This window comes from Podarcis vaucheri (assembly GCF_965113315.1).
Source record: "Podarcis vaucheri genome assembly, chromosome: 15".
NCBI lineage: Eukaryota > Metazoa > Chordata > Lepidosauria > Squamata > Lacertidae > Podarcis > Podarcis vaucheri.
The window spans coordinates 21,798,988-21,869,019 of record NC_138753.1 but is presented as its reverse complement, the minus strand read 5'-3'; the positions used below and the strand labels follow the sequence as shown (position 1 = coordinate 21,869,019).

The 70,032-nt window shown below is 45.2% G+C and overlaps 1 protein-coding gene across 7 annotated transcripts; it reads left to right on the top strand.

Moving 5' to 3' along the window:
* The first annotated feature begins 11,307 nt into the window (after positions 1-11,307).
* On the top strand, positions 11,308-36,742 carry LOC309519854 (uncharacterized protein). 7 transcript variants are annotated; one of them, XR_014214026.1, is made up of 7 exons: positions 11,308-15,321; positions 15,801-15,838; positions 15,987-16,103; positions 16,311-16,390; positions 16,545-16,622; positions 18,031-18,185; positions 21,937-22,554. XR_014214026.1 is itself a non-coding variant. In XM_082201101.1 (7 exons), the coding sequence occupies exons 2-7, from the start codon at positions 15,147-15,149 to the stop codon at positions 35,966-35,968; spliced, it is 564 nt and encodes a 187-aa protein (XP_082057227.1). In that variant the 5' UTR covers positions 11,308-11,464; positions 14,099-15,146; the 3' UTR covers positions 35,969-36,742. The 7 variants fall into 7 exon arrangements, 5 of the variants coding, with proteins under 5 accessions (XP_082057227.1, XP_082057225.1, XP_082057226.1 ...); XR_014214027.1 differs by lacking the exon at positions 21,937-22,554 and adding an exon at positions 21,094-21,132; XM_082201101.1 differs by lacking the exons at positions 18,031-18,185; positions 21,937-22,554 and adding an exon at positions 35,893-36,742 and having other exon boundaries at positions 11,308-11,464; positions 14,099-15,321.
* The last annotated feature ends 33,290 nt before the right edge of the window (positions 36,743-70,032 follow it).

Here is a 70,032-nt window from a genome sequence, read left to right as displayed (position 1 = left end):
CATGACTATTAGGTCCAGTCGTGGCCGACTCTGGGGTTGTGGCGCTCATTTTGCTTTATTGGCCGAGGGAGCTGGTGTACAGCTTCTGGGTCATGTGGCCAGCATGACTAAGCCGCTTCTGGCAAACCAGAGCAGCACACGGAAACACCGCTGGAGTGGTACCTATTTATCTACTTGCACTTTGACGTGCTTTTGAACTGCTAGGTTGGCAGGAGCAGGGACCGAGCAACAGGAGCTCACCCCGTCACAGGAATTCAAACCGCCGACCTTCTGATTGGCAAGTCCTAGGCTCTGTGGTTTAACCCACAGCGCCACCTGCATCCCTTTCAAAGGGTTAGTCTTGACTAATTTTAAGTGGATTGGAACCCAAAAGTTTTATATGGGTTTCCCCTGTCATCATCATTTAAAAAAAAAAAAAAAAAATCCTGAAGACTTCCGGAGGCGGCGCGAAACGAGTAATGGCGGTCCTCTTTGCGCAGCAAAGAGGGGCTCCGCAGGAAAGGGTTGTTCGCTACGGCGAAGCGACGACCCATTAAGTTAAACCACGAGCAGAGTGAGCTCGTGGCCGTGGGATCCGGCGGGCACCGAGAGCGACCCCCAAAACGAAGAAGGGACCCCGTAAGGGGCTCCGGAAGCGCGGAGGGGAAGCGGTGCTGTGGATTCATCGCTCTTTCTGCGGGAGTGAAGCCGCGCGGCTGTTACCGATGAGCGCCGACCTTTCTTCCTTCACATTGGATTACAAATCAACTACTCGTGAGTAGGATTTATTTGAGATTGGATTACAAATTGTGAATTCGGCTGAAAGCGGGAGACGAGAAAAAGGAAGTCCGTCTCCCGGAGGTGCTTAATGATCAAAGGCAAAGGAACTGACAAGCTGGAAGCAGTACAAAAGGGTTTTTAAATGAGAGACAGCATACGCCTGGAGAAGTTTGGAAATTGAAGGGAAAGGCAAGTTATCTTTATTTTTCTGTGATCGTGTCTATTCTGCTTGGGGTTTCTTCTCCGCTAAAACTTTTAAAAACTTTAAAGACTTGAAAATCCCTAGTCCCGGACTTGCAGCGGGCAAAAAGTTGTGTTGCGGATACACTTACAAAGCTGAAACAGATACTTAGAGGCATTACCGGTGGATACAATTAAGTAACTGTATTTTGCACCTTTTAAGAAACTATTGTGGCAAAATTGAGAGGGCTCTGCCAGAGGGAAAAGATCTTCTCTAAGGACACTGATTAATTTAACTAACTGTAGGAACTTTAATGGCGACTGAAACTTTGTTTCTTCTTTCATGAACTGAACAACACTCCCCCTAGTGGAGTTTGGGATTTACAATTTCCTGAGAACTGACTTTGTTTTGTCTCTCTGTGGTCTGGTTACTCACTCTGAGGCCTGTCTTTCCCATGGAACTTTTGACGGCTTGACCTTGAATCCAAAGACAGGTGTGGAATGAGTGTGGAATGAGTGGTAAACCAAAAACAAGAGCTGCGTCGAAAGCAGGGAAAGGCAAATTGGTACAAACAACTTTGGTTTCCCAGGCCCGCAGATCTTCAGTCCCTGCGGTACTACAGGCTGTACCATTACCAACAACCCCAGCTGAAGAATCAGAACAATCAACAAGTGAAGATATGGCAGCTGGGGGATCCAACATTCTCCTAGAGGAAATGCTACAACAATTTGCAATTTTGAACAAAAAAGTGGATGACCAAACTGCAAAAATTGACTTAGCCACATCCTCAATTACCAAACTTTCTGAACAGGTGGCTAAGCATTCACAAGACATTGGAAACCTAAAGGACGTGGTATCCGAAAATCGAAAATTGGCCGAGGCTGCGAATGAAAAAGTAGAAGCAGTAACTAAAGAAGTGGAGGAATTGAAAGGAGAGGTAAGGCCGCTCCATAAACATATTACTGACCAGCAGGCCTATCTGTCTTTGGTGGAACTGCGAAACAGGGAAAATAATTTGAGATTACGCTCTATCCCAGAGATTGAGAAAGAGGACTTGATTGGCTTTTTAACAGCAGAATTTTCTAAATTCTGGGGTATAAACGAAGATACAGACTTCAAAATAACAACTGCATTCAGATTGGGAAGGGTTGCCGGGAAGGACAGACCTAGAGACTGTTTGATTATTTTAAGGACTAAGCAGGAGAGAGACAAGATACTTGACCTACATTTTAATAAAGCACTTGTGATCCAGGACAGAAGAGCACAAATCTACAAGGATATTCCTAAACAATTACTGGATCTAAGATCTAACTACACTGACCTAGCTGGACTTTTGAGAGGTAACGGAATACCTTACAGGTGGGAGTTCCCACAAGGCCTCTCATTCAAATATAAAGGAAAGAAGATAAAAATCAAAACGAAAGAGGATAGCCAGAAGTTCCTACACGACCACGGAGAAGACTTGCAGAAAGGAGCGGCAGCTATTTGGCCACCACCAGAGTCAGGAAAAGAGTTACCACCCTCGGATTTGGACAAAAAAGAAGACACCCAACAAGAGTAACAACAGATTGACACAGGATGTCTCTGCAGCTGTATAGTTGGAACATTAACGGCGCGAATTCCCCAGAAAAACGCAAAAGGATCTTCCATATTCTAAAGAAAGAGAATTTGGATATAATTTGCTTGCAAGAAACCCATGTGACCAGGTCACACAGGAAGGTGTTAACAAATAAAAGATTAGGCCAAGAATTTATTTCATCAGATAGAGTCAAGAAGAGAGGCGTGGTGATTTACGTCAAAGAGAATTTATCACCAAAATTTTTGTTTAAAGATGAACAAGGAAGAATCCTGGCTATTGAAATTTCGACCCAAGGAGAAAAAGTTTTGATATTAGGAATCTATGCACCAAATGAGGGGAAATCAGAATTTTATAAGAAGCTGCATGAGACACTACTGGACTATCTGGACTATTCCAACATCATTATGATGGGAGATATGAATGGGGTCGTCTCTACTTTGATAGATAAGTCACAGAATCAGAATCTGACTAAAGATGGAAGACTACCAAAAACTTTCTTTGAACTAACTGACAATATGGACCTAATTGATTTATGGAGGACGAGAAACCCCCTAGGTAAAGAAGGAACTTTCTTTTCTGAGGCCCACCTGTCATGGACAAGAATCGACCAAATCTGGGCAACTAGAGGGCTGGCACCTAAGACTACAAAAATAGAAATCTGCCCAAAGACTTGCTCCGACCATAACGCTTTGAAAATGGAAATGAGATTTACTACTGCCGACTCCTTCAGATGGAAAATGAATGACAACCTGTTAAGAGATCAAGAGATCGTAAAGAAGGCCCAAAAAACTTTAAAGGATTACTTTGAAATTAACTTGAATACCTCGGTGGAAAAAAGAATTATCTGGGACGCAAGCAAAGCTGTTATGAGAGGGTTTCTGATACAACAGAATACAATCAAGAAAAAACTTTGGAATAGTAAAAAAGACAAGATATTGGAGAAGATAAGTGATGGAGAGAAAAAATTAAGAGTGAATCCAAAATCAAAAGAGACTTTAAGAGAAATCAAATTTCACCAGTCACAATATGCGAAATTGATTAACCAAGAAGTGGAATGGAAAATCAAACAAATGAAACAAAGATCTTTTGAATCTGCGAACAAATGTGGGAAACTGCTCGCTTGGCAGTTGAAAAAGAGACAAAAATTAAATTATGTCACCAACTTAGAAGTTGAAGGGAAAAACATTCAGAAACCGGGAGAAATTAGAAGGTGTTTCCAGAAATACTTTAAAAAACTGTACACACAAGAATCCGAGGAAGCAACTGAGATAGAACAATTCTTGAAAGATAACGGCCTACCAAAATTATCTCAAGAGAAGAGATCAATCTTGAATTGTAAAATAACACAACAGGAAATCGAGGATGCCATTCAGAATATGCAACTAGGCAAATCTCCGGGCCCTGATGGACTCACCTCCAAGTATTACAGGATTTTAAAAGACTATTTGATACAACCATTAATGGAAGTTTGCAACCAGATTATGGGGGGAGGGAGGGCACCAGATACGTGGAAAGAAGCATTCATCACACTGATACCTAAAGTGGAAACTGAAAAGACTCAACTCAAGAACTACCGCCCCATCTCACTCCTAAACGTGGATTACAAAATATTTGCGGATGTTTTGGCTAACAGATTTAAAAAAGTACTAAATGAAGTAATCCATAAGGACCAAGCAGGCTTTCTCCCAGGTAGACATTTGTATGATAATACCAGGAACATTATCGATATTCTGGAACTTTTACAAACAAATATTAACACCAAAGCAGTGTTAATTTTTATTGATGCGGAGAAGGCCTTTGACAACATTTCTTGGAAATTTATGAAGAAAAACTTGGAAGGGATGGGAGTGGGAAGGGGGTTTGAGAATGGAATAGAGGCAATCTATTCAGAACAAAAAGCTAAGTTGATAGTGAACAATGTGGTGACAGAAGAACTTCATATTGAAAAAGGAACACGCCAGGGGTGCCCCCTATCCCCTCTGTTGTTTATTTCAGTCCTGGAGGTTTTGCTGAATATGATAAGGGAGGATCGGCAGGTACAAGGAATACGGGTCGGAGCGAAACAATATAAACTGAAAGCATTTGCAGATGACTTGGTTTTAACATTACAGGAGCCAGAACCTAGTACAAAAAGAGTTTTGGAATTGATTCAGAAATTTGGTCGGGTGGCGGGTTTTAAGCTGAACAAACAAAAAACTAAGGTGTTAGGGAAAAACTTGACGGTTACTGAAACAGAGGGGTTTCAGAAGGAAACAGAACTAAACATTGTTAAAAAAGTGAAATACCTGGGGGTCAATCTGTCTTCTAAGAATTTGAATCTATTTAAAGATAACTATGAAAAATGTTGGTCAGAAGTCAAAAAAGATTTAGAAATTTGGTCAAGATTGAAACTATCCTTGTTAGGCCGAATTGCAGCTATAAAAATGAACGTTTTGCCAAAAATGTTGTTTTTGTTCCAGGCCTTGCAGATTGTGGACAGAGTGGATTGTTTCGGAAAGTGGCAGAAGGACATTTCTAAATTTGTCTGGCAGGGCAAAAAGCCCCGAATAAAGTTTAAAATACTAACTGATGCAAAGGAGAGAGGGGGGTTTGCCCTGCCGGACTTAAGGTTATACTATGAAGCTGCGGCCTTCTGCTGGATGAAAGATTGGATTTTATTGGAAAATACTGATGTCCTAGATCTGGAAGGCTTTAATAATTCGTTAGGTTGGCATGCGTATTTGTGGTATGACAAGGGGAAAACACATGGAATGTTTAAAAACCATATTGTCAGAAAAGCAATATTTATGGTCTGGAAAAAATACAAAGACTTATTGGAAAGTAAAACCCCGAGGTGGATTTCACCAATAGAGGCCAAAGCTCGGAAAACATCCAATATGGAGGCATATTGGCCGAAATATTGGGAAATAATAGAAAACATTGGAGGTAATTGGAGGTTGCAGAGCTTTGAAAAATTAAAGGATAAGGTGCAAAATTGGCTACATTATGCCCAAATTAATGAGGTTTTTAAGCTAGATAAAAAAATAGGATTCCAGGTGGAAAAATCGAAACTTGAGACAGAGTTGTTAGAACCAAAGACCAAGGTAATATCGAGAATGTACAACTTGCTGCTTAAATGGAACACTCAGGATGAGACAGTTAAATCAGCCATGATAAAATGGGCTCAAGACATTGGTTACAATATTATGTCTGAGGACTGGGAAAGGTTATGGACCACCGGTATGAAGTTTACGGCATGTAATGCCTTGAAAGAAAACATTATGAAAATGGTATACAGGTGGTACATGACCCCAGTCAAGCTTGCTAAGATATACCATTTGTCTGATAATAAATGTTGGAAATGCAAGGAGGCTGAAGGGACATTCTTTCACCTCTGGTGGACTTGTCCAAGATTGAAGGCCTTTTGGGAAATGATCTATAACGAGTTAAAAAAGGTGTTTAAGTACACCTTTCCCAAGAAACCAGAGGCCTTCCTTCTGGGCATTGTCGGCCAGAAGGTGTTAAAAAAGGATAGAACTTTTTTCATGTATGCTACAACTGCAGCAAGAATTCTTATCGCCAAGCATTGGAAGACCCAAGATTTGCCCACACTGGAGGAGTGGCAGACGCAATTGATGAACTACATGGAACTGGCCGAGATGACTGCAAGAATCCGAGACCTGGGAGAAGAGGCAATGGAGGAGGACTGGAAAAAATTTAAAGACTATTTGCAAAAGTATTATAAGCTGTATGAAACATAAGACGTCGTATGATTTGGAACGTTAGCCCCAGCAATGAAATTTAATTATCTATGAAATTGCTAACATTTGTGAAAGAATCAAAGTTTAAATGGGTAAAAATGATATTTTTAGAGTAAATGGAGAATAAGAGATCTAAACTTAAATTGCAACTGAAAATATAAAGAAACACACGAAATAAGGGTATAATTTGCTGATGACTTTATTATCAAGAATGCATTATGCGGGAGATGTGGGGAAGTCCAATGGAAATTTGAAATAAGCTGTTGAAATGGATGTGATTTTCTGTTCTTTTTCCTTTTTTTCTTCTATTCTGCTTTTTCTTTCTGTTCTTTTTGTAATTTGGAAAAATGTAATAAAAATTATTATAAAAAAAAAAATAAAAAAATAAAAAAAATCCTAACTTTTGCAGCAGGACGAAATGAAAGGATCCTCATATAGCACTTTTCTCAGCAAAGCAGAGAATGAAAATATATAGAAAGGTGAAAACAACAAATTACTAGAAGCTTCCTGGGAATAGATTCCAGCGAATGGGAAATGGGATTTTTATAATCTCTAAGCAATTTGTTATTTTGACCTTTGCATATTTTTTTGCAAAGCTAAGGTTGGGTGCACACTTTGAATAAAGTGCACTGAGAGTGAGTGATAACAGATTACGCAGCAGCAGAGAGCCTCTTGCATACTAACAGCCCATTTCTGGGTATATCTAATGTGTGTGTCTGTGTGTGTGTGCATTTGTTTTGCATAGGGCACAATTTTTTTTTGGTAAAGGAAGTGTTATGCATGCCCTTGGATAAAAAAGCTCTTCAAATCCAGCAACATTTACAAAGTTTTCTGCTCGGAACTCAAATTCAGGCTTTTGAGTCAGAAGGTGGGGTTTGGCTAATCTCATGCAATATGCAAAACTAGTAACTTTCGCCCATTTCAAAAAAGGATGCACAAGCACCCCTTTGCTTGAAATGGATCGAGTGTTTGCCAGAAATCGGCCTAAGCGCTAGCAAAAGCCCAAAACTTGGGTTGAGTGCTTGAGACTTGAGACCTTGCAAGAGGCCCAATTGATTTTTCCACTTCCTCCACTACAAGGGCCCATAATGCTTCCTTTTTTGGGGGGGGGGAGGAGCCTTGAAGCTACTCATATGTGATGCATGGGCAGTAACAGGTGGAGCATCCTTTCTTGCTGGAATGGGACCCAGACGACAGCTCCCAGCACTCCCATGTGGTTCTATAAGCACTAATTTCCATCAGGGAGAAGACCATATAGATGCCAAAGGGCTTTCTCCCTGATAGAAATGGAACAGCATCATTTTCCTTCTAGGGATGCTGCGCTTTCCCAGTTACATCCTCAGTGAGAAAGAATGCTCTGCCAGGGCTATGAGACACCTGCTACTTTCTTTTAAGCAAGAAACCACTACCTGCCTCCATTTTTTACCCCCAATATCCCAAGATAGTTTGGCTCTTGGGGTTAGTGGTAATGGAGGATGTGGAAGCAGATACTTGATGACCCTTGCTGGCTTGAATGTACTCATGAGGAACTGAACAGGGGCGTCCACTTTTGTTGACATCATTTCTCATGACACCTCCAGTTTCAATTTTTTTTACAGACTGGCAGCAAGGTGTGCCAGCAGATTGAAAGTTACATGCCTCTGAGCGTTCATCCACACTTCCACTTGTTCTGCCACTTTCCCACTTTTTACTGTTGAATTGGAGTAAAGGTCAATCAGGCTTTCTGCTGGTTGACAATTCAATGGTAAAGAGTGTGTTTTTCCGGGGAGAGTGGCAGCACAAATGGAAAACCACTTGGACCTGTTCCTAGAAAGCATGGGACAAGGGAAACATCTCTGCCCCATGTTTTCTAGATGCAGAACAAGTGAAGTGTGAATGAACCTGAGTCACCTGCTATGGGATGTGAATCCAGAGGCTCAGAACTACATGTGGAGATGTATATGGATAGAGTCTGCCCTCTTCAGCATGGAAGCCAACAAAGTGAATAGGTATACAATTTAGAAAGTTGTTGGTTCACAACTCACCGTAATTAACATCTCGCTAGGCTGCCTTAGGCAAGACACCGTTATCCCAGCTTCAGCCCTCCTCCCTCACAATAAGTATACTGGCCTTACAGGATTGTTGTGAGAACTACTGCATATCTAGCAGGCCCTGCCTGCTGCTGGAGAGGAAGCAACATGTGTCTCCCTCCTAAGCCGAGGTACATAATTAGACCAATTGGTTTGGTCTGTGAGGCAGGAAAGCCCACGTCTCCTCTGCTGCCTGATGCATCTGCCTCACTCTGTTTAATGATAGAGCTGGGCCCAAAGTCTTGATTGATTGGTTGAAATGCTCTCTACATGGGTCTCCCATATGGGGATCAAACCTGCAACCTTGGCATTATGTTGTTTGGCTATAGCTCCCACCAGCTCTGGTTAGCACAGCCAATAGTCAAGGAAGATGGAAGTTGCAACCCAGCAATAACTGGAGGTCCCCCACCCCTGCTTGTACCCACACAAGGCTGCTTGACCATTAAGATGAGCATGGCCCCAGCTCCTGAAAAGAGCAGGGTGACAATGAAGAACAGGGTCTTTTTTATTATGGCACCTTGTATAGAGAATGCCTCCTGTCCCTTCATCCAGATCCTCCTTTGCTCACCTTTAGAAAGAATATAAACATACCATTTCCCCCCTGCTGCTTTTAACATGATTTGATGCTGCTGTTTATTTGATTTCTGTTACTGATTGCTTTCCTTATTATTTGTTTTCTCTCTCGCTTCCAAATGCTTTATAGTGATTTGTTTTTATATGCTGTGAGCTGCCTCATTAACCTTTTTGGTTAAGAGGTGGGGTATGAATACAACAAACAAATACAACACAAGCTGCTCTGCAAATGGAAAGCCCTCTATAAATGTGCATCGAGGAACATGACTGATGAGCAGCGTACAATTAGTGCTTTGTCACAAAGTCTGCTAATGGGAAGGGGAAGTTCATATGTAGGGCAGGGAAGGGCAATGATCACAACACAGTAGGGAGCGGTGAAGGCAAAATGTCGGCCTGGATAGCTCCTTTGGTTAGAGTGTGGTGCTGATAACACTAAGGTTGCAGGTTTGATCCCCCTATGGGACAGCTGCATATTCCTGCACTGCAAGGGGTGGGACTAGATGAACCTTGGGGTCCCTTCCAACTCTATCATTCTATTATCTATGAAAATGTGGCTGAGATCAGCATTGCCTCTATGTCAGTTCCTGCCTGGTGCATTGCCTATGCCATTCCATTAAGAACGAAGGATCATGAGATCCTTTGAGTGAAGGGATTTCCTTCCTTGAGAGAGACCAGTGAAGGGTCATTCATACCTGGGGGCCCCTGTAATTCTCACAAGAGGAAGAGAGAGCCTTTTAAAATAAGTCAGCCACTGGCTCTGTTATTCTGATCTCCACCAGCAAAGTATTGTTAACACACTGGAGATATCCAGCTTAATATTCAGGCCTTAGTCATCAACTTCCCCTTTAGCTTTGTCTGGATTCCCTCATTGACTGACTTTCCCCAACTGTTTCTCCTAAATGGCAGTTAACTCCCAACTGTCATTCCCAACCAGCCAGAACCTCTGGCCCCTCGGACTTTGTTGTTTCTCTGCCTATTGAAATGAATTTACCAGAAGCAAGTCCCATTAATAAATATAAAAAAGTTTCTCTCTCTCCTTTCAGAACCTGCCACCAAGCAGCTACTGCTAAGTAGGCCTGCAACACAGTAACAGCACAAGGCCTCCAATCCCATTCCTAGAAAGACTCTGACTGTGGCTGATGACCTTGACAGACTCTGTTAAGTGTCACTACCTAATCTTATTCCTCCAAATTGGTGTGAAGCCAGAACTCAACACCGCATTGAGCTGCTGACAAAAGCAATGAATTTTTTGCCTTGATTTTTCGCTACAAAGCTCGTGTTCTCCATAGAGCCACTGCTAGCACAATACATAGCAGAAGTGATTTAGTCAATCAATTTACACAACCTTACTTGATTGGAAAGGCAAGCATGATTATTTGGGAATAGGGGTCAATTATTTTTTTTAAAAAAAGGATTTTCTTTTTAATTTATATTCTTACTTATGTATTTAGCCTGCCTTTCTTCTATCATGGAACCCAAGGTTGTATACATGTGGCTCTGACACAATCTCTCATCTGGGTATTGGCTAGGTTTGGCCATGCTTAGCTCTATGTTCCTTCAGACCATACTCTGGGGATGGAGATTGGTTGCATCTTAAAATGCATTCCCCTTTTGCTTCCATACACAGGAGAAGATGCCTCTTCTGTTACAATGCAAGAAAGGTGCTTGGAGGTATTCAGCTGGCTGTCTACCTGACTCCAGCCCTTCTTTACAATGCCATCTAGCCATAACAAGTTGACTGGGTGGACCTTGGAGATTATTAATGCTGCAGCCACCTAGAGGGATACAGTTGTGTGGCTACATTTTAAGAAATCTTCTCAGAACCTTGAAGGTCATCAACTCTTGCCTAGTTGCTAATATTCACATTCGGGGCTAGATGCTCAATTTGGGTGGTGGCAGTACGACTCCAGGATCTCTTGGATGATTCAGTTCAGCCTTCTCCAAACTGGTGCTCTTCCAGGTGTTTTGGACTTCAACTCCCATCAACCCCAGCCAGTCTTTTAATAAGACACTGATAAGTGAGGGCTAACACATGCTCTCATGTCTGATTTCCCTTCCCTGTTTCGGCAACGGGAATAAAAGGGGAAAACTTGGGTTGAAACTTGGATGCTAACTAATTGTTAGCATTGTCCCATTAAGGGGTAGATTTGAACCAGGACTGCCAGTTGCTAATGATAACGCTTAGTCTGTTGGAAGTGCAACACCAGAGATCATTCAGTCTTTAACATAAGGGGTTAATTTAGTTCTCAATGCTACTCAACTATCCAAGGGCTGTGTGTGGAGGTGTTGCTTAGCAACCAGTCACAGTGGCATGATCCTCACTGATTGGCTGTGTAGGTCTGAGAGAGTTTTCTTCTATATAGTTAGTTGTTTGTTTCCATGCTATGTGCAAGACCAGAAGTAAGACAAAATTTCTCTGTTCCTTTCTCCTCAAATTATACACTGCATTCAGTTTCCCCACTAAAGAATTATCAGAATTTCTTTTCTCACTGGACTGCATCAACATTATTTTAAGTGACTTGACTAACCTAACCTTGCTGAGAAATTCTACCAGGACCTCTAGGTACAAGGCTCTGAGTAAAATATTTACAACAGCTGAAATACATCTGCATTGATGTATTTCATCCCCTTCCAAATTATAAGGCATATCCGTATCTCCAGATAAAAGGAAGCAATTTCTTCAAAGAGGCTGCATCTCATCCTTCCATGATCTCAGCTTCACCTCCTGCAATCAGAGTGCCATGGGTTCAAGAGGGTGCTAAACCCACCCTTATGCAGGCTTTCCTTTGGCGTCATGACAGCCTCTTCCTATTGTTTGACTTGAGAGGAGAACCTTGCTAATTGGCAGTGTAGCACTGTGCACGGAGGAGAAGAAGAGCAGCTGTGTGTGCCTCTCAGCTTCCTGGAGAGGTTGCAATGGCAAGGCACTTCCAGCTCCTCCAGCGTTTCCCCAGCCAAACAAACAAAAAAGAACCCAGCCAAACAAACATGCAGATGTATATTCATGTGCAGCGTCAAGAGATCTGCTCCTGCCTGCCCAAGGAGAATTGGGATTTGATTTGCATCTTCGGGAACAGAAACTCTTTGTCTCTGAGAAGGGTCTCCAAGCAATTAGCAGATGGAGCAATGGGGCAGATGAATGGGAGTTGGAGGAAGAGGAAGCAGAGAAAGGGACTTCAGCCTCTTGTGAAAATTAGTCCCTAGGTGTGGGTGGGGAGGCTTTTTGAAAACTTCATCTATGTGCTGCCTTTCCAAAGTGGATTTTATCCCAAAGCAAAGCATTTGCACTGCTGTCTCAAACCATGAAAACAATAAGATGATTCCTTGTAATGAATTTTTGAGAGTTTATTTTGAGAATCCTATATACTTCAGAGTTTGTGAATGCGTAGGTGAACCTTGGTGGCAGGAGATGTAGTACGTTTTGGATTTTGATGATGATGGTGATTTTAACAAAAAATGCATACTAGTATTCTTGTTGCTGGCAATTCTAAGAAAGTCATTCATGCTGGCCAAACCAGAGAGAGACAGACAGAGAGAGAGCTAAACCAGATCTTACACAGAAGACATTTTTTAAAATGAAAAATAGATGGGGGTGGGGAGAGATTCCTGGCAATTGGACTGAAAGAGAGGCAGAGAGGAGGAAGGGATGTTTTACCCTTCAGGGATGACCCCCAGGATAGGCCACACACCCCGCACCCCCCTTCCTACACCCCTGGGGGCAGCAAGAGCTGGGATTAAGACTAGCATGGCTCATTTTGTGGGATGCCACGAAACATGGAGTTTTGACCACCAAACATTACAGGGGCCCTTATCCCTGTGTTTGGTGCCACTTTGGAGTGAATTCGATGATGTCGGGCTTTTGGCAAAATCTTGACCCTCACGGGTTAGGGCGCTGAGGGCTCGTTTTGTGGGATGCTGTCAAATGTGGGGTTTTGACTGCCAAACATTGCAGGGGGTCTAGTCCCAGTGTTAGGCACTGCTTTGGAGTGAATTGGACGATGTTGGGCTTTTAGCAAAATCTTGGCCCTGAGGGTTAGGGCCTCCCTGCAGGGTAGGCTCACCCCTGCATTACAGGCTTAGGAGTCTGAGAGAGAGTTGAGATGTTTGCACACATGGTGTAATTTCCCTTAAGCAGTTTAAACATTTGTACAAGCTCTTGAGGCTTGTGTTTCTTAGGTCCTTAGTTGTAGTTACCGTATTGGCCTGAATATAAGCCTCACTTTTCCCCCAAATTCTGACTGTGAAAAGTTAAAGTGCAGCTTATATTTGCGACCTTACGGTATGCAGCCAGGAGCGCAGGGCAAAGAGCATCAGGAGTGCGGCAAAGTGGTGCCTGCCCCATGTGTAGTCCCCCGTCCTCTCCCCCAAGAGTGAGGAAGGGGGAAAAGCTGCCAGCAACGCAGTGTGCCCCCCACTCCATATGCAGCCAGGAGCAGCAAGGAAGGGCGTGCCTTATATTCAGGTATTTCTTCTTTTTTTCTCCCCCCCCCCAATTTTAAAGGTGCAGCTTATATTCAGGTGCTGCTTATATTCGAGCAAATACGGTAATAGAGGGGCCTTGGTTTACCCCCAAATCTGTGTCTTTCCTCCATTTCCAGTCTCCTAACACAATGCCAGTTTCTCTTCTTTTCTTCAGTCTTGAGCTCAGTTCACCACATTCCCACATCAGTTTGCCTTAAAAAAAAGTCTTCATGAAAATTCACCAGCATTTTAATATATATAATATAAATATAAATAAATAAAATAAAATTCAATATACGTTGCTCTTAATATGCACATTTTTTTGTATGCAGTTTCCCCTAATGTCCACATTTTTGTATGCAGTTTCCCCTAATGTCCACATTCTTGCATACAATTTCCCCTAACACATTTTTGGGTTCGAGAACTGCATCACAAAATTTGGAGAAGAGTGAATTTCCAAGGATATCTATATTTTGGTGCCTGCATAGCTATGGATAGCAGAGAAGCCTGCTTCTTTATGTAACCTACTTAGGTTTCTACCAGCCTCTCCTTTGTCCTTCAAATACAGGAGAGGATAAACAGAAGTGCCCAGGTCTGACCTTTTCTTACTCACTGCCATCTTCAATGCTCTCATCTCCGCTCCAGACTAAATTGTCCTAATCTTTTTTAAATCTGTCCTGTTATGGAAATCCCTCCATCCAGGAGACCTCTAATTGCTTTCATTGCCCTCATGCAGGTTACTCCCCTCCTTTCTTTTTATGGGGAAGGTGGTGATCAAAAGGTGTTTGAGACCTGAATGGGAACTCTGTTACAGATTGTTGAGAGACCAGACAACTCAAGGTTACAGGGGACAAGCAGGACACAGATACAAGTCCATTTCATATCAATCAGGAGGATAGACATTTGAATGCTGATGCTAAAAGTGCTGTCTCTATAAAACTCAGAAATTCAGTTCTACATTAGATGCACCATTGGGCTATGTATAAGTTGCTTTTGGAGATGGCCATAGAGATAGCAGTCTTCGGGCTGTAACAGCTGGGAAGGGTCATTCCAAAGAGAATAGGCCCCACCTGCAGATGTTGTCCAGGATTATCTATGAGGATGAAGATGGTGTTGCATGTAAAGCAGATTGTCTAATCCTGTACTATGGACACCTCTAGACTTGGGAGTCTTCTACTGCATTTAAAGGGACATTGGGATTGTCTCCCTTTGGAAAAGTGGCTGAAAGAAGAATGATCTGATATAAAAGCATGAACTCCAAAAGAGAAGATTCAGCAAAGCTGCAGACAGAACAGCAGGTGCTTCAAAGTTCTGAAGAAACATCAGGAGGGACAAGATTGGCCCAGGGTCAAGGTGGGTGGGTTGCCATGGTAACAATGACTTGCCCTCCTTTGTGACATCTCTTGCTTCTCCCTTAAAAGCCACCAGCTATAGGTGTTCACCGTGGGTTAGTGAGGAGAGATAAGGAGAGATAGAGGTGTGGGTGCGGATGGCGGAAGGAGATTTTGTAGAGGCTTTGGATTTGGATTTTCTTATTTTGATTTTCTCATTCTGACTTTTATTTGATTTATTTGATCTCAATTGTTTACATTTAATTTTACTTGCTTTAATTTTTAATACAGTGCATGGCAGTAATCCAGTCTTGAAGCAACCAGGGCATGAACTATGGTAGCCAGGCTCTCTTGGTCCTGGAATGGCAGGAGTTAGTACCTCCTTTCTCTGCAAGCCCTGAATGCTCTTGGCTGCCTCTTTGCAGCTGTTAGGAAGTCCTACAGTTCAGTTCAATGGCAGAAAGATGGAAGCAATTGGTAGGGATGTGCCGGCAGGTCTCTATCAGGCTAAGCGTATTTCTGTTCTGCATCATGTCTTCTACTCTCAGGCGACTGAGAAATTTTCTGACACTAAAAAGGAGCAACAAAGTGGCCCCGCTCCAGCGCCAGGAACAGCCTGTGGCACCAGGTGAGCAAGTGCCCCCCAGCGCCATTTTTGGAAGGGAAGGAATAGGCTAGGGTGACAGCTCAGGGTATAGGATTTGTGGGGGAGGGGAAGCTAGCAAAAAAATATATATCAAAAGAGCCAGACTGCTGGATCTGACCCAAGGCTCATCTGGTCTAGCATCTGGAAACCCACCCCAGTGGCCAGCCAGTTTTGTGGGGTCTGCTGAAGACGCTATTGACTGAGAGAGGAGAGGAAGAATTTCTAGTGGAAGCAAAAGGCAGAGGCAGCTGATAGGACAGGGCTGGGGGACAGTTGTCAACTAGAGGGCCACATTCTCTTGTGAGCCACATTCTGGCCAAGATTGGGCCCCAAGGCCTGGGGTTTTCCACCCCTGTCATAAGAGTGTAGAAGCAGGGAAATCAAGGAGAAGATTCTTGAAATAATCTTGGAAGCTGCTAAGGGATGAACTAATCTGTCCCCATGTCCTTCTCTTGTTGCAGTTGTGCCACAGTTCTTCAAGGCTTTTCCAGAGCCTGAGGTTAGTACTGGGGGAAACAAAAGAGTAGGGACTGGATCCCTCAGGCCCTCTGCCCACTGACTGTGGTCTTTGCCCCCAATTCTGCAGTCTCTGAAGTGGAGAAGTCCTCACCTCACTATGAACTTTTGCCTGACTTTTGCCATTTCAGCCATTGGACCTTGAAAAGCTCTTCTTGGTCCAGATTATAGGGACTTGTATCGAGGCAGCACAGAAGGGCTTCAAAACCATTGAGCTGCCCAAACATCTGGCTGCTGAAGGAATTTTGGTGAGTGCAAAGTTGTGTAAGTTACCCTTACAGTGGGAGAACCAGGGATGGGATTTGGGGAACATGTTGTGGGACTGCCTGAGAGAACCGTGTAGGCATAGGGCATGGAGTTTTCCATTCCTGCAGAAAGCAAAGCCTGGAGTTTGGGGTTGAAGCTGTCCTGATGCCCGCAGAGCAATCTGACTTTTCTCCTCTGCTCTCTTTCAGGATATCCTGGGGCACCTGGACCAGTTTGAGGACCGCCCTGGGATCCTTGCCTTGGCCCTTGAAGCCTTCTTCCAGTTGAGGTGAATTGTGTTTCTTTTAACGGGTGGAGGTTGAGGTGGTAAGGCAGGGCTCTGGGATAAGCTCAGTGTGTGGAATAGTGGTGGGAGGAGGGAGAATGGGACAAGGGACACTTGGAGGAGGCAGAGTCTAACACTCTCCCCTCCACCCCTCCAGCTTCATGAAGCTCACAGGACCATCCTGCATTCTGCCTTTCAGGCAGTTGCAGATGAAGACAATGAAGAGGACCAGGGGGTAAGTTGTTAGTCTTGAGTTCCCTTTATGTGGCTTTTCCTTTCTCCTTCACATATTAAAATGGTAAAGGTAAAGGACCCCTGACAGTTAAGTCCAGTCACAGACGACTCTGGGGTTGCGGCGCTTATCTCGCTTTACAGGCTGAGGAAGCTGGCGTTTGTCCACAGACAGTTTTTCCGGGTCATGTGGCCAGCATGACTAAGCTGCTTCTGGCACAACGGAACACCGAAACCAGAGCAAAGCACGGAAACGCTGTTTACCTTCCCGCCAGAGTGGTACCTATTTATCTACTTGCATTTTTTGGTGTGTTTTCGAACTGCTAGGTTGGCAGGAGCTGGGACCGAACAATGGGAGCTCACCCCATCGTAGGGATTCAAACTGCCAACCTTCTGACTGGCAAGCCCAAGAGGCTCAGTGGTCCAGACCACAGGGCCACCCACGTCCCACACATTACAAGCTCTCAAAATCTCTTCTTTTTCCCCTCCTCCCACTCCGAGGACCCGCTGGGATGAAAATGGGCATCACCCACAGGAGCTCGAGGGGCATCTCCAGCACTTGCTGTGGGGCCTTCTTAGTGAGGCCCCGCATGATGGCAATCTGGTCCTGCTGCTGTTTTTTGCAGATCGGATGCAAAAAGAACACCAACAATTACATTCAAGTTTAAATGTATGCAAAATATGCACCATAACTATTCATGGCAGTGAAGTCACAGTTCATACCTACTGCTAGGAATGGACCCTTTGTTTCTTTTGTAAACATTGAAGCCTTTTCCATCTAACCTGTTTACATTCTTTTTTCTGCACTAGGCATGGGGAACATGTAGCAATCCAGATGTTGTGGGACTCCAACTCTCATCAGCCCCAGCCAGCATGTCCAATGATCAGGGATGATGGGAATTTGAGTCCAAAAGCATCTGGAGGTCCATATGTTCTTCACCCTTGCTCTAGCTCCATATTTACATAGTGACAATGTTTTATGAATCTTATATAGTGGGCTTCAGTCTGTGAAACCTTATGCTTTGCTTTTCCTCTTAGTCTTTAGTTAGGAGCATAGGCAGCAGCTCTTCAGGATTTCAGATGAGGAAAATTCCCAGCCCTACCTGGAGATGCTGGGGATTGAACCTGGGACCTTCTGAATGCAAAACAGATGTTTTCACGCGGAGTTTCAGTCCTTATTATAGAAGGCAGTTCATTATGCTTAGGTTAACTCTATTCCTTTCCAATACAAACTTGTTTTTGTCTGCATTAAGTGTGGCAATGATAGTATGTCAAATCTGGCATCGGAGGGTGGGGAGAGGTGCCTGCATTTTCTGGGTCACTTCCTGCTTTTCCAGTTGTGCGTTGCAACACTGAGTGGCAGCTTCCTTTCCAAACTTCCACTTATGTTGTTTATCTGCTTCTCCTTGGAGAAATTGTATTTCAGGCTGAAATTGGTCATGCTTGGATTCAACCAGAACTGATGTTCCATCTTTGAGAGAATCAAAAAGAAGAAGAGGAAATCCTCTGAGTTATATATTAGTTTGAAGACAAACTGTAAACTCAATGGAGATAGGAGAGCATGCAGGTGACTTCTGCAGCTGTATCATCCTGGGGGGAAAACTTAGCAAGTCAATGTCAGCAGGGTGACCCAACAAACATGGTAGAAGGGACAAGGAACAAACCAGGGCTTCCTGGGCTGCAGCTCAGAAATGCACAATTACTTAGGACTCATCCACACATCTCCTTGAACGGTGTCTAGAAAGCACAAGTCCAAGCAATTGCCCCACCACTTTCATCCAGAAAACCCACTCTTTAGAACAAAATTGAAACAAACAGCAGTCCATGGAAGATCCAATTGCCATTTGTTCTGATTCAGCTCTAAAACATGGGTTTCCCTAGGGGAAAATGGGGCAAACAGATGTGTGGTTGAGCCCTTAGTCTAGTAGCTGCTGTGGGTTCTCCCACTACGCGTTACAAGTTTGCTCAAGGTGGAGTTGTTTCTGTACCATGGCTATACTTGCCATAGCAAGGGGGAGTTGCAACAAAATGTTGCAGCATACCCTTCTTCTTAGGAAGTGTATTTCTTATAGGAAGCAGAAGAAGGTGCCTTCTATTGAATCCATAGGTACCGGGTCCTGCTCCACTTTGTGGGTGCCTGGTGAAAGCCTGTGACATCACACAGGTGGTGCAAGTGTGATGTCACATGGCAGGAGGAGGCCCGTTATGGCAGGAAGGCACAAAAAGGCCTATTGCGGCTGCAGGAAGGCCCGATGGGCCCCATTGGTCCTTCCCGTGGTTGCAGCAGACCTCGTTAGGCCTTCCCACAGCCTTGTTGGGCCTTCCCGCAGCTGTGATGGGCTTCGTTGGGCCTCCAGAAGATAAGGAGGCATGTGGTGGCAGAGGCGGAGCTAGGTGCTCTGGCACCCAGAGTGGTGTGCACCCGGGGGCGGTGCGAGCTTCCTGGGGGGTGCCGCACGTGGTGAGCGGCGGCCCAGGGGGGCAGCACAGCAATGTCAACCCCCTCAGGGAGGGCACCTGGGTCGGACCGCACCCACTGCACCCACCTACCTCCGTCAGTGATTGGTGGTAGTGCACGGAGCCACTCCAGGACCTCCTGGAGTTGGCTGCACCTCTCCTCAACTGGGCAGTGCGGCCGGCTGGGCTGGGAGCAGCGGGCTCCCTTGGGGGTGTGCTCGGCAGGAGCACATGCTCCCCTGCTGGGCCTGCTGACGTTGGGCACACACCCCCTGCAGCATGCATGGCACCGCCACAAAAAATTGTGGGTGCCCTGTCCCTTCATGGGGAATGTGTTGTGGGGGTTGAAGCACCTGAAAGCCCCACACACTCAGCACCTATGACTGAATCAGACCACTGGTCCATCTAGATCCATACTGTTTACATAGAGATGCAGCGGCTTGCCATGTTCCCAAGCAGTATTCCCTTCCAGCCCTACCTGGCGATGCCAGGAAGTGAACCTGGAACCTTCTGCATTCAAGACAGATGCTCTAGCACTGAGCTACAGCCCTTTCCCAGGGTATTAGTGTGTCAATTTCTCCAAGCAGGGCATTCAATTCCCCCTCTGCTTGGTTTTCATATTCCCCCCCACCCCCCACGATGCTATTGGATGATGGGTCAATGGTCAGGCAGTGTGGTGAGCTAGACAGAGTGCTAAATTTGCAGCAGCTAGGAACTGATACTTAAATCCATTGATGGGGCCTTCCAATGAGACTGCATGTTGGAAGACTAGTTGCTAGGAATCACAAATGGGGTAAGTGGTCCTGTGCCTTGCAGGCTTCCCATGGGTATCTGGTTGGCCACTGTGAGAACAGTATGCTGGATGGAATGGCAGTATTAGCCTGATCCATCAGGGCTCTTATTATATTCTTATTTGAACTGAGGAGACTCAAATTCCTGGCTGGATACAAAGCTCACAAAGTCACCATATCTCAACCTTAGTCCACCTCACAAGATGCAAGGGGAAAACCCATGTTTGCTGTACTGAGGTTGCCTGCAAATTTCTGAGCCTTTTTTTAAAAGGTCTGGATCACATTGGCCCTACCTGTGTGTTACCAGTTCATACCTTACATTTACCTATGTGCAGAGAGGATGCTTAAAAGAGAGTATTTGACAGAACCAATTGAATCAGTGGAATGAATGGAGGGGAGGGGGCTGGTTTGCAGACGGCTCATAAAATACAAACACAAACAACCCCCCAATGCCTCTCAATTCTCAAATCCCAAAAGGTCTAATTAGCAGAGTCTGGAAGGAAGCAGGCTGCCTCACAAATGAGTTGACTGGATGCTACCGTTAACACCTTCCTTCCAAGAGCCAATAATAACCCAGTGACTCATCGAGCATATTGCCATTCCCCAGACTCCAAAAGATGTTGCTTGTCCCAAAAAGCTGTCATTCACCCCAATCTCCCCACTGCCCCTTTGGAAGCAGCTGCATATCTCCAGACCCATCTTGAGAAAGGCATCCCCTTCAGCCACCCAGGAGTCAGACTTGCAACTATTAACTTCCTCTGTATGCACATCTGGCTAATGGGCTACCATTTGTCATTATTATTATTGTTATTATTGCTAGCTCTATCATTACCTCTAAATCTAGGTCCCATCCAACTCTACAGTTCTATGAAAACATGTCCTGAAATGATGCACAAACCAAAATGCGGCCATCCTTTGAAATTTGCATATATCGAAATTTTGAGAGGAAGCTCTGCAGCCAAAAAAATGTAGAAAAATACATATATTGGTGAAAAGGACATACAAAAAAAAATACAAAAATGCAATTAATGAGGGAATGTTGCTTTGCAAAAGTGCATATATAAATATGTAGATGCACTCAAATGCTGGTGAATTTTCATGAAGACCTTGTTTTTTAATTGCAAACTGATGCAGAAATGAACTTAAGACTGGAAAAGGGGGAAATGGATAAAAACCAAAACTGAAATTTGTCCATTCCTAGACTCTGTCTTCCTTATTTTTCTACAGTTGCTGATCCATTTACTGCCCCTACCTATGAGCAGTGGCGTAGCGTGGGTTCTCAGCACCCGGGGCAAGGCAAGTAATTTGCGCCCCCTAACCCGTGGATTTTAGCACTCGAGTCTCTTCCGCGCCCCCCCAGATGTTGCGCCAGGTGCGGCAGGCCCCCCCTGCACCCCCCACGCTACGCCACTGCTCCCACCACAAGTCTTCAGGACAGCCATCCGAAGGCTGGCGCGGGGAGAAGGTCTCTCCGCCCCACCGCCAGGCTTCGGAGCATCCTTCCGAAGCCTGGCGGTGGGAGGAGGTCTCTCTGCCCCACCGCCAGGCTTCGGAGGAGGTCCAAGGACAGTGGGGAAGACGCGCTGCGCTTCCCCGCTGTCCCGGAGATTTCCCTATGGACTTTTGTCTTGCGAAGGGCTGGCCAAACGCCCCCCCAATGTTGCGCCCGGTGCGGCCGGCACCCCTGGCACCCCCCACGCTACACCGCTGCGCTGCCTATGAGGAAGGGCCTTAGATTGGTGACAGGGTCTACCTTGCATGCAGAAGGTCCCAGGTTCAATCCCCAATGTCTCCAGGTAAGGATGGGAAAAGACTCCTGCCCATCTGCAGATTTGTGTCTTGATTCTGGAGTATGCGTGTAAATCATAAATGAATTGTGGGATGGGCAGCAGTCGCTTAATTCTGCAGGTTATTGAACAACAAAGCTGGAACTGCAAGGAGGATCCAGATCCAAATTAATTTATCCCGCTGTCTGTGCTTTTGTGTAATAGGAAAAAGGTATCAGCTGTCAATAATAGTACCCCCATGATAATTATTTGTATCCACTTTGTCCCAAACATGTATTGCCAGTATGTGCAAGAAGAAAGAATTGTCAGCAATCAGTATTTATAAAATTGAAGAAGCGGTTTTTGTACTTCCCTAGCCAGGATGCGGGTCAATCCCTTAATCCCTTCAGTGTAAGAATACGTTCAGTTATATTCCTCTTTACTTTCTTTAGATTTATTCATAATGATTCATTTACATTTACTAGTAATGGAGTTACACAGAATGAACACAGTGGAAGCCAGAAAAATCTACATTAAACTAGTTTCCCCCCCCACACATCCTTGGAGTATATAAACAGCACCAGCCTAGCTCCCCTTAGACCTTATTATAAAATAAACAGAACTATATCCAACCTACAACATGCTTCTCTACATTTGCCTCCTGCACCACTTTGTCATTTCCTCCAAACCAAATAATCAGCGGATTCTGCAATTTATCCCAGATAATGCACTTTCAGCTTGCGAAATCAAGGCAACCAATGAAGATCTCAGATATGGATGCACCATAATTTTAATGACGATAACCCCAGGGTGCTGTGAATCCACCAGTGACCTTTGGGTGGTGTTCATGTTGCTTCTCTTTTGGCAAATGTGCTGCCCGACTCTGCCCAAAGTTAAATAAATCCCCACCTTTGCTTCAAAATCATTTATCGCATGTGTTTGTCCCAACTGCTTCCCCTGGCAGAATACTCTACAATCCAATGACGTCTGGAAGGACAAGCATATCCTATTATCTAGTCAAAGCCTCCTGGCACTTCAACAGAAAGGTATATCAACTCACAGCATATTTCCTGCAGCACAGACAAATGAATTCCTCCAAAGGAGCTTCAAATCAATTTGGGTACCAAAGGGACTCTGTGTCAACCATCTTTTTCATATGTGTCTCGCAGCCATCGGAGATGGCACGTGCCCAGAAGCCGGCTATTGTTTGCACATGCAGGTGTATTCATGCTGCCTATTTATTTATTTCAAAGCATGTCTAAACTGCTTCATATTTAAAACCTCTAAGAAGCATGCAAAAATACAGCATAAAAGCAACAATATAATAGCACAAAAACAGAAAAACCACTTTGAGATTTTTTTTGTTTTTTGTTTAGAAACACATACTTCTTAGAGATTTATTTACTGACTGTGTGTGGTACTGTATATCAGTCTTTGTAAATCTGCTCCTGCCAACCTAGCAGTTCGAAAGCACATCAAGTGCAAGTAGATAAATAGGTACCACTCCGGTGGGAAGGTAAACAGTGTTTCCGTGCGCTGCTCTGGTTTCGCCAGAAGTGGCTTAGTCATGCTGGCCACATGACCCGGAAAAACTGTGTGTGGACAAAACGCCGGCTCCCTCGGCCAGTAAAGTGAGATGAGCACCACAACCCCAGAGTCATTTGCGACTGAACTTCATTGTCAGGGGTCCTTTACCTTTAGGCTCTCAACACAGAATACAATTAACAAAGTACAATTATAGCGGGCGGGTTTTCTGGGCCCTACCATCTAACATGTTCCAGGTTCCAGGCTCTTCACTCCAAAGACAGGGGGATGACGGACCCAAAAGATGCCTGGCATATGTTGGCATCTGTCTGTCTTGAGAGGCAAGGGGGTGAACCTCTGGGAGTGAAGTCAAACTGTTGCATTAGCAGCAACAGCATGACCTCCTCAGGGTGCAAGCCTGGGCAGTGTGTTTGTAGGTCCTCAGCTGCCCATACAATAAAAGCTCTGCTCTCAGCCTCGCTAAAGTGGTCCAAGGGAAAACAGAGCAATACAATTGGCACCAGCCTGGCTGCAGGAGTTGCTGGAAGGAGGCTGTTACTGCCTCCTGTCAGAGTGAGTTCTGTAGCTTAACTCTGCATTGTGTGAAGACACGCTTTATTTTGTCTGGCCTGAATCTTTCAACATTCAGCTTCAGTTCTAGACTTATGAGAGATGCAGAAAAACATTTCTCTATCTATTTATCTTAACCCACCTTTTGGACATGATCCTATCCCTTTTCTACTGGGGCAAAATCAACCCAGCCAGATGGGTGGGGTATAAATAACAAAAATCAATAATACGTTTATGAAAGACTGCAAGGATTAAGAGCTCCTTGTAGATGCAAATGCTCCAATTGCCTCGTTCCTTGTTCACAGGGGAGTGTATCTGCAGCCCCATAATGCCTAATAGATGAATAGAATAGATGTTCCAGGTCCTCTCGGTTGATTTTTATTGAGCTGATGTGTATGAAATTACCTAGTCATGGGGAAAAGAGATTGCTCTTCCCCACCCTCTCCCCTGGGGCCCTTCTGAGATGTAATACCACACTCCATATATTGAAAAACCATTGTAATTTGATCAAAACTGTCGTCTCCATCCCATAATTTTCTCCCACCTAAACTAACCACGGTGGAACAACAACAACAAAATCTCAGCCTCTTAAATTTGATCTGCATGGATGTGTTGGAATTGAATGTTGAAATATAAAAGGAGGAGAAAGTGTGCTCACTGACAGCTTAGAGGGAGCCCGCATTTTTTGGTTTCTGTGACAGGGCCAGGACCATTTATTAAGCACTAGTTGGCCGAACTGTCCTGGGGAACTGTCCATGTACATTTTGCAAAGCTGGACAAGCTTTCGTAGGATCTGTCCACATATTCAATAATAACAGTTGTGGAGAAGCTTGAACAGATTATATTTATTGATAAACTTAGGACCAGAATACTGAGACCTGAGGGCATTCACACAAGAGATGGGAAAATGTCCCTTGGAGGCTTTTTCAAAATAAACAAATAAATAAATAAACAAATAAATAAACAAATTGCAAGCTGATGTGGAAATCTGAATTTGATATTGGGGGAAAAACTGAGAAACCCCTAAATGGACCCTTTTACCTACCCCATAGTGGCTTTCAAAAGAGCACATTTGTTTTGAAATCCTGGAGAGGGCTCAGGCACACACACACACACAGAGAGAGAGAGAGTGGCGCTATGGGTTAAACCACAGAGCCTAGGGCTTGCTGATCAGAAGGTCAGCGGTTTGAATCCCCATGATGGGGTGAGCTCCTGTTGCTTGGTCCCTGCTCCTGCCAACCTAGCATGTCGAAAGCATGTCAAAGTGTAAGTAGATAAATAGGTACCACTCCGGTGGGAAGATAAACAGTGCTCCTTACGCTGCTCTGGTTCGCCAGAAGTGGCTTAGTCATGCTGGCCACATGACCCGGAAGCTGTACGCCGGCTCTCTCGGCCAATAAAGCGAGATGAGCATCACAACCCCAGAGTCGGCCACGACTGGATCTAATGGTCAGGGGTCCCTTTACCTTTACCTTACTGATCTTGCGGCCTGAGGCAAGTGGCTCAGCTTGGCTCATGACAGAGCTGGCCCTGACATTCTGTCACAATACTCTTCATGGAAAACAATCCCAGAAACTCAAGGGGGGGAAACCAAAAGTGTCTTGCAGCCAGTCAGAGATGCGAGAACAGTTCCCTCACCTAAAACAAAGAAATTTGATGTAAACAGAATAAATAAATAAACAAATGATGCATTTGTTTACAGTCCCATTAATTGACAGAACAGCTGCCGTCCTGTGCAGGGCAGTCTTATTAAAGTCAGCAGACATAAGATCAATGTTTTTCTTTCCTTTTCCTGAGGAAGATTCTGATGACTATTAATGGGAGGAGGGCTTATTTTGCAAGCTCATCTGCTTCCCTTTTCTCCTTGCCTCTTAACATGCAACCAAAGGAACATAAAGGGACGTTCACCAAATTCCCAGGGGACTTAAGATCAAATGGGCCAGGCGAATGGAAATCTTGACAAATACTTTTAAAGACGGCAGCTTCCTGTTTTCTTCCAATCACCTTCTAAACAAGCTGATATTGAAAGAGCCAGCTAAAATGAGAAGAGGCCTTTGGTAATAAACATAGTTCAAGTGGTTGGCTCCTGTGGGAAAATCAGAAAGAGGGGCTGGAAACCCTCTTCCTTGTCGAAATGGTATAGATTGCAAAGATCTATCCTTTTACTGCTGAAAAAAATGCTCGCCTCCAATTTCCTTCTGCAAAATGTGATGTCAAATACTTTCCAGATATTCTAGGGGTATTTGCCTGATATTGTTTACAAATAGACTATCTGCCTAAGAATATAAGAACAGCCCTCTGAATCAGGTCAATGAGACAAAGGCCATGGCAAGAGATAGTATTTCCAGCCTTTTCCAATTGCTGGAAACTGCTTGTTGTCCTGCTTATGAATTTCTCATAGGCTGGATCCAGTTGGCCACTGTGAGAACAGGATGCTGGACTAGATGAGCCTTTCTCATGATATAGCATGTTGTTGTTGTTTAGTCGTTTAGTCGTGTCCGACTCTTTGTGACCCCATGGACCAGAGCACACCAGGCACTCCTGTCTTCCACTGCCTCCCACAATTTGGTCAAACTCATGCTGGTAGCTTCGAGAACACTATCCAACCATCTCGTCCTCTGTCATCCCCTTCTCCTTGTGCCCTCCATCTTTCCCGACATCAGGGCTTTTCCAGGGAGTCTTCTCTTCTCATGAGGTGGCCAAAGTATTGGAGCCTCAGCTTCAGGATCTGTCCTTCCAGTGAGCACTCAGGGTTGATTTCCTTAAGAATGGATAGGTTTGATCTTCTTGCAGTCTATGGGACTCTCAAGAGTCTCCTCCAGCACCATAATTCAAAAACGATATAGCACAGCTACCCTTATTCTGCACAAATTTGACTAATCTCCCTTGAAAGCCATTCGAGTTGGTGGCCATTACTGTAGTTTGTGGCAACAAATGCCATAGTTTAACCACGTGCTACTATGTGAATTCTTTTCTCCATCCTAAATTTTTTATCGTTCAGTTTCACTGGAAGACTCCAAGTTCTAATATTAAGAAAGAGGGAGGAAAACCTCTGTCTATTCTCTTTCTTCACACCATGCATAATTTAATGTACTTCTATCATGTTTTCCACCTTACACAAGTTTTTTCTTACTATCCTAGAAAGGCTCAAATGTTGCAACAAATCCTGTAAAGCTTTAAAAGACAATTAGACAGATTCAGGAAAGTTTAGGATAAGTACAATAGCCAGTGCTTTAAAAAAAAATGTTTAGGTGTATCCTCTTTTTCCTACTTGTATTGAAATACTGCCCCTCAATGAGGCCAAACTTAGATTCACAAAATGTTTAGGGGTATGCGTCCCCCCAGAAAAAAACAATTGACAGTAACAATCTTTCACCTTTCTTCTTTTTTACACAATTGTATAACAATTGGGGTTTTTTCCATGTCTTATTTTACCTTGTGGATTTATTTTATATTGTGTACAAATATATTCTTTATTTTTCAATAAAGAATGTGTGTGTGTTCTATCTATCTATCTATCTATCTATCTATCTATCTATCTATCCAGTGCTTTTTTCGGGGGGGATGCAGGTGTACGCATACCCCTAAGCATTTTGTGAATCTTTGTACTTTTGTCCATTTACTATATTTATTTCCCCCCGATTTGAACTATAAAATGGTGATTTTCTTGAGTCAAGATGAGAATACCCCTAAACATTTTTTAGAAAAAGCACACTATCTATCTACCTGTATCTAGTGTGTGTGTGTGTGTGTTCATGAAATAGCAAGCTAGGCACAGTATAGTACCTGAGTGTTCATATATATACATTTACCTAAATGTACACCAGAGAAGGATGCACACACACACACACACACACACACACACAGGCCCAACCGGCACTATACATTTAAGGCATTATAATACCACTTTAAACAGCCATAAGCTCTCCCACGTAATCCTGGGAACTGTATGTACTTTGTTAAGGGGGCTGAGAGGTGTTAGGAGACACACACCCCATTCCAGTCACCTATAAATACCAGTGCTTTAATGGTCAATCCCTCTTCCCAGCACCCTTAACAAACTAAATTTCACAGGATTCTTTGGTTGAATCCATTACTGTTTAAAGTGCTGTTTTAATATATAGCACAGATGTGGCCTGATATTCTTAAGATAAGCCTTTGGGAGGAACAGGTGCAACTTGAGTTTAAAGTGATTTATCCAGAATCAAAAAGTCTCCAGTTTTCTCCTGCTGAAACATTCTTCACTTTCCCAATCACAGACACAACAAAGCTTAAGTTCTGTGTGCATGCACAACCACACCACAGCCTTCTGCTACTACAATCAGAACATATTGTGAAAATTAAGCAAATATGCCTGTGTACATGAGATTGAGAGTGGCTGGGAGCTGCCATGAGCTCACCTCAGCTGTTCAGGGGGTTGTGGACGGAGCCTCTGTTGTTAAAATGGCTAATTATGCATTAAGAATTGCAAAATAATTCTCAAGACATGTTCATCTGCATGATAATTAAATTGTCCAGATTCATTTCAATGTTGTTTTTGGACTGCCTTTATTTTTTACTAGATAGAGAGACAGGGGAAAGGATAGAGGGATGTACAGAGTGGGGTTATTTTGGAGTGTTTTTTTAAACCAAGGTATAGAGTACAGTGGCACCTCGGGTTAAGAACTTAATTCGTTCTGGAGGTCCATTCTTAACCTGAAACTGTTCTTAACCTGAAACACCACTTTAGCTAATGGGGCCTCCCGCTGCTGCCGCGCTGCCAGAGCACGATTTCTGTTCTCATCCTGAAGCAAAGTTATTAACTTGAGGTACTATTTCTGGGTTAGCGGAGTCAGTAACCTGAAGCGTATGTAACCTCAAGTGTATGTAACCCAAGGTACCACTGTACTTGATTTCACCATATTTACTCCCATTACAGAAATCTGACATTTTGACCCAGGGATTTTTTTGTGTGTGTGTGTGTGGAAGGGAAGAGAGGATGGAGGAAAAAAGTTGGAGTTGACTTGTGAAAGAGGACAGTGTCCCAACTGCCATTAAGAAAGGAGGGCCTAATAGCTAGGGGCGGAGGAAGGGGGGTGCTGCGGGGGTGGGTCGCCCCAGGTGTCACCACTGAGGGGGGTGACAAAATGCTGGGCGGCACTCACAGCGGGGCCTGCAGTGCACCGAGCCACGCGTCTCTCCTGGGAGTGACGTGGTGGCTTAGGTGCCCGCAGGCTCCGCTCTGCCCCAGATGGTCCACCCACCGCCTCCCCCTCAGCTGTAGGGCAGCTGAGTGGGAGGAGGCTGGCAGACTCCTTGGAGGCCCCATGGAGTGTCCTGCTCTGGCTCACCCCGCCCTGCAGTTGGCTGGCCCTGCCCCTGGGCGCAGGGCACACACGCCGCCCCAGGCGCCCGATTGGCTTGCTCCGCCATTGCTAATAGCCATGCTGTCTCCCCCCTTTGAGTGTTTGCTTAATCGGTGATGATGGAAGTTGGAGCCCAACAACACCTGTAGGGCACCACCTTATCTGCCCCTGATGTAGAATCATTACCAGGACACTGTGCAGGGGGGAAAATTGTGTCTTCCATGGGCTACCCATAGTGCTTCAGTAATGAGATCACATAGTGATGCTCTCAAGAGTTTTAGTGGCTCTGTTTCTCAAGTACCTCAGAAGTTGTGCTGCTGAGCACCCTGTGTCTGAGTCTTACTTTCATTATAAAAGCTCTAGCAGACAGTAGTCAGTGCTGCTTGGGGATGCTAAGAAACCAAAACATATTGAGATTTATAAATGAAAAAAACTCCCAGGTTTTTTATTTCTTAATTTCCCTTCTAATGCTATTAAGGAAAGTGCAATGCACAATCCTGCCAGTGCAGTTTGGAAAGGTTCAGCCTGCCATCTTAATTCAACATGGAATCCAACGGTATACAAACATAGACCAAAACTTGCCTGATTTTGGGAATTGCCATGCTAAATCTGGTGATGATCCTTAAGACGTGTTTGAATGCATATGGAGCAGGCAGACATCTTTCCAAAATTTATAGAAGAGAGAGAAGGGGGGGAACAGTCCCTCAAACCAGTTCACACAAGGGTCAGTAACTGAGGTGGGCATCCTCATCCAATCTTACATAATTTTCCTGTCCCTCCTATTCACCCAAATGCCCTAGAATTCCCGCCCCTTCCATTCTGTACAAAGCTCTGACACAATACAAGTGGGCAGGGAAGGTTCTTACAGAGTCGAGATAACAATGGGTTTGCCCTCTGAACCTCATGGCACTGTATTTAATCCATATTGGAATAGCTCTCCACAAAGTACTGGGTCCCTGTTCAGCTGAGGCAGAGCAAGGATAATGAATCTGGACAATTTAATTTGTATGCAGATGAAGGTGTCATGAGGGTTACTTCTGTAGTGCTTAATGAGTAATTAGCAGATTGAATGGGAAAGACACACCTCTGTAACCTTCTGTGTGACTCAGGCAAGGATTCAGCACATACCAGTCATTCCCAATTCCAAACAACCTGCCCATTGCTGCCACTGGCCCTCCACTAAGAGACAATTTGTATTCGTCACTTGCTTTGGCTTCGATGTCTTATCGGTCGTAATCTCCTCTTCACTCCATCTTGCTCTGAGCAGCATTTCATTAGCCTGTTGTCATGCAGGGTGTAGACAGGGGCAGGCCTGTCCCATTTTAGTGCCTGAGGCAAGCCAGGAAGTTGCCGCTCCCCTCACAGAAGCCTCACTTATTGAGGTTGTGTGGCAGCGGCTTCCAGTAAGTTCTCACTGGAGGGCATCTCCATGCAACCCCAGCGGAAGTGGCAGTGTCATTGGGGGCCCATGGAGGTGCCACCCCATGGGATTCCAGCATCCAAGGTGGCTGCTTCAGTCTATCTAATGGGCTGACTGGCCCTGGGTGGGGAGATACCCTGAGTCAAAGCCTTTCTCTTATTGTCACAGCTAAAAGCAGGTAAAAAATTGAAAGCATCAGCATTGGGGCATGTCCCAGTCACTTGGGCATTTTCATTTTTTAAAAAGTTTCACTAATTATATACAAAGTTGCCATAAAACACTCAGAAAGATTCAGAGTTATGGAAGAAAGCTTCTATTTATGAAAATATAACAACAGCGAGGAACTGCAAAATAAGTAATGCAAATTAATAAAATCAAAACTGGGCTGGGAAGGTACTTGATACAGAAGGCATTCTGTATTAGGGCATGTTTATAGGTATTGCCAAAGCAGAGACATCGCCTTGCAGACAAAGGTCCATATAGTTAAAGCTATGGTTTTCCCGGTAGTGATGTATGGAAGTGAGATCTGGACCATAAAGAAGGCTGATTGCTGAAGAATTGATGTTTTTGAATTATGGTGCTGGAGGAGACTCTTGAGAGTCCCATGGACTGCAAGAAGATCAAACCTATCCATTCTGAAGGAAATCAGCCCTGAGTGCTCACTGGAAGGACAGATCCTGAAGCTGAGGCTCCAATACTTTGGCCACCTCATGAGAAGAGAAGGCTCCCTGGAAAAGACCCTGATGTTGGGAAAGATTGAGGGCACAAGGAGAAGGGAACGACAAAGGACGAGATGGCTGGATACTGTTCTCGAAGCTACCAGCACGAGTTTGACCAAACTGTGGGAGGCAGTGGAAGGCAGAAGTGCCTGGCGTGCTCTGGTCCATGGGGTCACGAAGTGTCAGACACGATTAAATGACTAAACAACAAAATGGCCCCGAAGACAAGGATCAAGCTGAAAACTTCATTGCAAAATTTGGAGAAGTGCAAACTCCAAAGAACTGAACTTTGATCTGCACATCAAGAGGCATGGAATGGTTCAGTCTGGGGCAGGCCATGTTGAAATTTAAAATGAATGAATTCAGGGGTGTTGGGTTGCTCAAAGCACTCTTTCTCCATACAGCTTGGAGCAGTTTTCCTCTAATCCTCCAATGCTGTGGTTTTGTTTGTATTGATTTATGGCATTTTACTGTATTCTGCTTTAGCATGTGGTTCACCATCTGGGGGGCCTCCGGGCTGAAAAGTGGTATATAAATCATCCTCATCTTCCCTACTTATACCATATAGAGATACTCCCTGCTACGCAGCATGGATGTATTGGAATTGTCTGGAATGAGGAACTGAGGTTGACTTGAAGAGGGTTTTTTTTTCTTCTTCACTCTCCCAACACATCAAATGAGCTAGAGGTATGAGGGTATTTCCTTTCCCCTCCAGCATGTGGCTGCATGCATTGCACATTTAGATATTTTGACTGAGCACTCAAAAATTGCATGAAAGACAAAATTTGCATGAAAGACAAAGGGCTCATCGGATACAGTTTGTGTCACTTCAAGCCAACTGTGGCTGTGCCAGCCAGGCTGATATAAAGGTAAGGAGATTCTGTATGGGGGGAAATGTAAATTGTGTCTGTTATTATTATTACTATCTCTCTTGTGAGTTTTATTTATTTGCTTTCCCTTGATTTATGGACCACACAAATCTGCTCATACTCCAGACTCAGGGAATTGGCCAATTATTTAACATGACAAACTAAATATGGTTTAATCAGCTCCCTGCATCTATCACACAGATGCTCATAACTATTCATACACCTCATTCATCACTGGATCTCGTAGCCAAGCTACGCAATCTGCAGGCTTCTGTGATGCATCTGTTGCTGGACTATCACCTGAGATGGCAAGTGTGGGTATCAATGTTTTGAATGATCTTCCTTAAAGAAAGCTACTGCACATGGCTAGGCTAAATCTTGTCACCCTGACAGGGCAATTCTGTTACTATTTTTAAAAAAATTATGGGAAAGAAGTCAAACATTTTATTTCCCCCTCCTTGGATGAAATGCCATATTCCAGGAATGGCTACAGCACACTGATCTTCTGCTTCCTCATTTCAGGTCTGCCTTCTTCCATATATCTTGTTGTTGTTGTTCCATCTTTTCTGCTACAAAGACATCCTAAAATTTTTAAAGAACCAATACAATTAAATGGCAAAACAACATTTAATATCATGAAATAGCAGCAATAAGATGACAAAGTTAACATCAGAGCAAACTTTAAAAGCAGCAGGTCACTAGTCATTAAAAGTGCACATTGAAGAATGAACAGAGAAGAAGCCTGGTAGATCTTTATAGAGAAAGCATTTGAGAGTTTTGGTGTCACCAGTGAAAAGGCCAAATTTCTGCTACTTGTCTTTCTAACCTCACAAGATAATGGGACAGAGCAAGGCCTCTGAAACCAGTATTACAATATGAACAGTCACGTGGGAGAATGCAGTTCTTGAAGTACTTTGATCCTAGACCATTATGAGCTTTCAAGGTTAATGCTAGCACTTTCTGAAATGAGCTGAGAAAGAGATAACTTGTGTAGCTAGGAAAGATTAGAGTGATATCTTCCAATTGTTGGACCTAGGACAACAATCTGATGGCAGCATTTATATCTAAACCCGTCAAAATCCTCTTCAAACACAGAACAGAAGGGTGTCTGCATTGGCCTCTGTGATGGCGTAGACTGTAGCCTGTACTGTGTGAGGGAAGGAAACCAGCAAACCAACAAAACCACTCCTCTATCCCACACTAACTCTTCAAGTTTCTGACTTCACAAGCTGCTGCTGTGTTTAATTCTGCAGCTAACTACCCTATTTTCCAACTCAGCTTATATACAGTATTTTTACTCCCCTTCTCAGACAGAAATAAAATAGATTGCTATTTCCCCTAGCTGAACTATTGACCCTCCTGTACAGACCTTCCTGTGCAAAATGTCCCCTTAACACTTTTGACCTTCCTTTTGACCTTCCCGTGCAAGACAGCCATTAAACAAAAAAACCAGCAATTTTACAATCCAACTTTTACAGCCCCAAACTAAACACAAATTGGTGGAGAGTCTTATTCTTTCCCTGACCATATGATTGGTGGGCATGTGGTGCTTCTGGACTGGCTAGGTCAATCCTAGGATCCTCTCCTGGTCATAAACAGAACAGGAGCTCCTGCTTGAATTCTAGGCTCAAACTCCAAGTTCATATGCCTGAAATTTACTGCAGGGACCTGGAGCCAAAAATACATGTTCCCATAATATTCTGTGGCTATAATTACATTTGCATTTTTCTCCCATATAATGAGAAAAAAATGGGCATGCACACATATTTTTAAGAAAAGAGAGTGAAAGCCATCTTAATAACTGGATCTAAATCTGTCCAGATCACGCAAAAGGGAAATGAAGGATCTATAAAAGAGCTTTTGTTCTAATATTATCTGGTAAACTGATAGCAAGATGATAGTCTTGCTACAAACAACAATTTAGATTTGAAGGTGGTATATACCTGAAAGCTCTGAGCTGCGAGGTCTGCAGAGTGCTGCTCAGCCATTTTCTGCCTTTGATCAAAATCCCTTTCATCTGAAGGTCTCTGAGCCCTTTAGTTAAGCATCACAGCTCTTCCTCTTAGTGAGAGGCAGAAGAAAACACTCACCCTGTTTCATTGATGGGCAAACTGGTAGGTGGATGCAGATGGTGATTTGCCAAATAGCAATTTATTATGTGGTTCATTAGGGCAAATGGGGAACTGGCCCAACAACCTAAGACTGCCTTCAGCCAGCTCCCACCTGCCTTCTTCTGTACAACTCGATTAGGGGTTGGCCCTGGCTGTCAGCTTCTTCCTCCTTAATCTTACTGAAATCAGCAGAGAGAAGGATGGGGACAAAACCAGGGTTTGTTGGCTCCACTCAACATTGCCCTTTCTCCAACCTGTCATGGACTCTGGTGCTACCTGCTGTTGGCCTCCTTGCCTTCTGCCTTTCCAGTCCCGGTGTGGCCTAGCCACCACTGGTTGTACATGTAACGGCGTAGAAAGTGGGTTGTCGGAGCTCACAGAAATACTATGAGCTCAGACAATCTTGGGCTCTGCAGGTGAGCTCAGTTGCCTGTATCACACTGCCAAGTGGCTTTTATTTTTTGCTTTTTATTTTTTTAAAAAAAACACATGGCAGGTGCAGCTGCATGGCAAACTATGTGTCAAAACAGTAATCTGTGCAGGCTCCATGTACTGTTCTGCCAAGTGTTGATTTTTTAAAATAAGACATCTGCCTAAAGAGTTTTACCATACACCCAGGGCAAATGTGTGCAAAAATGATTACCTGTATGGGTTCTCTATCACCCTTCCAAGCAAGAAGGGACATTTTCCCACACTTTGGGGGCAGTAAATGTGTAGTGAAATAGTCATCAGCATCCACCAGAGTGGCCTAGCAATTGCAGTTGTGACTAGGGATGCAAGAGAATTCTGATGGAAACAATGTTTGTTTATTCATCCCATGACAAGAACAGAAATCAATCCAGTAAATATGATTAGTATTTGCTGTTGCTGTTGCTTTCGGTCCACAAACAACACATAATAATTATGTTTTTCTCCATTTGCATTGCATTTCCTTTGCATTGAAATTAATGCGGTGGAATAATGTGATGGCAATGTGATATACGTAATTAATTACATAATTAATTTATGTAATTCATTGCATAAATTGTGCAAGTTATGTGATTTCACAGGGGACAGTGAGATGAATGGCAGAGGTTTTTTGGCAGAAGATGAACTGCAGTGGAGCAGAAACAGTGCTGCATGTGATGAATACAGGGCAGAGAATAAAACGACTTTCCTTGTTCTGACCCCTATTCTTTCTTTTCAATAGACCTAACGGGGTCACAGTTTATATTAGGGCATGGAAACCTGATGTCCTCCAGACTTTGTTGGACTCCCTATTTCATCAGCCCCAGCCAGCATGGCCAATAGTCAGGGCTTGTGAGATTTGTAGTCCAGCAGTAAAGTAAAGTAAAGTAAATCTGGAGGACCAAGGTTTCCCCAGTCCTGGTGTATGTTCTGTGAAACCTTGAACCTCAGCTGCTTCTAGGTCTAAGCTAGCCTTGTTCCTGTCCTCCAGATGTTGATGAACTCCAATGTCCGTCAACCCCAGCCAGCATGGTCAATGTTCAGGGATTATGGGAGTTGTAGTTCAACATCTGGAGGGTCACAGATTCCCCATCCCTGGCCTAGCTATCAAAAGGCACAAAATGGATTGTGGAGAAACATCTCTCTCTGTGTGTCTCTCTGTTTCTTTTGTTCCTTCATGCCATCATTTTGCTCTGCTGACTCAAATCAAGGCTGCCAACTTCCCATGCCACCCCTTCACCTTATATCCCAACAGGACAAATGACTTGTTTGATCTGAACAGCAACCAGCTTTGTAAGGGAGAGGGAGAGCGCCGTTGTCAAGAGTGCTAGTGATGTCATGGGTTTCTAAGCAACAGCCATTTAGCTCTGCATAACATTCTGGGTGAGAAGGCAGATTAAAGTTTGTGGCTAGACATCCATTTTGCCAAGCAAGAAAGAAGAAGTTTGGCTGTTGTTGCTCTGCTGAGTCAGGAACATACTCTCTTTCCTCCGCTACCCTGCCTCATTCCTCTTCACAGCTCATGAAGCAGTTGCTGTAGAAATTCTACCATAGTCTTTGTATTTGGAATCTGTTTGGATCTCACTGGAATGCTAGAAAATAAAAAAAAATGTGGAGCCAAAAAACCCTGCACTGAATACAATCTGCTGTGAATGTGGCCTGTTTGGGCAATGTGACAGGTCTTGTGCAACTAGTTCCTTGTGATGCTTTAATTTTATCCTGGTCTCAGCACAGACCTTTCATGAGTGCAATTGTTGTGAGTGCAGTTCCTGCATGACTTTGAAAAAGTGATAACTGTGATACTGCACTCACATGTAATGCTAAGGTTCAGTGGGAATGCTCTAAAGTGTAGCATCCCAGAGAGAAGATCGCTAGCTTGTTCTTGGCTATAGTTTGTGCTTAAGGAGAAGAGGGTTTACCTGTGAGTCCAGGTTCAGATAGCATGCTAAGCCAGCCTTTGCCATACTGGTATGCTTCAGATGTCAACTGATAGGAGTTGGAGCCCAAAACTTTTGGAGAACACCAGATCTGTGAGGGCTGCACTAAGACAACCCTTGGTTTAGCTGTTGTCCCACACAGAAATAAAAGGATTGAGGTGGGTCAAAGCAGATGTGAGCTCTTCTCCATGAGCCAGCGCATTCATGTGATCCTGGTAAACCATAGTTTGACTCAGCATAGTCTAACAATCACATATAAATGCAGCCAGTGTGTCTATGTTCCGAGTGAGGTAGGTGGGTGAGAAAACAAGTATCCCAAGAGCAGTAGATGGATGTGTATATTTGTTAAATCCACAAAATGTGCTATGGCCTGACATTTCTAGAGATAGATTTTCTCTGGGCATCATTCCTGAAAAATATGATAATATAAACCAGTGTTTCCCAAGCGGTGTTCCGCGGCACACTAGTGTGCCGCGAGACGTTGCCTGGTGTGCCGTGGGAGGGAGGCGTGCGAGTCGGGCGGCGAGAGGCGGGGCGGCGGCGGTGAGGAGAGGCCGCCCAGCGCGGGGCTCTCGCCGTCTGCCTGCCTGGCTGCGTGCGTGGCGCTGACGTCACGGGGCTGTAACGTGCCCCACATAGGCACACGCGGGGGGGGGCGAGCTCCCTCCCTCCCACATCCCATCACCGCTCGCTTCGGCCGGCCTACTGGGCTGTCGCAGGTGGAAGGCCTGCGCATGCGCGAGGTTTTCGTGCCTTCGGGATTCCCTTCACGCCTTCCTCCTCCCGGGTCCTTGAGAGCGCGGGAAGCGGCAGCGCGAGACCGGCGTTGAGCCTGGTAGGTATTGCGCTTGCCAAGGCAGTCATTTGGGAAATGAAAACTTGCAAAGCAAGCAACCAGTTCAATCTGAAGTACGTGTATGCTTAATATCCTGTATCTGAAACCTGTTCTGCCCCCTCCCCCACACTTGATGCCATTTTCATCTACACATGCAGCAGAGTAAGTTGACCCAGAATAGTACCAATTCAGATGGCAGATGGGAGAATGACAGTGCTGAATGCTTTCCCATGTAGAACAGTCCCTGCAAATAAAAACCTAGCATATTTGGAAGAGGGATGCTAGCCTAACCATTACCTTCTATGCTGTTACTATTTTTTTATTTTTTTTTTACATAAGTAAAAAGTGACCTTTCCCCATCTGGCATGGTGGTGTGCCTCAAGATTTTTTTCATGAAACAAGTGTGCCTTTGCCCAAAAAAGGTTGGGAAACACTGATATAAACTAATGGAAGGAAGGCACATATCATCACATATACTGAAACAGATCATTGGTCCGTTCAGCTCGGTATTGTCTCTACGTTGACTACAAGTAGCTCTCTGGGGTTTGGAGTCGGGACACTGTCAGCAGAATCAGAATGGGCTGGGGATTGAACATGGGACAACTCTGAGCTACAGGCTTGATGAAGGGAGTTGAAAAGATACTGGAGGCCCTGTTTCTGGTGACCATCAACTTGATCATTTCTAATAGCAGGTCAGAAAGTGAAGCCTTGTAGGCAGATCTTAAGGCAGCGGCTGGTTCATAAGGCCATAAGAGCTTTAGTTGGGAGGTAGAGAATGATGAAAGTGAGAACCAGTTATCTACTGTGACAATAAGTCACCCAAGTGTTTGCTGCTTTCCAGTTGACTCAATATATTGTTGGCAGTGCCTTCAGTGATCTCCATTACACATACAGTTCTGTAATGCCTTACCCGCAGGCATTGTTAGGTGAGTACTGATAAAACAAATGGAATCCAGGTTTATTTTACTACTGCTCCAAGTTTACTTCAAAGCCTTGGCATGGGATATTTGTGCTGCCCTAGTAATCCACACTCCCCAGTGCCTGTGGTCATATTACAACATGTTTTCCCCCACAATAGTTATCATCTGGAAGTCAGGATCCAAGACCACTCCAAGAAACTGAATTGTGGCTTAAATTGATAGCTCCTAGAGCTCTGCGTCAAGACAATGCCAGGGAGGAGAAAATAAACAAACAGAAAACCCCAATATCAGCATGCCAGCCATGTGCATGAGACCTCTGCACTGCTGGAACCTTTGCACTCATCAGGCAGGTGTAGAAAAGGGCCATTTTCAATGCAGGGGGGCTCTGCTTTGTTTTCTTCCCAGAGCTCTCATTTTCAAGCCAGAGACCATTTTGCTGCCTAAACAAACATGCTAAAAGAAAGCCTCTCTTGAAGGAGAACACTCACGGTGAAAGCAGTCACTGCCTTCCCAAAACCTTGCAAAATAAGAAGTTTGGAAGAAAGTCTGGATTGAGTTTTCTGAAAGTCACTGCAGGCACAGGAACTAATTTTGGACACCTGGTTGTGACCTGCATACTCCAAGCCTACAACTCAGTGTCAAGACTCAACCTTGGGCAGTTGGAAGAAGAGAATTGAGGGACAGAGCTGTGAGTCACAATGATGGAGTATGCCAGAACATGCTAAAGCTAGGATGGATGCTGTTGCTCATGAAAACATGCAGCCTAAACAAGAATCCCTTCCGATGCAGAAGGGACACATGGCCAGTCTATGTGGGCAGAACCAGCCCAGACTCTGAGAATTTAAGCTTATAAGAAGCTGGTATTCAGAAGCTCGTCTTCAGCTCAATAGCCACATACCCTTCTGAACAAACATCTAGGAGCCATATGCCAATGGTGGGCAGAGCCAGAAAGAAAAATGGGTGGCACAACAAATATAAATGTTGCCTTTCTACAGAAGGCTACTTTCATACCTTTCAACATTTCTCCGAGGATGATAATAATAATAATAATAATAATAATAATAATAATAATAATAATAATAATTCTTCATATGCTGCCTATTTGCCCTAATCACTCTGGGTGGCTTCCAACAGAATTAAAAACATAATAAAACAATAAACATTTAAAAACTTCCCTATACAAGGCTGCCTTCATATGTCTTCTAAAGGTTGTATAGTTACATATCTCTGCATAACTTCATACCCTCCAACATTTCTCTGATGAAAACAGGGACATCCTAAGAAAAAGTGGGACATTCTTGGATCAAATCAGAAACTGGGACGGCTTCTGTAAATCCAGGACTGTCCCTGGAAAATAGGGACACTTGGAGGTCTGTACTTTCTGCACACTCATCTCTCCTTCATTCAGGTGAGCAAGAGATCAAGGATACATTTGGCCAGACAAAAATGTTCAAGGGGTGTGTAAATCATGGATGGTGAGGGGGGCAGCTTGTGGGGAGGAGGAAGTTGCTGAGGAGGGGAGGTGACCATGGTCATACAAAAATCCATACAGTCATACAAAATCCATACAGAGAGGACCGGAGAGCCACATTTAGCTCCCAGGGCTGAGGTTTCCCACTCCTGATTTCCCCTAACAATGAATGAATTTATGTTTTCTTAAGTGCCGGCATTTGGGAAGGGGGGCATATGAGTCAAATATAAACGCTCCATTTTGCTATTGTCCTCTTGATCCAGCCTTACATTTTTAGGTAGAAAACTCTGCTCCTCATAACATCTGAGCTACCGGTTGTTGTTGTTTTCCCCTCAGTTAGTAATGCAAATATGTCATTGTTTCATGACTCAGCAGCCAATGTTCTGCCCAAAATTTTAAGGGTGCTGAGAAAAATGCTTTGGAAGAAATTCCTAGCCTTCCTTATAACAGCTACAATTCTCAGAGTGCCTTGGTGAGGGAATAATTACAAAAGCATTTGATGCCTGTAGTGTAGATATGTTCCTTAAGGCTCATTCATATGCTATGTGCAAATAACCCTTCAAGACCTCTGTGGTTATATGAAGATATAAATGCAACCACAAGAAATGCTCATGCAAAATAAATAGGGGCCGGTCCATTGTCCCTCAGCCCTTGTGGGGGGCCAGACTATATTTTGAAAAAATAATGAACAAATTCCTATGCCCCACAAATTACCCAGAGATGAATTTTAAATAAAAGGACACATTCTACTCATGTAAAAACATGCTGATTCCCAGACCATCCTCAGGCCGGATTTAGAAGGCGATTGAGCCGGATCTGGCCCCCAGGCCTTAGTTTGCCTATCCATGGCTGTGAATTTCTATTACAAAGCTCTCATGGAATCTCTTTGCTTCCCTGTTACTGAAACCAGAAATAGGACCATTGTGGCTACATTCACATGACAGTTAATTTCATTCCCTCAACTGTTCATTTCCACATTCTATATGAGCTTTCACATGATGTAAAAGCAACATCTGGAAAACTAATGGAATATAGCACATGCTTAGCACTCATCCCCATGTTATTTGATTGCAGGAAAAAAAAAATTGCAGCCACTTAACCTGGAAAATGGTTAAAGTGGCAAAATATGGGGCAGAGTACCAGCATAAAATTATTTCCTGCCATTTTCACGGGGGCAGAAAAGCATTCAGGCACAGAAAGGTTGGGGAATAGCAAAATTATACAAATATATTCATTGCTGCACCATGCCATGCCCACTGGGGTGAATGAAATTTTGTGTGACATTCCCATGTATCAGTCAAAAAGCCGGTGTTTCATAATGCAGCAGGTACTGACTGCCATGTGGAAGTAACAACAGACAGCAGGACAGAAGTGCCAGCATTATAATCGGGAAAATGAACACAATAGTCCCCATGTCTGAATGCAGCCTCTGTGTATCAACAGTTATGGTGGCCACTTATGCATTGCTCCCAAATTCATTTCCAAAAAAGAGAACATCAGTTTACATACCACTTGCCTATGTTAGCTTATGGACAGAGATGCAGATCTAGAAATGAAAGCTAGTGACAATCTCCCTAAACAGGGCTTGCTTTCTCTAAGTTTTTAGTATACTGTATTTTTCGCCCTATAGGGCGCACCGGCCCATAGGACGCACCTCATTTTTTTGGGGGGGGGGGAATGAATAAAAAAATATATCCCCCCCCAGCCCCCAGAACAGGCTGCTGCCCACAAGCCTTGCGAGCCCGGTGGCAACTCCTGCCAGCCGCGCAAGGCTTGGGAACAAGCCTTGCGAGCCCGCGGGAACTCCTGCTGGGCTCGTAAGGCTTGCGGATAGCTTCCTGAAGCCTGGAGAGCGAGAGGGGTCGGTGCACACCGACGCCTCTTGCTCTCCAGGCTTCAGCAAAAGCCTGCATTCGCCCCATAGGGTGCACACACATTTCCCCTTCATTTTTTGAGGGGGAAAAGTGCGTCCTATAGGGCGAAAAATATGGTATGTGCTGCTGAAGTGAGCACCTTTCTTTAAGTTTTTGATTGGACTGTTAGCTTTCCTGCACAGAGTTGTTGCCTCTGTGGATCAGTTTTGTGAACATTCATTAAATATGGCCCCAGTTCGCTTATTTGCACCTGGTCTCCTTAACTGGCTGTTAGTTGCTCACAATGCAAAGCAAAATCACACACACACTTAGGGAACATAGGAAGCTGCCACATACTGATTCCAACCATTGTCCATCTTGCTTAGTATTATTTCCCAAGGAAACCCATAAACTGGAACCAGCACTGCTGAAGTATAGGATCAAAGTGAGTAAAAGCTCTCTCTCTCTCTCTCTCTCTCTCTCTCTCTGTGTGTGTGTGTGTGTGTAAAAGTAAGAAACTGTCACTTATCACTTAAATGCCAAGACAGTCTTATATTCTGCCCAAGGAGCAAAGAAATGTTGGAAGAACAGAAAGTTGTTTGCTTTTCTTTCTTTCTTTTTTCATAGCATGAAAAGTGCAGAACAAAAGAATCGAGATTGTCACATCTGACAGCACACTGTCAAAAGCAGCAATGCTTCTGAATACCAGTTGCTGGAAACAACAGGAGGGAAGAGTGCTCTTGAGCACAGGTCCTGCTTTTGGACATCCCATAGGCATTGGGGGGGGGGGCGCACTGTGACAACAGGATGCTAGTCTACATGGGCTACTGGCCTGATCCAACAGAGCTATTCTTAGGGATCAGCTGCCATTATGACAAGCTGCAGAAGAAGATGCTGGCATCAGAGAAAGGTGATGAGGTGCAACTAGCCACATCAGAGGAGCAAAGAACCTGTAGGCTTCAGCCTTTCCAATCATAGTGAAAGCTTTGACATATGTCTTGCTGTCATCTTGATGAATGTGTTTTTCCCTGATTCTCCAGAAATGTTTGCTGCTATTCACACTGCCTCTCTAAATTTCTGGGGCTCATACTTCCATGGCAGTAGGGCAGCCATCCTCTCTCTTGCCATGCCATTTTGATCAGAAACTTGAAAGCTTCTGGAATAAAGGAAGCTGCCTTACACTGAGACAGAGTGCTGGTCCATCTAACACTGTCTTCATTGACTGGTAGTCCAGGGTGTCTTTCAGTTCTCTATCTGGAGATGTTCGGGATCAAACCTGGCACATTTTGCATACAAGGGATGTGCTCCACCGCTCACCTGAAGCCTTTCGCTGAAATATAAGAAGAACCTTGGAGGATCAGACCTGTATTCTGACTTACCACAGGCAGAGCATGGAGGCTGCAGAACTCTTCTGCTGTTGCTCCCTAGCATCTTGGTTTCAGAGGCGTGTAGCTTCTGAGACTGGAAGATCCATATAACCCGTCATGGCTAGTACCCATCAATAGACCTGTGATGGCCTTATGGTGATAGATTTGTGTTGGAGAGAGCTGCATCTTGCAGCACACCATTTTAAAAGCTCTGTATGCCTCTCTAAGCTATTTACCCAATTTAGAGAGGCCTTAAGATCTATTATACATATATATAACCTATTACCTGCTGCCAGGCTTGGTTGTTGAAGATTCAACCATCCCTGGTGCTGAAAAAGCAACTTCAGAAAAGGAGGTGCTGGCTGATAAATGGTAGGTTTCACACTGATGTCACTAAGGTACAACCAGCTGAGATAAATAGGCAGTCATGAACATCCGAATAGGATTTAAACACAAAAAACCCCGTCAAAATCAATTGCAAATGGACTGGTAACTGGTGGAGGGAGACAGAGAGAAAAAGGAACACATTCATATTTCCTCATTGCCACCAGCTACGCAACTGTGTTTTGGAATGGCATTAGCAAATTATCGAGCAATTTCAGAGAACAAAGAATTACAATAATCAATTCCTGGAGTAATAAAAGGCCCAAGCTAAGCACTCTGCTTCAGTAATGTTCACGCGGCCCATAATTTCAGAGATATTGTGTCAGCAAAGGAGAGGGAAAGCGGTGCTCAGTTATTTATCTGCAATTACTTTCCCCCCCTTTGTGAATACATATTTATTAGATTTTATGCAAATAAACATTAGGAGCAAAAAAAAAGTGGGGGGAACTACAGAAAAATCAATCTTGTATATAAACCTAATAATGGATTTCCAGAAGGTAAAGTGAAAAGGAAAGGACAATAGAACATTCTGTAACCTCTTAATGGTTATGTCACCTCCCTCTCTATAATCGCCCTCCCCTTTCCCAATTACACCACTTTATTGCAGAAAAGGAAAATTAATTTCCTCCATAAATTGAACTACAATAGTTTAGAGCACAGCTCCTACAAAATGCAGATCTGATCAGCAAATCAGAAGGTAGAGAAACAAACATGGTAGTTGAGTACATGAGTAAAAAAAAGTCAGTGTGCATCTGTAATAGCATGGTCTTCCCCATCCTGTTGTGTTGGACTACAGGTCCCATCAACCTTGACCATTGGCCATGGTGGTAAAGAGATGGTTCATGAAATACGGGTCTTCCATTGTAGACAAGCACTGGGAGAATGGATTCTCTCTTTCCATGCCTGCTTATATAATGTGCCCTAAACGAAAGAACTTCATAGCATTCTTTGTCAATTGGTGTCCATGCTTTCACCAGGGACTCTTTCACTGAGGAACTAGGACTTATTGTCCATCCACTGAATACACTTCTACACCACAACTTGCATATTTAATAATATTAGCATGGGCAACTATGGGCCAAATGTGGGGTCTCTGATTTTACAGTATACTCCTTCACTTCTTGTTCCCTTGAAGCCAGAAATCAAGACCTCATTGGCTGGAGACAGATGATACCTTTTTTTAAAAAAAGGTGTTGAAGACGATATGATGTTTACAAAGGCATAGAGACATAGGAAGCTGTCTTTTATGGAGTATCCATCCACTTAGCTCAGTATTAGGTTCACCAGGTGTGACTAGGGTCTTGTCCACATCTATTGTTTGCTCTGCTTTTTCCAGTCACACGTCCACACTTTAAAACTTCATGTCCAAGTGCTATTTTTTTTTTAAAAAAGTAGCACAGAGCTTTTCGGGGGGGGGCCCTACTCTATAAAGGTGAAGTGCAACAAATGACAATTCAGGATTCCTACGGATTGCTGTTTGCTTTGATTCAGCTTTAAAGAGTGGGTTTTCATGGGGAAAGCTCTGGAGGGGAAAGAAATCAAAACAATAAAGAGTGCTCAGACATGAAGCTTTAAAGCATGAACCATGCCAGCAAAGTGCAGGGGAGAGGTAAGTTTGGATAAGCCCTAAGATGTGGCCGAATGCCCATTATCCCTGACCATTGGCTATGCTGACTGGGACTGATGGATGTTTTGGTTCAGCAACATCTGGATACTCACATGTTAGCTACCCTTGATCTAGACTGACTTAGCAGTGGCCCTCAAAGATCCAAATCAGAATTTTTCTAAGTCCTGCACAGAGATTCTGGGGATTGAACCTTCTGCAGTCAACACTGCTTTCGTATTGTGCACTCATACTAGTGTTAACCCCCCCACCCCCACCCAGGAACTAAAATAGTAGTGGGGAGGAGAGAGGAGCAAAACTGTTGAATTTTCAGAGGGGAGAGAACTGAGGTCCTCCAGCCTTGGCAAATGTGGTCTCAAGCGGAATGGCATGACAGTACAAAGAAAATAGAAAAATGTTTTACAATCATGGCCATTTCATTAGAGTTTAACTTAGGCATTTTAATTGAAGATAGCTACATGGACATCCTTGTTGTAATTTGCAGAGTTCTGTTAATGGACTCTTGGAATGTACTTTCCCCCCAGTTGCTTCTTCTATGTCCTGCGGTTTTAGCCCTTCAGTGGATATACTCCTTCCTCACACTGTTAAATTTTGAAGTACGGAAGCTCATAATGGCAGCTTCTTTGCAGGAAGTTCTGTTCATCGGTTGCACACACACACACACCACCACAGACCAGCAGCATATAATACGATAACCCATTGATTAGGATCAACTGACAGTCATAGAATAGTAAACTGGCCTCATTTTCTGACTTCTTCTATGCTAACCTATCACAAGCAATGATTCATCTTGAAAGCCTTGTTATCAGCAGAACCAGTTCTCTCTCTTTTTTTCCTAGGAAAAGAGGTGCCAGAACTCACAATGAACACCTCCCTTGATCTCATAGAATGGCAATGGCGCCCACCTGAGAGGTGATGAAACTGAGTTCTGGTGAGTTCCTGCTGAAATAAAAGCCCTGACCAGAACATGGGTGGTCTGTCAGATATCTTGGCACATCCGCGAATGATGTCATACTCCTGCTTCAGAAATCCTGGAAGGGCACCCCTCCCTCTCCAATACATCCCTGCTGATTAGTTATCAGGCAGAGGAAGCTTACTCCAGAATGTGCAATTCTATTCTGTAGAAAGTGCTAACTGTTGTGTCTGGAAGTAACCAGAAATAAGTCCCAACTTTGTTCATACCAGGAAGCACAGCGCCAAGATAGGGTCAAAATGAACTCCCTCCAACAGAGAATGCTGGTCACACCCTTGAGTGGGAGCGAATTTGCTGCACCTCAACTCTCTCTTGAAGAAGAATCAAGTTGGTCTTCTGCTGGGGAGGAGCTGGACTAGGCACATGGAGGCCATTGAGCCAATCAGGAAGGGGCGGACACCATGCTTTATAAGCTGGCTCCTCCCCAGAATCTCCACTCCTCTTTGCCTTTGCAGTGTGGGCTTTGCTAATTGCCTATTTGGGGGGTTGAACAGGATTTTTCTGATTGGCCTTAGGACTTCTTCATATTGCTGGGAGTTCTCTCATCTTTCATTTGGCTGAAACTAGCTTTTTGTCTGGGCACGAAAGAGATGTATATGATCTTGTGGGCTATAGACCTGAGACATTAATGGGTCACCTTACACTGCATTGGCTTTGTAGGTCCTCAGGAGAGCCCTTTAGGCTTGGCATGTGCACTGGGATGAATGCTGACCTCTAGGACTATGGTGAGATTGTCATAAGGAGCTTACCTGCCTGGGCTATGTCAATTTGGCTAAGTTCATTTAATTTGTTGTTTGCAGATTCTCGGTGGTTTTTAATATTTAAATAAATACAGCATTTCCCACCATGGTTATGGTGTCTTGAGTCTCCTTTATAGATGTGATGGCAATGACAACAGTACATACATCTTGTAAGTTGATCTCTGGGGGTGATGAGCATTCAGATAATTTGTGTGTACAGTGAATTTCCTGCCCCATCTGGGAAATCAATTTTGCAGAATTTTGCTAGGTTGGCAAGAGCTGGGACAGAGCAATAGGAGATCACCCTGTTGCAGGGATTCGAACTGCCGACCTTCTGACTAGCAAGCCCAAGAGACTCAGTGGCTTAGTCCACAGCGCCACCCATGTCTGTAACCTGTGTACATGCTAGTGGAGAGGTAAAGCTGACATCAATTTGACTGCTGAAAGTGCAACTTGCTGCATCCAAAGCAATGTTGCCTTTATCCTCATGACTTGGCCTTTCAGACAGCCAAATTGGCAGATTTGAAAGCAGTGTGAGATCTGAATTAGAGGAATTTTATAAATAAACACCTGCACATCATTTACACTGGGCACCAATCTTTCCCCTCTCTTTTTGCATTTGCATTTGCAAGCACATTCACAGAAGGGGGTTATTAAACAATTAGCCCAACATTTGGCCACGACTGACCCTGTAAGGTCCCAGAGGCGATAACCAGCGAAGCTGAATGACTTAAATTACACACCAAAGTAGGAGCAGCTGATGGCAATCAAGGAATGCTTTTTGATGCCCACAGGCTGCACAATCAATTAGATCAATGCAAGGGAGAGTTTCACAAGGGAGAGAGAATCACCCCCACTGAAGACTGCTCAGCGCCTGAACTGATAATCAGCTGTCAAGGGTGGTTTTGATATTGAGCTGAGAGGCATCCTGCCACCAAGTTGGCAGGGCCAGAGTTGACAAGCCGAGTGTTGTTTTGCAAAGTGGTTGCTTTCCCTGATTTGGCATCTGCATTAGGTTCACCTTGCAAAATGAGCCGTGCAGTGTGAGTTTATTACCTGAGAAGGAAGTTCCAAATAGCCCCCGGCTTAACAGTCATTGGACACAACAGCAGAAGAGTTACTCGATGAAGCTGCTGGCATCATGCAATTGTCAGCTACCTAATGCAGAGGAAAACCATCCTTATATCCCGTACCTAAGTCAGTGGAACTCAAGGTTGCAATATGTTACCTCTGAGCCCTCTCTGATCTCCTTTCACCATTGCAAAAGTCTGTACATTGTACTTTGTACTTACTGGTATGGAAACCTTATGGCCACTGACCCATCTAGTCCAGCATCCTGTTCTCTCACAGTAGCCAACCAGATGCCTGTGAGAAACCTGCAAGCGAGATTGGAGCACTAGAGCACGCTCCCCTCCTGTGGTTTCCAGCAACTGGTATTCAAATCAAAATCAAATTAAGCTTTATTGTACTAGCCAAAAGCCATGACAAAACCATAAGAACACTGTCATGGAAAGAAATATCTATATAACTATATAGCTGTATATAAAAATCAGAGCCACTGACTGAACCATCAAGATCATAAAATGCAGATGTACGTGTAGATTGGGGACACAGCATACAATATTGAACTGTTATTCAGAAGCATTACTATCTGAATTTCATCCATGTTTACCAACATCCCTTCAATGTTGTCATTTCCTTGCTTCTTTGATCCCCCCCCCCATACATGTGCTTTCACTCACAGGCACAGTGAATGCATCATGGGTTTTGTTGTCTTAAATGAACTTTGCCTATACACACATACAGAGAGAGAGAGAGAGAGAGAGAGAGAGGTATATATGCGCATCTGCCATTTTCCCTTAAAGTTGACCCTGACACTGAAGATTGTTTGAGATTGTAGGAGACAGCTGAATGAGAAAGAAGTAATATATTTGGCAGATGAAGGTGATGGACTACATGGAACTGGCGGAAATGACTGGCAGAATCCGAGACCAGGGAGAAGAGTCGGTGGAAGAAGATTGGAAGAATTTTAAAGACTATTTACAGAAATACTGCAAAATTAATGAATGTTAGAATGATGTCAGAATGAAGTTAAGTGGTTTTAGCAGCACTGTTATAAAGGAGTATGTAAAAATGGTTTGTTAACAGGTGAGAATCCAAAGTTACAATATATTAAGTTAAAGGATTAGTATAAAAACAAAGAGGGAAAGGATTTGCTGAATTAACTAACTGAACTGGAATACAAAAAAGGGAGGTGTGAGGAGGTCAGGGAAACAAGTAAATGAAAGACAAGACATGGAAAGATTGATTTGTTTTTAAGTCTTTTTATTTTTCTGTATTTTGTATTTTTTCTTTTCTTTTTTCCCCTTTTTCTTATTTTTGTAACCTTTTTTGAAACTTTAATAAATATCATTTAAAAAAAGAGAGAGAAAGAAGTAATATATTGCCAGGAGGGAGCTAGTTTGACATGAAGTCTTAAAATATTGAAAATGCTGTTATCTCAATATTTTATTTTATTTTAAAAATACTTTTTGATGTACGGTAAGTTTGACAATAAAAACTTCCGAAGATGGGCATATGAGGATGCATCAGAAACACAGAACGTTTTTTGGTATGGCCACCAGAAATTTTAAAGAAGAAAAAATCCTTGCCAATTTCAGTGGAAAATAAAGTGTTGCCTAGAATGATTGCCAGCTTGAATAACTGGAGGCTGCTTTCCAAATACCATTCTACCCCCCCCCCCAGCTCTTCCTTGTCCATTTTTATCAGCAGTAAACATTAAGGCGTAGAGTCCACGGAGCTGGAAATATGAGCACAGTAATGGCTTTTTCATGTGTAGTCCTGATGCAATCCCTAATTTAATAACTAACAATGTGAAATTTCTGGCTGGTTTGGAAGCAGAACTTGTTTAATGCTTTAATTGGTACTTATTCCAAACAGTTCATTAGAAAGGCTGCTCCTTCTGCCTGCTTTTATAGTTGAGCTGACCTGACAAGCAGGAGGCCAGCAACTCTGATCAAGCAAAGATGCTAATTAACAAGCCTGGGGTCAGGCCTGTGTTTGTGAACACATTAGGTGCTCTGGGGAGGTCAGGAGTGGGGAACAGACACAGATGTCAAAATATGGTAGAAGCATATCAGGCTGTAGGGTGGTTCCCCCCCCCCTTCCAATCCACTTTTTCTGGCAGTGTAACACACAGGATTGATAGCATAGGACGCTACCTCTGACATCCCTGGAATGGATTCCATTTGGCTACAGGCCAGCACTTGGAATTTTAATTGGCAAATAAGAGACCTTGTGCTATTGCTCAAATGTAAGCCAGGGATGGGGAACCTCTTCAGACGTTGATGGACTCCAGCTCCCATCTGCCCCAAGCAGCATAGCCAATGATAGAGATGATGGCAATTGTAGTCCAGCAACATTTTAGGGCCATACATGTTCCCTGCCTCCATGCTTCTACAATATGGCTGGTTTGCACTATTACCAGTAGAAGGTGCCTGGTTCAGTCCCTGGCATCTCCAGGTAAAGTTTCCTACTTGTGGGCTTCCCATAATGGACATCTGGTTGACCCCTGTGTGAAGAGGATGCTGTATTCGCTGGACCATTGGAAGATCCAGCAGGCTCTTCTTATGTTCTTATGATTGGGAGAGAGCCCTGTCTGAAATCCTGGACAGCTTCTATTGAACAGTGTCAACAGGATTGAGCTAGAATTGGACCGATGGTCCTCCTTCGCTATAAGGCTGCTTCCTTTTGTTCTGCTCTCTCACTTGGGGGGATTTTATGATGATAGCTCTACTTGGGCTCTGACACCCTACCATTATTTTTAATGTCTGGAGTACAAAGAGCGGAATGAATCATGGCAGCCTGTCGCCTTGGTATCTGAATCCCATAGCTCATCTTGTACAGGTGGGCTAAACCCTTTCATTACCACTTGTCACGGTTCCACAGGCCAAGTTGCTGAGAGATGGGGCATCACACTGAAAAACAAAGGAGAGATTTGCCTCCTGAGATAAGGATGAAGGACTGCCAAGCAGATGGCCCTAGATGGAAATAAATGCAACAAGGATGCCAGCCCGTTCATCTCCCACCATATCAAACTCTCCAGTGTGCATCTGTGATTAGGCTTAAAAAACGTGTCAGCCACCTATTGCCAAGTGGCAAACGCCACTCAGAGGTGATGTGTAGATACAGATCAATCTTGCACTGTGCAGGGCTTGTAGGACTACGCTTGCAATGACAGCACAGATACTAAAACTGCAAAGATGCAGATAGGATCAGCATGGCCCTCTCGCTGGGATGCCATGCACATCCAATAAACATTCCATATTTTCATAGCTCAGTGGCAAAACATCTGCTTTGCTCCTGGTTAAGTCCCTGGCATCTCCAGGTAGGGCTAGAAAAATCCAGGCAGCCATCCTATAAGACTCTCCTGGGAGCAAAACCCATTGAAATCAATGGGGCTTATATATGCATCAGAAACAGAAAGGAGGAAGCAGTGTGGATTTGGGAAGGGATGTAGCTTATCGGCTGAGCTTTTGCTTTGCATACAGAAGGTCCCAGGTCCTATCCCCAGTGACACCTCAAGATACAATTAGGACAGGATCCCAGCAGGAAACCATTGAAGACCACTAGCAGTCACAGTAGACAACACTGAGCTAGATGGACATGTGGGACTGTCTCAGTATAAGGTACCTATTTTTCCATGGCTATGTTTTTAAAATTGTGAAAGAGGAGGGATATGTGCTCAAATCCTCCTTAATGTGAAAAAAAGAAACCTAGGACAATGAGTCGAAAATTAAGCCACTTGCAGACATTGTATGAATGAGTGGAGAGGGGGGAGGAGATGTGTTTTTTTATCTTCATTGTAAGGTCTGATAAAAGCTCTGTGTGTGTCGAATTGTGCAAGGGCTCTATGCTAGCAGGCACTATTTAAACCAGCAGCTGGCAGAGGAAGGAGCTGGAGAAGGGAGTGTGTATGGTGTCTCCCCCTAGCAATTTGCTCCATCCCTGGGGAACAGAATAAATCCTCCCCCCACACACGAGATATGTGGCCCATGAATGAGGCTGTGAAAAAGGAGAGGGAGTTTTAACATAGCCCTGTCTGTTGCATTTTTCCAGTATTTCTTTAATCAATGAATAACCAACCTCTGGAGTTTGAAAGAATCAGAAGGCAAGTTAGAGCAGGGTAAACAAAGTCAGGGCATGGAAGGTGGAGTGGAACCTTTTGCCCTGCATAGGGATGGGCAAATATATCCATTTCAGTTTCTTATAGATAGGAGTTGAGATCTAACAACCAGGTTGGGGAAGGTTGTTTAGGCCTAGGGGCTAGATGTGGCCCTCCAGGTGCCTCGCTATGACCTCTGAAACTACAACTAATCCAGAACATGGCAGCTAGACTGGTGACTGGGAGCGGCCGCCAAAACCACATAATACCAGTCTTGAAAGACCTACATTGGCTCCCAGTACATTTCCGAGCACAATTCAAAGTGTTGGTGCTGACCTTTAAAGCCCTAAATGGCCTCAGCCCAGTATACCTGAAGAAGCGTCTCCACCCCCATCGTTCAACCCAGACACTGAGGTCCAGCACCGAGGGCCTTCTGGCAGTTCCCTCACTGCGAGAAGCCAGGTTACAGGGAACCAGGCTAAGGGCCTTCTCGGTAGTGGTGCCTGCCATGTGGAACGCCCTCTCATCAGATGTCAAAGAAATAAACAACTATCTGACGTTTAGAAGACATCTGAAGGCATCCCTGTTCAGGGAAGCTTTTAATGACTGATGTTTTAATGTATTTTTAATCTTTTGTTGGAAGCCACCCAGAGTGGCTGGGGAAACCCAGCCAGATGGGCAGGGTAGAAATAATAAATTATTATTATTACTATTACAGTGGTACCTCGGGTTACAGGCGCTTCAGGTTACAGATGCTTCAGGTTACAGACTCCGCTAACCCAGAAATAGTACCTCAGGTTAAGAACTTTGCTTCAGGATGAGAACAGAAATCGCACGGTGGTGGCAGAGGGAGGCCCCATTAGCTAAAGTGGTGCTTCAGGTTAAGAACAGTTTCAGGTTAAGAACGGACCTCTAGAATGAATTAAGTTCTTAACCCGAGGTACCACTGTATATGTCTCTGCAGCCACACCTTTTGGCATCCCTACTTGCACCTTTCCGGAGTTTTGTTTTTGCCAGACTGGATTTGTCCTTAACTTCTGAGACTGCTTCCTCTTGCCTTGATGGAGTGTGTGTGTATGTGTAGAAACTAGCTACTGTACAAAGGTAATATTTACATCTATAGCTGCACTCACTTTTGCCTCTGGCCCCATCTGTCGCTAGCATGTAGCTGCCAGAAGGATGCCTAGGAGGGATATTGCTATCATCATCATCATCATCATTTCTACCCCACTTGTCAGGCAAGAACTCTTCTAAACTCTTTTAGCTTACACATTATCAAAACAAGACAGTACTTAACTGGATGCTAGGGCAAAGGGACAGGGAAGTAAGAGGAAAATAAAAACCTAGGCACCAAATTCTAAACAGTAGTTCCTGTAATGACTAGTTGGCACAGTTCAGGGGCAGGAGGTGCCTGATGGAGCTGGACCTCCAGCAAAGCTGATGGAACGAGCCTATTGCTTCCTCTCTCTCCCACTGAGGCAGTCAGAGGGAATGGCTGCCCCCATATGACAGTTGAAGGGAGAGGGGGCCTGATGGAGGAGAATGTGGCCCTCGGGTTGAATAAAGTTCCTCACCCTGTGTCTACATAAATAAAATCCCAGTGAAGGTATAGAATGTCTCATCAAAATGAGAGAACCCATGAGTAGTGCTCAATAACTTGTTCTAATTTGGGCTGCCTCTTGTCGCTGCGCATTTTCAAGGTGAAAGGGGAGACCATTCTTGCTTGATTCCAAACACCCTCATCCATATGAAAACTGCTAATATTAATGTCCTAAAAGGGAGGGGGGAATAGTGCTCATCATTGTCTAAGTTCCTTTCTTTGATATCTTTAATACTGCCATATTTCAAACTCATAAAATCCATGACAGGAGAAATTAAACCTATTCATACTTAATACAATATACCCACAGATTAATTTCCTGTTTAATCAATTATAACCATGTTTCAAAAATGATTTCCCCCTTCCTCTTAAAAAAAATAAAAAAATAAAAAGAAAGAAAGAAAGGCAAGAAGCTGAAAAGGTTTTCCAAACAGTTGTCAAATCTTTATTTGGCAACTCTTCGTTTTTAATATATGTTTAAGAAGCAAAATCTTTTGATCGAGAAATTGCATGTTATGGTGAGATTGAATATCTATTATAAATGATTGTATCAGACACTGCACACTTGCTCTACATTTATTTTGCGTTATATTTAATTAAATTGTGCTTTTTTTAAAAAAAAAATCCATACAGGGTGAAAAATCCAGTGCGATTCACAGATGAACATACTGTGTAACATAGGGAGGCACTGTTGTCAAAAGTGGAAATGCGCATCTTCCGTAATATGTAGCTCCTTTGTAACATGACATTGGAGACTGGTACATTAGGGCAAATAAAGTATTGCCCCACCTACCTTAGTCCACCGCCGCTTGACTGCATTCTGTCCATGGCTCTGTCCAGGGGAAGATTTACGGCTATGCGAATGGGGTACATGCACTAGGTGCTGAGCCCAGGGGGAACCATCTCAAAGCCTGGTAAGCAAGGTGCTGGGCTTTGGGAAAGAGGTGTGAGGCTCTGACAGCGTCCTAGAGTCCTCCCTTCTCCTTCCCAAAGCCTAGCTAGTGTTTTCCCAGCTTTGGTAAGGAGGTAGGGCTCTAGGACCCTGCCTGAGCCCTTGCAACTGCTTCCCAAAGCGGGGATCCTCCTTACCCACCTTTGGGAAGGCAGCACAAGGGCTGGGAAGGGGCGTGCCAAATGTTGGCCTTGCACAGGATGCCATAGTACCCAAGTCCACCACTCCTCTGTCTCTCATTGGCTCTGGCCCCACCCACTGTTGCTTGACTTGTCTTCCACTCCACTAGGGCCACTGGGGACCTGCCACCACTGTACTGACTATTGTTCCATCTGCTCTAGTGCCTGCCTACTCCGCCTACTCTTACTCTGATGGGAAGCAGTTCTCCAGGGTCTTAGTGATGGCTCCACCCCCCCCCCCCGAAAAATAGGTACTGGTACTCACCATGAAGATATTGCAGTAAGTGCCACACACCCTTTTGAGGTACTGGTACTGTGTACCCTTGAATACCCCTGGGGAAGCACTGGTCTTAATCAAGCTACTCTTCCCCTGACCTGCCATTTTTACTGACATGGGCAAACCTCAACCCTTCAGCTACAGCTACTCTACATTTGATACAATTCCTTTCTACCCCTTTCTGTCCACATCCACATCATACATTTTAAGCACTATAATATCACTTTAAAAAGTCTGAACAGTCATGCTTCCCCCCAAAAAATTCTGGGAGTTTGTTAAGGGTGCTGAGAGCTGTGGGGAGGCTTGCATTCCCCTTTGAGAGCTACCTCTTCCCAGGAAATTCTTTTTTTATGATATTTATTAAAATTTCAAAAACTTTTAACTTAATATATTGTAACTTTGGATTCTCACCTGTTAACAAACCATTTTTACATACTCCTTTATAATATTGCTGCTAAAACCACTTAACTTCATTCTGACATCATTCTAACATTCATTAATTTTGCAGTATTTCTGTAAATAGTCTTTAAATTTCTTCCAATCTTCTTCCACCGACTCTTTTCCCTGGTCTCGGATTCTGCCAGTCATTTCCGCCAGTTCCATGTAGTCCATCACCTTCATCTGCCATTCTTCCAGGGTGGGTAGATCTTGTGTCCTCTTCCCAGGAAATTCTGGGGGGGTCTCCTAAGAACTCTCAGCAACTTTGACAAACTACAGCTCCCAGAATCCTTTGGTGGAAGCCATGACACTTCAAAGTGGCATTATAGGGCTTTAAATGTATAGTGTGGCTGTGGCCTCAGGTAAACATACTGGCACTATACCTTGTGATGTTGCACTCATTTATATAAGAGCTCCTGCACATCTCATCCATTTTTAAAAATTAGTTTGGGTGCCTTCTGCAACAAAAACCTGGGATACCTCAGTTGGTAGAGCACAAGACTCTTAATCTCAGGATTAAGAGTTCAAGCCCCACGTTGGGCAAAAGATTCCTGCATTGCAGGAGTGGTCCCTTCCAACCTACCATTCCATGATTCCATAATGCTGTGATTTCATGAGGACGAGGCCATTCACATTTAATTGTCCAGGAGACACTGATGTACAGGCCATGCACTACCAGAGGGAATGGGGATATTGTGGCCATCCAAGTATTATAGGACTACAGCACCCATACCTGTCAACGTTTCCCTTTTTTAAAGAGAAATTCCCTTATTCCGAATAGGATTCCTCGCAAGAAAAGGAAAAGTTGATAGCTATGACAGCACCCATCATCCCTCACCACTGGCCATGCTGGCCGGGGCTGATGAGTGTTGGGATCCAACAACAGCAGGGGGCTACATTTCCCATCTCCTGCTCCCCTAGTAACTATCTCAGAAATTAATAATCTTATCTCTAAGCTCTAAAGAGGCAAGGCAATACTTTGTCCTGAAGTATTTAAATCCATCGCCTGCTCTAGAAATATTTCACAGATGAAAACAGGGGCTCCTATCTGTATGAACTATCTGTATGTAGGACCACTGCCTGAATCCTACTTTCATTAGTACATGTGGTTGAAAGCCTTAGTCTACTTGCAAAAAATGTCATGCTGTTTACTCTTCAACAGCTTGTCCTATGAAAAATTAAAAAGGAAAGCAGGTTGTTGCTCTGAATTCAAGGCACACTAGGAAAACACAGTCTTTGGACTATATATTATTAACAGTTCAAGATATACTCTGCAGCTTCTATGTGTTTAATCCCAGGCTGTGCATTGGATGGTTCAGTCCTTGGGCATCTTTCTATGTGTGTGTGTGTGTGTGCAATAAAGATAAGATGCATCCACCCCTGGAGATTTAGCTTTTGTAGATTCAGGGGATGCATTGAACACATGAAGAATGACAACTAATTCTGGCAACTCACTGAAACAAAGAATTAATAAGGCATTTCCAAAGGACAGGGAACAAGGAGAAAAAATAGAGGTGGGAAATGACAAAACTGAAGTAATTAAAGCAGAGGTTCCACACAAGCACTTAACAGAGCATAATATCACCTAGCAATACCTTTCCCTGTGGCCAAGGTGGTTCTTAATGTCTGCTCACGGGTAAATTCCATTTAGCCTGTAATCCAAACCCCCTTAACTGAGAATAAGCCCTTTTCGGATTCATGAGTAAACATGGTGTCGCCGGAAAACCCCCCCCCCAACTCACTGACACGTGTTACACAAGCACCACACTCACACACGCACGCAACTCCCCTCCCCGACCCTGGGTATGTCTCTTCTAGAGGGCCATCCCCTAAAGCCTTCCGTAAATAAGGAAGCGCTGGCTTGACAGCTTCCCACCATAGCGCTCCACATAGCCCTATTTTTATTACGAGTAGACCGGCCGACCGAGTTCTGCTGTCAATCGGCGGCCGCCTCAGCCAATCAGTGTTACCGAACAGCGCCCCTTGCGGCGGCCACGCAGGTACTGCAGGCTACTGCCGCTCTCTTCCCTACCTTTGACAGCTCTTGATACAAAGTTTCCGGGTTCAATTGACCGTGACTGATTTAATCAAAATGTAGCAAGCCACTTCCTGGAGGCGAAAGTGCTTTGAACTTCAAGGGCAATATTCTTTACAAATCCACTAAAAATCAACCGTACTTCGGATTTTCACCGGACCACTTTTATTCTACTACATACTACAAGGACTATCAAAGGGGGGTGGCCTGATATCAAGCGGCCATAATCCCTTCACCGAGCGGTCACGTACTCTGTGTTCTTTCCTAGTGTACATGACAACCTTGATAGCCATCGGTGATGGGCTCAGACAGAAGGCCATCAGGGACATAATGAACTGCATATCATAGTGTATTCCGCGCGGACTCTTACAAAGGACTGTGACCAGATTCCCCTCAGGGGGCAGGAAACTTCGCCCTTTTCCCTTTGTTCTTGGATATGACTCATGTAGGGAGGGGGAAGGAGGCTCCGGCCAGGTGTCAGGACACTCGAGTTACCTGTGCAGCTCCTCCCCAACCCCTCCTATTTTTAATATAATCATGATGTAAATATGATGTAATTCTGAGGGCGTAGCTAAGGGGATTAGCAACTAATAAAAGTTAGGGTCTCCCTTTGTTCGGGGCTTCCATCTTGCTTCACATCGTGGGCGGTGGGAGTCCTGTCGCGACAGTCTTTCTTGAATAAAGACCGAGCCTACTGGCTGCTGTTTTGCTCTGACTTGCTCTGGTCGGTGTCTTCATTTGTCCAAGAGGACCCTTGATTTTCCGTTAACAGTTGGCGACCGCGACTCAGGGACACTTGGTTCTCCTGTAAAGGTGAGAGGGGAGATAGAGGGGATCGGGCGCCACCGGCCACTTTAGCCCGGGGATCCTTTTCTTCCTCTCCCTGCCTCCTCTTTGCGGGCGGTAATCAACCGTCACCAGAAGCCCAACCAGAGAGAGCAAAGGCGAGGTAAAGCCGGCTAAGGAAAGATCCCGGGATCTGCGAGGGACATCAACGGACGTGAGTATGGTTCTGAAGAAAGTACATTGGGAGGAGGGTGGAAAGTAACGTCTCCACAACAGCCAAATCTTTCTCCTTTATTTCCAACGTTGCATCTGCAAATCTTGAACCTCCTTTCCCTTTTTCTCCCCGTTTTCCCTTTCGGAAGTATGGCCAGGAAAACGTGGTACTTATTGTTTCTCTGACGTCCTTTTTCGGAGTCGGCCAAAGGCGTCCTTTACAAATCTCTCCCTCTCCTTTTCTCCCCCGTTTTCCCTTTCGGAAGTGTGGCCAGGGAAGCGCGGTGCCTGTTATTTCTCTGACACCCCTTTCGGAGTCGTCCAGAGGTGTCCTTACAAATCTCTCCCCACCTTATCTGCCTGTGCAAATGAAGCCGCCCCTCCTGCCCGGCGACCTTTGTTAGGGATGACCCGGGTACGTGAGAACGCAAGGTCATTTGCTTCCTTTCAAACCTTTGTTTTTCTCGGAACCCGATCTGGCACTGCACTGCGCAGGCGTCCAGTAGGGAAGCCGAATTTAGTTTAAAGGCTAGGCAGGGGGCTGTTGTGGAGGATAGAGGGGAGGTTCACAACTGGGGCCCCACACTAGGATTAGCATTGAAGCAGTACTGTGGTTTAGGTTTCCGGGCAGAGACCCGTGGTTTAGGTTTCCGGGCAGAGACCCGTGGTTTAGGTTTCCGGGCAGAGACCCGTGGTTTAGGTTTCCGGGCAGAGACCCGTGGTTTAGGTTTCCGGGCAGAGACCCGTGGTTTAGGTTTCCGGGCAGAGACCCGTGGTTTAGGTTTCCGGGCAGAGACCCGTGGTTTAGGTTTCCGGGCAGAGACCCGTGGTTTAGGTTTCCGGGCAGAGACCCGTGGTTTAGGTTTCCGGGCAGAGACCCGTGGTTTAGGTTTCCGGGCAGCGACCCGTGGTTTAAATTTCCGTTCAGGCTCGAGGTTTTAATCAAATAGTTCGTGGTTCAGAAATAAGTAGATATTCCACTAAGATAAGGACATTCCAAAATACTGAAAGGATCTCTTTCTACCCCTTTCTACCCAAACCCTCTTCCCTCTTCCCTTGTGTGTGTACGTCCATCCCTTTCTGCCTTTAGCGTTCTTCGCTAGCGAAACAACAACCTGATAGAGAAGAGAGAATGGGAGCCCAAGCTTCCAAACACTCAGACTGGACTCCTCCCGGCGACAAGGCTTCCGCGGAGCCTTTCCGCCACAGGGAGGACTCTGATACCCCTCTTCAATTCGTCCTCTTAAACTGGAAGGAACTGAAAGGGAGAAAGGGGCTCTCAAAGTCCAAGCTGAGGGACCTTTGTAACATCTCGTGGGTTGCCTTTACCCACCACCTAGAGCCAGCTTCTAGATGGCCATGCCACGGCTCTTTCAATCTTCAAAAAATGCAAGCACTTAAAACTTACCTGGCTGACGAGAGGCCCCGACAACTGTACTACCTAAACGCCTTTGCCGAAGCCCGCGAATTATTTCAACGGCAGCAAGCCCAAATTGTCCGCCAAATGGCTGTTTTAAAAACAAATGGACCCCCCCCATACGATGAGATTAGAGCTCAGGAGGAACAATTGGATCGAACCCTCGTCCCCTTCTACTACCCTGAACCCGAAGCACCCCGACAGCCAGGGCCCGGTGCAGGAGGCAGGACAGGAGCCGGAGGGGGAGGCACAGCAAACCCACCAGGCGCAGGACCAAGGGAGAATGTAACGAACCCACCAGCCACAGCCACTGCCCCTCCCCCAAGCACACCTAACACACTGCCGTCCGATCCTTCCTCAAGCGCATCGAACTCGGCAGAGAACCAGGCAGACGTGGACCTTGGGCCTTTGCTCAGTGGGCAGCTCCTAACTGAAGGAAGAGAGGGACCTGTTTCCAGTAGAACCAGAAACAGGGACAATCTGCTAAACGGAGAAATAGAAGGTGCCTTTCCACTACGTGCATTACCTATACCTCCCGTCAGGGCAGGAGACCCTCCCCGTATGGTTTTTACCCACCAGCCCTTCCTTACCTCTGACCTAATGAACTGGTCCGATAAGATGCCCTCTCTACGAGACGACCCAGACAAATGCCACCGCCAAGTGGCTACCATCTTCTCCACCCACAACCCCACATGGGCGGATGTGCACATGTTGTTGGGAGCCCTCTTTAATGAGGCAGAGAAGAGGGAGATCTTAGCAAAGGCGGGAGAAGCCCTCAACCGGGAAGGATACCAGCCAAACTGTCCCGCCTCAATGACCCCACTGACCACTCAGACGTTACTTAACGACCCTGACTGGAACTATAACACTACCGATGGCCAATGGGGTCTAAAAATTTTCAAGAAGGCCATCCTAGATGGTATTAAAGCTGCAGGACAGCGAACTGTAAACTGGACCAAAGTCCAAGCGGTCCTTCAGGGACCTGACGAACATCCCTCTGACTACTATTCACGGCTAGTCTCCGCTATTAAGACCTGGGGTGGAATAGACCCGGAGAGCCCACAGCACGAAGTGATAGTCAAAGGTTTTTTCAAAGATCAAGCCACCGCCGACATCCGAAAGGCACTAAATTCACATCTCGGATACGATGGTAAAACCGTAAACGAAATTCTTTCCATCGCAAAGTCCATTTTTAACTCGAGGGATGAGAGGAAGAAGAAAGACCAGAAACCAGACACTCCCCGAGTATTAGCTTATGCGGCCGCCGTTCCCACCTTGAAAGAAAAATTTAAATCAGGCGTACCGGAATTACAGGACGAACGCGTCTGTTTCCACTGCGAGGAAGTTGGACACATAAAAAGATACTGTCCCCTTCTGACCAAGAGGTCTGAATATAAAAATACTAAACCATACAGGCCAGAATACAAAGAAGGTGCATATCCTAGGAGTAGGGAACCTATCTCTTCCTACGATGCGAACCGACCCCCAACCCAAATGCAACCCCGTGCGGTACCTCCGCAACCGCGGCCCCGAAACCTACCCTACGGCGCCACCAACCCCTTTAGCCAAGGGAACCATCCTACAAACCCAACCCACGAAATGGTGATAGAAGAATATCAAGAACATTGACAATTAAAAGCAGATCCCGCCTCTTTCTCATTTCTCTGCCCAGTTTTGCAATTATCCTCAACAGACCCCATATGCACTATGCAAATCGATGGACAGTCCTATGACTGTCTCTTGGACACTGGGGCCACTTACTCCACCCTCACAAACAGCCATTTAACCCCAGGAGAGGAAACCAAAACCGTAATGGGGCTCGATGGGATCCCCCGAAATTGTCCTTTATCCAAACCTGCAAAGGTCTCCGTCGGACCGTTATCAGTTAAACATACTTTCCTATTGACCTCCAGCCCGGTCAACCTTCTCGGTAGGGATCTGCTATGTAAACTAAATGCTACTATTCAATGCGGCCAGGAAGGAATTTACTTACATATGCCAAATGATTCCATATTCAACTTCCAAGGAGTCCTGCAAGAAGCTAACAACACACCCATTGATCTTCCTCCTGAACTTCTGAATAGTGTCCCTTCTTGGCTATGGGGAACTGAATCGACCTCCGTTGGACTTCTAAAGTCTGCAACCCCAGTAAAAGTAAACTATAGGAAAGACCTGCCCTTTCCCTGTACTAAACAATATCCCCTACCTCCCGAAGCAATCGACGGTCTCACTCCGATGATCGATGAATTTCTAAAAATGGGAGTTCTAGTTCCCTGTGCCTCACCATGTAATACCCCCCTACTTCCAGTCAAGAAGCCGAATACCAATCCCATAAAATGGCGCTTGGTGCAAGACCTTCGATTGATTAATTCCTTCGTTATTCCCAGGCACGCCGTGGTGGCGAACCCACACCACCTTTTAAGCACCATCCCGGAGGGAACTGTAGTTTATTCCGTAATAGACCTGTGCTCCGCTTTCTTCAGTATCCCCGTGGATCCAGAAAGTCAGTTTCTCTTCGCTTTTACCTGGCAAACAGGCCAATTAACGTGGACCCGGTTACCCCAAGGATATGTAGAGTCCCCAGCGATTTTCTCCTCCATATTACACCAAGATCTCCTTGATGTGAACCTTCCGGGTGGCTCCGCCATCAGACTTTACGTAGATGATATCTTACTCTGCGGGCGAGATTTGGAATCCTGTAAATCAGATACTATAACTCTCCTGACAATATTAGCACATAAAGGTCACAAAGTATCCCCGAAGAAGATACAATACTGCCAAAAGGAGGTAAAATATCTTGGTCACATCCTCGGACAAGGTACCCGTGCCCTCACCACCGATAGGATCGAGGCCATAACAAGATTGCCCCTTCCAAAAACCAAGAGACAACTCAGGGGTTTCATTGGAATGAGTGGATTTTGCCGAGCATGGATCCCCCGTTATGGCGAGTTCACTCGGCCCCTCACTGCAATGACGCATGATAGCGCCCCAGATCAATTGCAATGGACTGCAGAGGCACTCGAAGCCTTTGAATGCATCAAACGGGAATTAAGGTCTTCGCCCGCTCTTGGACTCCCAGACTATAGGCTGCCCTTCTCTTTATTTGTCCACGAAAATAAAGGGGTAGCCTCAGGCGTCCTTACACAACCTTTTCAAGGAAAGAATAGACCCGTGGCGTACTACAGCCTTCAACTAGACACCACCATCATGGGGACTGTTGGATGCCTTAGAGCAGTAGCAGCTGCAGCACTCCTCCTAGAAAAGGCTCAAGAAACTGTACTTGGACATGAGTTAACCTTAAACGTCCCCCACGCTGTCGCTACCCTTCTCAGCTTGCAAGGGTGCCAACGCTTCACGATACAAAGACTCAACAAATACGAAGCCATCCTCCTCAGTCCGTCTAATGTTACCATAAAGAGGGTGAATTCCTTAAATCCCGCAACCCTCCTTCCCCTCCCTGATGACGGCACCCCACACCATGACTGTAGCCAAGTAGTACGACATGCAGAGAAACCACGAGAAGACCTCGACTATGTCCCTTTAGATAACCCCCACTTAGTACTGTACACGGACGGAAGTTCAAAAATAGTAGGAGGAGAGCGAAAGAGCGGATATGCAGTTGTTAGTGACAAAGATATCTTGGAAGCGCGTCCTGTTCACGCCAAGTATAGTGCACAAGCAGCCGAACTCATCGCTTTGATTCGAGCATGCGAGTTAGCGGCAGGAAAAAGAGTCACAATCTACACAGACTCCAAATACTGCTTCGGTTTAGTTCATGCCACGGGACAAATCTGGCTGCAGAGAGGCTTTCTAACTGCTGCGGGCACTAAGATCGCCCATGCACCCCTAGTACAGCGCCTAATGGACTCCATACACCTCCCTGAGGAAATAGCGGTAGTCCACTGTAAAGCTCACACCAAGGGGAAAGACCCAATATCCACAGGGAACCGATGCGCAGATCGCATGGCACAGGAAGCAGCCCTCCAACCACTGTCTTCAGATAATGAATTCCAGGGGCCCCAAGTTCCATCTGACGTAGATTTTGACCTGATGTATAAAACCGCCACCCCCGAAGAAAGGAAAGGGTGGGAAGAGCACGGAGCCGTCCTTGAGAATGGCATCTGGTACCTTCCCGACAAGAGACTTATAATGCCCAGATTATGGGTGCCCAAACACGTAAGAATTTTGCACCGGTGCACCCACTGGGGAAGGGACAAGCTTATAGACTCAGTACAGCGCTGCTGGTATGCCCCTGGACTAGCCCTTGCCGCGAAGACGGCAGTTAAGAACTGTCACACTTGTCAAACATTTAATCCCAAGCATACTGCCAGAAGCCCACCCGGGGCCAGACCATGGGCTTTTGTACCTTTTGAAAGTCTTCAAGTGGATTTCATAGACTTGCCCCCCTGTCAAGGTTACAAGTATGCCCTTGTCATCATTGATCAATTGACCGGATGGGTAGAATGCCTCCCAGCTCGCCGAGCAAATGCCCAAACAGTTGCAAAGACTCTATTGCACGAAATAATACCACGCTTCGGGGTACCGAGACATATAGACAGCGACAGGGGCTCCCACTTCACCTCAGAGATAGTTCAGCAAGTCGCCAAAGCCCTAGGGATCAAATGGAAGCTGCACACCCCATACCACCCCCCATCCTCAGGCCAGGTTGAAAGAATGAATCAACAGCTGAAGTCACAACTAGGGAAGCTCTGTAAAGACACCGGAATCAAGTGGATTAACGCTCTCCCCTTAGTTCTACATAATCTCAGGGCTTGTCCCCGGGGAAACTTAAACCTATCCCCCTATGAAATACTCTTTGGTAGACCCTCCCCGGTATATAATACCCAATTTCCAACTTCCGAATTAGAGGTAGGCGAATCAGAATTGACACAATATGTGATACACCTACAGAGGCAACTCATTCATCTCCACAGATATGCTGCCTCAAGCCAAAACATCCCTCTAGATGAAAACATTCACTCGTACCAACCAGGGGACTGGATATTAGCAAAAACTTATCACAAGGTACCCCTGCAGCCCACCTGGGAGGGCCCCTACCAAGTACTTTTAACCACTCCAACTTCTGTTAAGGTAGCGGAAAAGACTGCCTGGTTGCATCATACCCGCTGCAAGCCGGCTTTACCACCCGAACCCACACCAGACGAGTCACCCTACCACGTCCCACGCCAACCAGCAGACGACGACAGCTACGACGACCAGAAACAACAGACCGGACTAGATCGGGGCACGAATCGAGCCCAACAGACCGGACCAGATCGGGGCACGAATCGAGCCCAACAGACCGGACCAGATCGGGGCACGAATCGAGCCCAACAGACCGGACCAGATCGGGGCACGAATCGGGCCCAACAGACCGGACCGGACTCACCTCACACGTCAACGCTTTGGTCCTCCGAACTCATCACTGCAACAACTCCAAAAGGTCAACCCCCCATCCGTCTGAAACTCCGGAAAGCAACACCATCTCATCGCTCCCCATCTGACAGCTCCGCAGTTTGACAGCTTCACACCATCTCATCGCTCCCCATTTGACAGCTCTGCGGTTTGACAGCTCCACACCATCTCATCGCTCCCCATTTGACAGTTCTGCAGTTTGACAGCTTCACACCATCTCATCGCTCCCCATTTGACAGCTCTGCAGTTTGACAGCTCCACACCATCTCATCGCTCCCCATTTGACAGCTCTGTAGTTTGACAGCTCCACACCACCTCATCACTCCCCATTGAACGATGGCCACCGCCGTACCGACCCTGCTCCTCCTTCAACTCACCGCCGTATTTTCCCAGAACGCTACGATCACACATTCCTATTGCCCTGGATTACAAACTGAATACAAACACCTAAACTATGGGATTGTCGACATGGTGAAACAAGGAACATTAGACCGCCTTGGAGATTTTGAATTCTGCCTGCCAGAGACCCGCGTGCTCCTTCGACACTCCATCTCGCCTATCCTCGCCACACACCAAACCTGGGAACTTTTTGTTCGCTCACCATCTTTCACACCTCTAGGGAAACTCGTCCTCACCAGAGACGGCCCCTGGAACCGTGCTCATTGCCTCAATGGCTCTTACGTGCTTTTTTCTGACGGTACACCTCAACAAGCACTGAACTGGACTGTCCTCGACAACGGTGGCGGAGAGTCAGTTTATACTGACCAGAACCACCCCACGGATCGGTTGATCCACGGATTTTACTGCCAAAGGGTAGATACCACCCCCCGCCAAACCATTTTACAAGGCATCTGCCTCCGAAGGTACTGCTGCGTCTGGGATATTGGATTAGCCTCCGATTGGGACGGCAAGGCATACCTAGAAGGATGGCATTATTCCGTACCTCCAACAACAAAATGGGACACCACCGGCCCCCAGAGATGTGGAGGCCTTGCCACAAACTTAACCTACCTGTTGCGCCAAGACCCCCTTCATCCGGCGGGCACTGCACCTAGACAAAGGGGGGAACTGTCAACGTCCCAAGACCCCAACAACAACTACCTCTTGTCCACCTGGCATTCCAACACCTATGTAAAACTGATCTCCCAAATTGCAAAACGAACAACCACCAACGAATGCTGGATCTGCGCCAACGCTCCTTCACACCTCCACAGTGGCATACCATTCCTTGGAGTGCCCCTCACTTTAGAGCAACACCTTTCCGCTGATGTACGGTCCTGGAACCTGACCGCTGTGAACTTAACCCACCAGTACATCTACCTGACCGGACCCACAACAGGCGACCTCTGCCGGAAATTCAGTGGCAACGACAAAGTTATCGGCGAGAGCACCTGTAAGTACACCCTTGATATTACCTTAAGCGGCAGGATTACCCTATGGCACCAAGGCAAACCCTCCACCCACCCTACCCTATTGTCCGCATGGAAACGTGTGATGAACTTGCCTGACCCCTGGGACCCTTCCCCGATTTCCCAGTGTTTCTTCCGCACCTTCCATACTGGGCGCATAGACTCGTGCCTGCAGGGGCTGTTCTGGGTTTGCGGCCACCGCGGCTATACATGGGCCAGCCCCCACTCCCGTGGCACCTGTTACCTTGGACTAATTTTACCTGGGGTCCGCGTTACCCAAGAACTCCCCCCCGGAAAGAGGCGCAACAAGAGAGCGAAAAGTTTGGCAGAACTCTCCGATGTTGCAGCCAACGGGGAAACCTACGGCCGGGCCCTCTTTCCCGCATATGGGGCCGGCTCCAACCACGTCGATATCCTCAAACTGACCGACATACTGCTAAACTTTATGGAAGAATCCAACGCAGCTACCCAATCCATCTTAACTGAATTAACGGAGGTCAGGCAGAATTCGATCCAGAACCGCCTTGCTTTGGACTACGTACTCGCCTCAACTGGAGGGGTTTGTGCCCTCATAGGAACCGAATGCTGCACGCACGTCACTGACCAGACCTTGAACATCACAGGACACCTTAATAACATCTACAAACTGACCGATAAACTTAGGGATATCCAACATGAAGGTCTGTCGGACACTCAATTCTGGAACTGGCTGCCTGGATCGACTTGGATAAAACAACTTCTGGGGAACGGCCTCTTAATATTGATCACTGTTGCCATCTGCGTTGTTTTCTTCTGCTGCATGATCCACTGTTTCCCGATGTGCTGTCAAACCTGCGGCTCTTGTCTCCCTACCCTACGTCCGCGATCGACCGCCATCTACCGACCACCGACATCAGAAATCCAGTCAACCCCCATCGAGATGGGACCCTTGCACCACCTCCGGACCCTGGACTCTAGGTATGACATGTCAAGCCTCTATTGATTATGCGGAGAAAAGGATTGCGCGGTTTCCCTACCTTCGCAATCTTATCTCCGAAGGGGGGAACTGTCGCCGGAAAACCCCCCCCCCCAACTCACTGACACGTGTTACACAAGCACCACACTCACACACGCACGCAACTCCCCTCCCCGACCCTGGGTATGTCTCTTCTAGAGGGCCATCCCCTAAAGCCTTCCGTAAATAAGGAAGCGCTGGCTTGACAGCTTCCCACCATAGCGCTCCACATAGCCCTATTTTTATTACGAGTAGACCGGCCGACCGAGTTCTGCTGTCAATCGGCGGCCGCCTCAGCCAATCAGTGTTACCGAACAGCGCCCCTTGCGGCGGCCACGCAGGTACTGCAGGCTACTGCCGCTCTCTTCCCTACCTTTGACAGCTCTTGATACAAAGTTTCCGGGTTCAATTGACCGTGACTGATTTAATCAAAATGTAGCAAGCCACTTCCTGGAGGCGAAAGTGCTTTGAACTTCAAGGGCAATATTCTTTACAAATCCACTAAAAATCAACCGTACTTCGGATTTTCACCGGACCACTTTTATTCTACTACATACTACAAGGACTATCAAAGGGGGGTGGCCTGATATCAAGCGGCCATAATCCCTTCACCGAGCGGTCACGTACTCTGTGTTCTTTCCTAGTGTACGTGACAACCTTGATAGCCATCGGTGATGGGCTCAGACAGAAGGCCATCAGGGACATAATGAACTGCATATCATAGTGTATTCCGCGCGGACTCTTACAAAGGACTGTGACCAGATTCCCCTCAGGGGGCAGGAAACTTCGCCCTTTTCCCTTTGTTCTTGGATATGACTCATGTAGGGAGGGGGAAGGAGGCTCCGGCCAGGTGTCAGGACACTCGAGTTACCTGTGCAGCTCCTCCCCAACCCCTCCTATTTTTAATATAATCATGATGTAAATATGATGTAATTCTGAGGGCGTAGCTAAGGGGATTAGCAACTAATAAAAGTTAGGGTCTCCCTTTGTTCGGGGCTTCCATCTTGCTTCACATCGTGGGCGGTGGGAGTCCTGTCGCGACAGTCTTTCTTGAATAAAGACCGAGCCTACTGGCTGCTGTTTTGCTCTGACTTGCTCTGGTCGGTGTCTTCATTTGTCCAAGAGGACCCTTGATTTTCCGTTAACAATGGTTAGGGTTGCACTGTTAAAAAACATCCTTTCTGCTGTTAATTGAAAGCTTCCTGTTGGCAGGACTGGCCCATTTCGTTGCTTTCATAGTCAGCTCAAAGCTGACTAAATAAGCAATCAATCACTCATTCTCCAGAGCAAGAAACCAACAAAATGGACTAAATTTATAAACCGGAAGCTTTCAATTTAAAAGAACAGTTGCCTTAAAATACCTCAATTACGCACAGTCTGTCTACAATGAACAAGCTGATGTAGAAGGGGGGTTTTAAGGCCCTAAATAACCACAGATCAGGTATGATAAAATTACAATGGTATCATGGGTTTCTATGTAAAAAGTGAGTGGAAGGGACTTGGAAACTAAGCCTTATGAGGAACAGTTGAAGGAGCTGAGTATGTTTAGCCTGGAAAAAAGGAGACTGAGAGGAGATATGATAGCCATCTTCAAATGCCTCAAGGGCTGTCACATGGAAGATGGAGCAAGCTTGTTTTCTCCTGCACTGGAGGGTAGGACCTGAACCAATGGTTTCAAGTTACAGGAAAAGACATTCTGACTAAACAACAGAAAAAACTTTCTGATGGTAAGTCTTGTTTGACAGTGGTACAGTCTCCCTCAGGAGGTTGTGGGTTCTCCTTTCTTGGAGGTTTTTATACTGAGGTTGGATGGTCATCTGTCATGGATACTTTAGCTGAGATTCCTACATTGCAGGAAGTTGGAGTAGATGGCCCTTGGGGTCCCTTCCAACTCTAAAATTATATGATTCTGTGATTAAAGAATGGCAGTTTCAGAGCAGAGACCTAGTGTGGACACTTGGAGAAAATAGCAGAGCAAGCCTAGGTGATACTCAAGCTAGCTAACATCAGTGACTAGATGAAGAGGCCTAACTGGCCTGCCAACACATCTATTCACACATCCAAAGGAAGCACAAGATTTTCTTTTCATGTTTTCTAAAGCTCCTTTTCAAGCCCAAACTGCACCACTTGTTGAGAAGTTCTTTGCTAAATTATGTTAGGAATTGTGTTGACCCAATCACTTCTATGCCTGGAAGTAATTCATAAGTGTGATAGTTTCATTATCGGATACCTCACACTACATGCTCAGCGAAGAACGCTGTTTGCACATGATAAATAGGAGGCACTTGTGAATGAATAATGCAACCTTACGGGAGGAGGGTGGCTGTGAAATCAACCAGATGCCAAAGTCCTTGAATGTTGCTGCAGGTGCTGCCTTTCTGCTCTCCCTCCAGGAGGCAGACAAGAAGAAAA

Excerpts from the sequence above, each read along its gene's own strand:
- LOC309519854 (XM_082201101.1), top strand. The coding sequence starts at position 15,147 with ATGGCAGAAAGATGGAAGCAATTGGTAGGGATGTGCCGGCAGGTCTCT. Across the intron at positions 15,322-15,800 it reads GGAACAGCCTGTGGCACCAG|TTGTGCCACAGTTCTTCAAG; the intron begins GTGAGCAAGTGC and ends CTCTTGTTGCAG. Across the intron at positions 16,104-16,310 it reads TGGCTGCTGAAGGAATTTTG|GATATCCTGGGGCACCTGGA; the intron begins GTGAGTGCAAAG and ends GCTCTCTTTCAG.